The following is a 70882-nucleotide window of genomic DNA, read 5'->3' as shown; positions in this document are numbered from 1 at the left end:
GGTCTCCCCTCACCTCCAAAGAGGGAGCCTTTAAACTCCAGGCTGCCAGACTCCACGGAGATGCTGCTGGCCCCGCAGGAGTATGCGGAGCTGCTGGTCTTTGTCTCACAGTCGCTCAACTCCTGCTCTGGGCTGGCAGGAGGCTCCTTGGTCGCCAGGGTGGGGCTGGCGGGAGGCTCCTCGGGGGCCAGGGTCGGGCTGGTGCAGGGCTCCTCAGTTGCCATGGTGGTGGACAGCTCCTGCTGGGCCCTGGGGCGCAGCTCCTGGCTCCTTGGCTCCTGCGAAGGAAGCCCCAGAGCTGCTTTCCCTGGATCCTGCTCTCTCCTGGCTCTCTCCTCCATAGCTGAACCCGGGGCCACCTCCATTTCGGCCCAGAAGGTGCCTCAGGGTCAGCTAAGGGAGCTGATATCTTCCTCCTCCAGCATGCGACGCAGCTCCTCTCTTTCTCCTGGCCACAAGCCTCTTTCCCGCCCACGGGTACAGAGGGGCCGCTCTCCTCCTGGGAAGGCAGGCTGATGTTTCCTGCTGGCTCTGGAGCCACCTGTCCGGCCTTCCTTCTGAGCATCCGCCTTAATCGCTCCATCCTGGAACTGAGTGGGGAGCAGCCATGAGTCTGGCTTCAAAGCAGCATCTCAATAACGAGCCTGCCTGCTCCCCTGCCCACCTCCCCTCTGCTGAGGCAATTTCTCCTCCTGACACATCCCACCCCAGGGCACAGGAACCCTCAACCTGGGGAACAAACCCTGACAAGGGACGGGCTGGGAGCCCTAGTGGTGGGATATTCCCACCACACTGGGAGTGACTCTGGAGAACTCCACTTACTTGCTCTAGATCGGATGGAGCTGGATGGCAGATGCTCAGGGCTGCTCCTCCCTTCACCTTCCTCGATCTCCTGCACCCAGGTAGCCTGCAACGGGCGCCGCACAATGCCCTGCCAGCAGGGCAAGGGGTAGAAACAAGAGATCAAAACTGGCTGTGAAAACAATACAATGCCACTAGCAGAATGCTCCTGGGACACTCCATAGCTGTACCCAGGGCCACCTCCATTTGGGCCCAGAAGGTGCCTCAGGGTCAGCTAGGGGAGCTGGTGTCTTCCTCCTCCTCCTCCAGAAAGCCAAAGCTGGGAAGTGCCAGCAGGACTCGATTCCCAGTCTCCCTGGCTCCTAGTGTGACCTGTTGTAGTGACTGACGGATTTGCTCCTTGTCCCCCATCCAAAGTCAATAACACATCTCTGGGTTGGCAAGCATGAGTTAGACCTTCTCAGCACCTCTCTGTCTCCCGCAGCCCTCAGCTGTTCCTTGCATTACGGTGGCTTGGATGGTAACAGGACTAGATGTTGTTACTGGCTCACTGGGTGGTTCTAGCCAATGAGGGTCTCAGTCTAGCCTCAGAGGCCCACACCCCCAGACACTACAGGTCGGGGTGGATAGATTTCATTCCAAAGGTTTTGTAGTTGTATTTTTGAGTTATTTTCCTAATGAGAGAATGATTCTCATGAAATTCTTAGTGGTGGTCGATGACAGAACACAGAGCAATGGTCTCAAGTTGCACTATGAAAGGCTTAGCTTGGCTATTACGAAACACTAGTTCCCTAGGAGGGTGGTGAAGCCCTGGAATGGGTCACCTAGGGAGGTGGTGGAATCTCTATCCTTACAAGTTTTTAAAGGTCAGCTTGACAAAGCCCTGGCTGGGATGATGAAGTTGGGGTTGGTCCTGCCTGCAGCAGGGGGTTGGACTAGATACCTCCTGAGGTCTGTTCCAGCCCTAGTCTGCTAGGATTCTAGGAATAGGGATCCATTCAAACATGTTGACTTGCTGGTCTTGCAGGCGACATAACAACAAAAAGGTTGACTGAACCATTTGTTTTCATTTCAAATAAACTGAGGTAAAGAAGTATCTCTAGTTCGTGCACTGAACTGATTGTTCCTGCTCATAATGTCCTTCCAGATTTTAGAAGTAGTAGCTCACATCTCCTCCTCTCTAGTGTTTATTCATATATTACAAGGGGAAAAGAAGCCTTCATCCTTTTTCAACTTCCAATCAGTTTCTTACATTTGAATGAAGTAGCTGCATCAACTGGAATGAAGAAAATATTCTTTCTGCACCTGCAGAAGAGGCTAGTGCTGCCAAAATCTGGCTGAGTGTTTCAATAAGTTCTGGACCCCCAGGTGCTTAGGCAATGACTTCCAACAGTTCAGTGCTTTGACTTCCTCTGACACTTGGCAGCAAACATGGACTTCTTCATATATGTATTTATTTAAATTACTTTAATAGGCTGGAGCAACTATAGGCCTTGTCATAGTTTCAAATTTTATACTTGATAGGTTTTAAAAGAAATTTTTTTTCAATATAAATTTTAAAAACCCAGTTTAAATAAAAAAAATATCCCTGGGGGCAGGGTGTTGGGTTGTGAAAAAGCCATTGATTGGTCTTGCCCTTGATTTTAGAAGAACTACTTCATCTGAGAGAATCAGAAACTGCTTGTATTCTAGTCAAGGAGAAGAGGCGGCAAAATTCATCCTATCAGTAATTTGTTGGGCCTTATTTGCTCAGTCTTAAACAAACAAGTGTGCAAAACTCTACCTGGTCTCTTTTATGTAGGCCCAGCTAAGAGGTGGTTGGAGGGGCAGGAATGCTGTCTGCATCTCGGATCCAGTAGCAATTGCACAGGATATTGCCACAAAACCTACATTTTACTGCCAAACTGTCTAAGCCATTCCTTTTCTGCGCTTCCTGGTTTCTAAGTTTCAAATCCACAAAACCTTCCCCTTCACTGCCCAGGTGGTGCAGCAGGCAGAGGAATCTGAGCAGTAACATTGTGACATCAGAGGTAACTCAACCACCTGTCGCTCTCTGACTCCACTAACCCTGAGCATAAACCTGAAGCCTGAGCCCTGCCTTGGGCATCGCTCCCACGGAAACCTGCAGGTTCATTTACTGACTTCTGCAAATCACCTGTGGAGAGTTAGCACTGACTAGCTGAATTCACTCGAAAGTCACAATGCCCTTCAGCTTACAGCACTAATGGAAGGGGCACAGGGTGGAAATCAGGCTTTTCTGGTGGCCTGTTTTCCAATTGAGAAGAAGGGACAAGAGGGAAGGAGGAAGAGGGAAGCAAAATGGCAAATTCCAAACGCCCCTAGCGAGTCACAGATTAATTCCAAGCCCATGAGAAACCACTGTCCTCTGACTTTCTGTTTCACTTCGGCCATAGAATGTCCCTCAAAATAATTCCCATAGGAATTAGAGCAGATTTTTTAGTAAAACACCCTAGCTTGATTTTAAAATAGGCCAGTTGTGGAAAATCCAGCACAACCCTCAGTGAATTGCTCCAAACTCTGATGTTAAAAATGCTCCTCGCCTTACTTCCACTGTGTATTGGTCTAGCTTCAGCTTCCAGCCATTGTCTGCTCATAACTTTTATCCGGTAAAGTGAAGATGGAGGCTTGCTGCAGCAAGGCTACAGGGCTCTCCGAGGTTCCCCTTGCCCCACATCCTTGTCCTGCCTGGCTGTTGTCAAGGAAGCTCTGTGAGGTCACAGATGCCTCATTCCTAGAATCATAGAATATCAGGGTTGAAAGGACCTCAGGAGGTATCTAGTCCAACCCCCTGCTCAAAGCAGGACCTACCCCAACTAACTGTCTTTGCTCAATGGGCTGAGTTCCTGCCAAAAACTTTTGTGAAGTCACTGCCACACCTACCTTTCTCTGGCAGGCCTGACATCTGGCCCTGGCCAGCCCGGCTGGATGTTTGAGCTGCACCCCGGATCACCCCACTTGCTCATTATTGATTCTGGAGAGCAAGCAGGCTACCCAGTAAAACAGCAGAGTCCCGTTCCGCACTCCACACTGAGTTTTTCATAGAGGCATCGGCTGTGAAACAATTCAGTCTCCTAATGTGGCCTCTATTTCACGGGCTATGAAATTTCACACTCTTAGCACCCTATTAAGCCCAATTTTTTGTGATTCACTAAAAGGCACCTTCCCAACCAGTTATGATGGTAGAACACCAGGAAACAGAGACTTCGCCTCTCTCCTGGGTAATTTGTCCCAGTGGCTAGTCTCCCTCACTGTCATAATTACATTTGAAATTGCAACCTCTGATAAGGGCCAAATTTATGACAATCTTTTAAATAATTTAAATAGAAGAGAAAAAATAACATTCAGTAGAACATGTGCACTGCCAAGTTTTTCAGACAGTCGCACCACTGATGTGATAGCTAAGGCCCTGGAAGCAAAGTTAGCTGAAATGCTAACCCAGCTTTGGGCAGCAGTAGCTTCTTTGCAAGGTGCAGAAAGTATTGTCTTCCTTTCAGTTTATTCAAATCGTTCAGTTCAATCGACTAGTTTGTTGAAATTCAAGAAAGCCATTGGGAATTCACAAAACAGGCAAACTTGTTTTCCTCCCTCAATCTATGGATAAAAACTAGGAGATAGATCTACTGGTTCATCAATCTAGAAACACGTGGAGACAAGAACGTATCATTTCAGTTCACTAACCACACATCAAATTGCCTTTCTTTAAGAAATCAGTTAGTTTGAAATGCAAAACATTTTGATACAACTTCTTTCTTCTGCTTCTTTTTCTAGCTCTGGCATGACCTTGCTGTGTGACCAAAGAGAGGTCACTTCTTTTCTTTTTCCCTCGGTATCATGGGGAACGGAGAAAATTCTCTCAGCCCCAGCAGGAGAGAGATTTGAGCAAGTCAGGCGTGTTAGGGCCCTTGTGCTCTAAAGGACAATGGGCGATTGTTGTTTGGGGCAAGAATCCCAATGGATTTGTTACTTGTCCCCCAACCAAAGCCAATAAGACATCTCGGTATTTTCAGTCATGAGTTAGACATTCTCAGCACCCTTTGTCTCCCACAGCCCTCAGATGTTCCTTGGATTAGAGAGGCTTGGATGCTAAGAGAACTGGAATTATTTTACTGGTTTCCTGGGTGTTACTAGCCCATGAGGGTCTTAGTCTGGCCCCCAAGGCCCACACTCCCAGACACTAAAGATCAGGATGGGTTCATTTCACTCAAAGTTTTTTGTATTTGCATTTTTGAATTATTTTCCTAATGAAAGATTGATTCTCATGAAATCTTAGAGCTGGCAGATGATAGAACAAGGAGCAATGCTCTCAAGTTGCAGTGTGGAAGGCTCGGACATTAGGAAAAACTTTTCTACTAGGATGGTGGTGATGCCTTTGAATCTGCTAGGATAGAGTCCCCTATCTTGTATCTCTATCTAGAGCCTATATTTTTTCTTACCTTCTACACAGATGACAATGTCTTTGAAAAAAATCCACACAGGAATGACAAACATACGCACTGAATCTCCTGCACACCCACGTCTCTTGGTCCTCAGCGAGAGACTGCGAGATGGAGGCTTGCTGCAGCAAGGCTACAGGGCTCTCCAAGGTTCCCTCTGCCCCGCATCCCTGTCCTGCCTGGCTGTTATCAAGGGAGCTCTGTGAGGTCACAGACGCCTCATCATCTTTGCCCAATAGGCTGAGTTCCTGCCAAAGGCCTTTGTGAAGTCACTGCCACACCCACTTTTCCCTTTCAGGCATGATGTCTGCCCCTGGCCAGCCCAGCTGGATGTTTGAGCTGCACCCCGGATCACCCCACTTGCTCATTATTGATTCTGGGAAGCAAGCAGGATACCCAGTAAAACAGTAGAGTCTCTTCCTCACCCCACACTGAGCTTTTCATAGAGGTTATGAAACAATTCGATCTCCTAATGTGGCCTCTATTTCACAGGCTATGAAATTTCACACACTTTGGACCATATTAAGCCCAACTGCTTGTAAGTCACTAAAAGGCACCTTCCAGAATGACAGGCAGTTGTGACGTGAAGACACCAGGAAACAGAGACTCCCCTCTCCCCTGGGTAACTTGATCCAGTGTCTAGTCTCCCTCACTGTCAAAAATGTGTGCCTACGTCTCATTTGAATTACTCTGGCTTCAGCTGGTGGTTCTTGCTGTGCCTTTATTGGCTAGATCGAATTATCCTTGCCCCATGAAATCCGATCTCCCCGTCCTGCTGGGACCCCTCAGCCAGGAGAACCCAGTAGGAGCCTCCTAGCTGTTTCTCTGCCCGGCTGGGGACAGGACTTCCTCTCTGTGGGGATATCAGACGCACCTGCAGAGGCAATGCAGAAGTGAGTGCGCTGCATTGGCCCGGTGTTGGGCTCAGGGCTTTGGTCTTGGCAGCTTCTGCTCCAGTCACGTCTCTGGGTGCCCGGACTCAGAGATTCTGGCCCCCTGTGGGGTCAGCCAGTGCTGGGGCACCAGGCTCAGGACTTTCATGCCCCTCCCCACTCCTGCCGGCGCTCTGGGTGCCTGGGCTCAGGGCTTCTTCCCGGCCTCTGCAGCGGGGGCTCGGGGCTTCCCTTGTAGTTCCTTCTGGGGCTCGGGGTCCATTTCTCTGGATGCTCTGAAAATGGTAGGAACCGAGGTGCTACCAAGTAGTAGGTAGGAGCTGAGGTGCTCCCAATAGCAGGGACCCACCTGCACATCTGGGAACCTCCTCTAGCTTCAGAAAAGTTGCTAGCTGCTGCTCTTGGAGCTCAGGTCTGAAGGCAGCACAGAAGCAAGGGTGACAATGCTATGACCCCCCCCCATAACAACCTCTGAACTCCCCCGTTCTCCCCGTTTGGTCGGGACCCCCATGGTTACAATACCAGGAAATGTCAGGTGGAAACATCGAAATGGTGACACTGGTCAATTTCAAGGCCAGAGGGTTTGTAAATTAGTCAAAGTGAGCCTTGAATGTGGTAGGGACCTGGCTCTTATGGAGGCCCGAGCAGGTTTGCACTCCCCGTTGTCCTGAAAGGCCATGGAGAATTCCTGCTGCCTGAGAAACTTCCCAGAATAAGCTACCAGGACTGGGGAGGAAATGAAGGGAACCAACCAAAGCCTGAGCTAGGATGGAGAGCATTGATCCAAGCCCTGTTTGAATCCCTCCAACCCCACCTGGCTGCCTGTGGTGAAACGGACAGAGGGGCACTGATTTCTAGTTGTGAACTTGCTACAGACCGTGGGCTTCAGCACAAGCCGTATAGCCTATACTCTGAACTCTTGGATAAACAGCAAAGCTGGCTTTTCCAAAACCTTTCCCCCCAGTGCTCTGCATCCACTTGGGATTGTGCCCAGCAGATGCTGGTGGAGGGGAGGGGAAGGGAGAGGAGGCCATGCAAATGTTGTGGCAGCTGTACTACCCTACAGACACACACACAGCAATGCAGGGCGTAATATCCAGGAAAGTAAATTATTTGGCCATAACCTACAAAATCCTCAGTGTTGAAAGTCCAATTTCTCTAAAAAACAATGGGAGGGAGGGGTTAGAGAGTTGCAATAACCACCTGGACTTCCAGTCTCTGGCCAACCGCAATCCGCTCTCCAGAGTTTTCACTGCTGTCGTCTCCAAACTGGTCATCCTGATCTAATGTGAGGTCACATCCTGGCCTTTAGGGACATTGGCAGGATCTTCCCTGTTCCCAGCTGCAGCATCAGCCTCGTTATCCTGCCTGATAAGGATCCCGCCAGCTAAATGGCATGTGGCATGACAGGCTCTTCGCTGAGCGCCCTTGACAGCGCCCAATTGAGATCTGAATTCCTGACTTTTTACTGGACTCCTGGACCCTGTCATGCTGCTGCTGCAAATGTTCCTTCTCGCTCAGTGCTGAGCAGCAGAATGCTCCTTGCCCTTTGGCTGTGCGACACAGACGTCTAATCCTGCTGCTCTGAAAGAAACCGTCTTCACAGCTCCAATCCTGGCTGATCTTGATTAAAATCTTGCCATTCTCCTCTAAGCTTCTTGCTAGGGGGCATTTTCAGATAGATGAACTGCATAAAACAGAGGGAAAGACAAAGAGAAGCATCAACATGTCTAAGAACTTCAACAATATTTGAAGATCATATATTGGTGTCTAACTACCTCCTGCTGCCTGGAGATGAAACTGGTATTTTAAAGACACACACTGCACCTGTGCCTGACCTGAGATTCAGCACCCCAAAGAGGGATAGCTCAGTGGTTTAAGAATTAGCCTGTTAAAGCCAGGCTTCTGAGTTCAGTGCTTGAGGAGGCCATTGAGGGAACTGGGTAAAATTCTGTCTGGGGATTGGTCCTGCTTTGAGCAGGGGGTTGGACTAGATACCTCCTGAGGTCCCTTCCAACCCTGCTATTCTATGAATTCTGTCCTCTCGTGTTGGCAGAACAAATAAACCCCTTATACAATCCATTTGAGTTCAAGAAAGAGAGATCTGTCTTGCAACAAGTTTTAACATTACGGGGCAAAGACTAAGGTGAGTGGTTTATTTTTCTTTCAGTTCTAATACCTGAGGAAAGCTTCAAAATCCATTGTGTCGACCAAGAGAAAAGATTGTTTTTCTGTTCTCGAAGTGCTGATGCTTTTGACTCCAAGATGTTGTCTTCATTTTCTCTCACAAAATAACTTGCAGTGAAATAGGACCAACTGCCTAAACTATCCTAAACTATCCTGAACGCTGCATGTCAGAGTTTGGGAATATCAGGATAGATCACCACCTGGCATCAGTTGTCACAGATCCATCAGCATCAGCAGAGCTACTGTGATTGATACCAACTGAGTGTCTGGTTCGTTGTGCTGTACTGAGTTAAAAGATTTCATACGCTGTGCATATGAGGATGAAAATGTAGGGTGGAAGGGACCTCATGTAGTCAAGTCAGGCTCCGCATACTGGGGCAAGACCCCTCGGTTTCAAAGAATCTTGTTTAGTGGAGGGTTTTTTCTTTTTTTTTCTAAAAATGTGCTTCATTTATTTGAATATCAAACTTTTTCATTTAAAATTTCCCAGACTAAGTTTTGTGCTGGTGAAATATTCCCAGTCAACAGCCCTGAGAGAGAAGATTATGAAGAAAGACAGTACAGTATGGAATGGGCTTCCCCAGTGCACCATTCTCTGCCCCCATGGAAGGTCTCATGGGTTCGGGGTGGATACACACCGATAATGGAATGAAATCTCTCTTGCATAGTTGCATTTTCTTCTTAGTTTGAAGCGGGAGAAGGAACAGGAACATCTGGACCCACCGAGCTTCCAAGGGAACCATCTTTCTTGATGCTGTTTGACCTGCTTGTGTGATCTCTCACACCAAACCAGCAGGCCCTCAATATAAGAGGCAAAATGTGACCTTGTACAAAAAGCATGTGCTATGAAATGTTAACAGTTTGGTTCACTGTGAAAGAGTCTTCCCATTGTTCTCTAAAATATGTCTTTTTAAATACTACTTTCCCTTTTCTTTCCTCCCGCAGCTGCAAATGTTTCAACGCTCCCCGTATCATCTCCATCCCAGAGGCTAGCGAGGATTAGAAGGTGAAAAAAATGCACTCACGATTAAATGTTCTCTGAGCTCATGCAGTGCACCAGCACTGAAAGAGCCCAGCAGAATGCGTGGAGGCAGACAACATCAGAGTGCAGGAAGGCAGAAAATGAACATGAGGACAGGAGGGACGCACAAGAGGACAAGTGGTGGGATCAAGATGAGAGGTGGCGTCAGCGTGATGAAAGGAGGCAGCTCAGCTCTACTGGAGGATCAAACTGATATGTTCCGGCATATGGCTGAGGTGCAGGAAAGGCAGCAGGAGCACAGACCGCCACTACAGCCCATGTGTAACCAACCACCCTCTTCCCCAAGTTCCATAGCCTCCTCATCCAGACGCCCAAGAACGCGGTGGGGTGGGCCTCTGGGCATCCAACCACTCCTCCCCAGAGGACTGCCCACGCAACAGAAGGCTGACTTTCAATAAGATTTGAAGTGCAGTGTAGCCTTGTCCTTCCCTCCTCCTCTCCTCCACCACCCCACCCCGTGCTTCCCTCCTCCTCCACTCCTCCCGGGCTACCTTGGCAGTTATCCCCCTATTTATGTGACAAAGTAATAAAGAATGCATGAATTTTAACAACGACTTTATTGCCTCTGCAAGCGGTGATCGAAGGGGGGAGAGGAGGGTAGTTGGCTTACAGGGAAGTAGAGTGAACCAAGGGGGCGGGGTTTCATCGAGGAGAAACAAACAAAACTTTCACACCGTAGCCTGGCCAATCATGAAACTGGTTTTCAAAGCTTCTCTGTACTCTGCTAATCACCCTGGTGTCTGGCTGTGCGTAATCAGCAGCCAGGTGATTTGCCTCAACCTCCCACTCCACCATAAATGTCTCCCCCTTACTCTCACAGATATTGGGGAGCGCACAGCAAGCAGTAATAACAATGGGAATATTGGTTTTGCTGAGGTCTAACCAAGTCAGTAAACTGCGCCAGCATGCTTTTAAACATCCAAATGCACATTGTACCATCATTCTGCACTTGCTCAGCTTATGGTTGAACAGCTCCTGACTACTGTCCAAGGTGCCTGTGTATGGCTTCATAAGCCAGGGCGTTAAGGGGTAGGCTGGGTCCCCAAGGATAACTATAGGCATTTCAACATCCCCAATGGTTATTTTCTGATCTGGAAAGTAAGTCCTTTGCTCCAGCTGTTCAAACAGATGTTGATGTTGGTGAAACGTCCCTTGTGATCCACTAGTGCTTGCAGCACCATTGAAAAGTACCCCTTGTGGATTATGTACTCTGTGCCTTGGTGGTCCGGTCCCAAGATAGGGATATGGGTTCCACCACAGTTAGGGAATCCCATTGCAGCAAAGCCATCCACTGTGACCTGCACATTTCCCAGAGTCACTACCTTTGGTAGCAGCAGCTCAGTGATTGCATTGGCTACTTGGATCACAGCAGCCCTCTCAGTAGATTTGCCCACTCCAAATTGATTCCCAACTGACTGGTAGTTGTCGGGCATTGCAAGCTTCCAGAGGGCTATAGCCACTTGCTTGTGAACTGTGAGGGCAGCTCTCATCTTGGTATTCTTGTGCTTCAAGGCAGGGGAAAGCAAGTCACAAAGTTCCATGGAAGTGCCCTTACGCATGCGAAAGTTTCGCAGCCACTGGGAATCATCCCAGACCTGCAACACTATGTGGTCCCCACCACTCTAGGAGGGGAGGGAAGTCTGGTGGGCTGGAAGCCAGGACTCCTGGGCACTATCCCTGCTTTGGGAGAAGAGTAGGGTCTAGAGTGTGTGTGTGTGTGTGTTGGGGCGGGGAAGGGTGTTCCAGAGCTTCCTGCTGCTTTTTCTTTCATAAAATGGTGGTAAAATTGATCATCAAAATATTTTGCAATCTGTGGGATTTCTTTCCCCCTGCCAAAACAGCTCACAACTGAAAAAAAGTGTCAGCTGAAATCTTTCATCGGGGCCCCCGTCACTCCAGGCCCTGCACAGACCCCCTTGACTGAGATCGGGGACCCATTGTGCTGGGTGCTCCAGAGACTGATTGCATTTGCAGCTGGGATATGTCAGCCAGGGCTGTGTGGGGGGCCGGGGGTTTGAAGTTTTGGGGCATGGAGCAAAGTGAAGCAGCCACAGCAGGGTAAAGGAAAAACGCTGCTCTGAGCTCAGTGGTGGCGGCGTGTTTCACTCCCCTGCCACCAAACTTCTGCGTGGGCAGGAAATCTCTCTGGTGCCCCCGGCTGCTGGAGGCCAATGAGCGAGAGCAGCATGGGAGGCTGCTGCCTGCGACACCTGCCTGGGGAAAGTGCTGCACGGGCAGGTCCCTGGATATGGAGGGGAGCGGAGGGCATGTGGAAGAACTGGCCGGCTGGGGGGATCCTGACCCAGAGCACTTGCCAGCCGTAGGCACCGAGCACTGGACAGAAGGCCCAGCCCAGCTATCTCAGGCAAAGGGACAGTCCTGGGAAAACCTGGGCAGGATCCACTGACTGGGGATGGTTCCACAGGGCAGGCCTGAGTCACAACCCTGATTTCTCCTCCCGACGGGTATGATCCAGCAAGGATCCAATCTCAGCTAAGCCATGCAAAGGGCAGGAGGCGGGGGGCAGCCGAGGGTTTGTGAGCTTCTGCTTTCACTTTTCTGTACTTCAGAGATGTAACCCTTCTGCCCCTCTGAGTTGGCAGCAACAAGGGCCGGGTTCAGTATCCAGGGGTTCCGTTTCAATAACACAATGCATAACCGGCTCAAGCCCCCACCCAGTGACCTGGGACACTTACATACCACTCTCCCCCCCCCCCCGGGTGCCTCTAGGAGGCAATACTTCCCCTCTTGCAAGCACAGAGTCTGAGTGTAGCGAAATCCTTTTAATAATGGAGGGAAACAATGCAGCATCACATTGGAGAAACACCACAAACAGGATTATAACAAAAACCATAAGCAAAACCCCACCTCCAAGTACGTTTGGCAATGTCCTTTCCCTCTTAGGGTCTTAAGTTCAATCACCCCAAACTTCAACAATCCGAAAGTCTCTGGTCAGTGCCACCCCAGAGTTCAAAAGTTTGCCTGCAGAGTTTTACCCCCCCAGCCTGGATGGAAATGGGGGTGGGGCCCACACAGGGTGTTAAGGGGCATCTTACGTGGGCCAGGACCAACTGCTCTGCCTCTCCGTGGAGCTCTGCTGCAGCCTTCACCACGACCAGCTCCACTACACCAGCTGTGCCGCTCCTCCAGCCGATCCGTGAGCCACTCCAGCTGTCCCTGCAAACCGCTCCACTCCGCTCACTGTTCCATGGGCTGCTCCAACATGCTGCAAACTGCTCCGCTCTGCCAGCCACTTAGCGATAGGTCTTCAGACTCCCCCACTAGTTAACACAGCACTCAGTGATTTCAGCTCATAGTAGGGGAGCCCCCGTGCTGGTGCACCATTGGCTCAACATGAATTCAGCTCAGCCGCCTCTAGATGGACTCCTAATGGAAACAAAATTAGCTCTACTCTTTAACAGTGGAGCAAGGAGGATGTGCAACTGGTGTTCCAAGCCCTTAAACAAGGCCCATACCATCAGGTATACACACCAGTTCCCAACCTCTCCCAAATCACTGGGTTTTGGAACCCATGTCCCTTGTCTAGCAAGTACTACTTGAGGTTGAGTCATTCCCGTCATAAAGCAGTCTCATAGTTCCTCATTCACATAATCAGGGTGACAACACTATTCCTCCTGCCCCAATAACAAAGAAATTGGGGATCCCAGAGCTGTCAAAATAACCATCCCAGGCTGCCGTGGGCTATGCTAGGTGGGGTGAGTGCGTCAATGCAAATACCTGAAATTCCTTTCCACACTCCCCATAATTCACCACCAGATGTCAGGGTAGAGCTCATCCTGACTCTGCTTACAATTACATGGAAATGAATTGAAAGCGAAAGCTCTAGAACACAAATTGTCAACATCCCTTGTTCAAAAATACAAAGCCAATAGCCTCAAAGCAAAGTCTAAGAGGTTGTTGAGCTGCCTTTTTCTCACTGCGGCTGTCTGCGCATTTCAACCATTACTGATGGAAAAGTGTGTGTGTGTGTGTATGTGTGTGTATGAGAGCGCACGCAGTGAAGTCTGACTTTTTGGATATGACCCAGGCGGCATCCCAGAGATCACAGAACGGAGATTGCAGCAAAGAGCAGGTCTGGCTCCTTGCCCCAATTTCTCCTCCGAAGGGAAACAGCTCAGAAGTCAGGGAAACAACCTGGGGCCCAAAATGGGGAAACGGGTGTAAACACTCTGCTGTGGATTGGACTGCAAATCTCTGGACCTGGCGGTGGAGGGGAGGAGAGACAAGGGCCCCGGGTCAGAAGTGCAGGGGGCTTCTCAGCAGAGAGCCACAGGGTTGGGGGGACCCCCAGGGTCAGCTGGTCCCAGCCCCTGCTGAGATGCAGGATTTCTTGTGTCTGAACCACCCAGGGCAGGTGGTTTCGCAGCCACTTTCTGAAACTGCCCAGTGAAGGAGCTTCCAGCCCCTCCCAAGGCCTCCTGGGAGTGGGGCCTCCATTGTCCTGTTGTTCTTACCCATCCGGGGGCCAGCCCAGATCACTCCCCATCTCTGAGCTGTCCGGCCCCAGGGCTCACGTAGGGCTGGCCTGGGGCTCCCAGTTGGCCTGGCTGCTGGTGCTGGTGTGTGTTCCAAGCTAAGAGGGGACCAGAGCAGCCTCCTGCCAAGAGAGAGTCACAGACATCTAAGGGGCAGGGGTTGCCTGCAGGGGGCAAATCTGCCCCGAGGGGGGAATCGACTGGAGGGGGAGATCCTGCCCCCCCCGGGATGGTAGTTTCCCCTTCACCCCCTCTGTTACCTGCCCCACAGCTCGCTCTGTCTACCTTGAATTTTCTCTGGCAGAACTGAAAGTAAAACCTCAGCTGGTTTCTGTTTCCTCCTGCCCTGCAGCCCGGCTCTGACCCCGCAGGAGTTTGGCTCCGAGGGCATGGGAGGGGTGTAGCCAGAGGGGAGGCTGTTAATAGCACTGCTAGGTGGGGGCTGGGAGCCAGGACTCCTGGGTTCTCTCCCCGGCTCTGGGAGAGGAGTGGGGTCTAGTGAGTTAGAGTAGGATGGGGGCTGGGAGCCAGGACTCCTGGGTTCCCTCCCCAGTTCTGGGAGGCGAGTGGGGTCTGGTGGGTTAGAGCAGGGGGGGCTGGGAGCCAGGACTCCTGGGTTCTCTCACCGGTTCTGGGAGGGGAATGGGGGCTGGTGGTTAGAGCAGGGGGGGCTGGGAGCTAGGACTCCTGGGTTCTTTCCCCGGCTCTGGGAGGGGAGTGGGGTCTGGTGTGTTAGAGCAGGGGAGGCTCGGAGCCAGGACTTCTGGGTTCTGTCCCCAGCTTTTGCAGGGAAATGGATGAGGGGTGCAGAGTTCCTGGTGCTCTTTCTGTCATAAAATGGAGGTAAAATTGATCGTTGAAACCTTTTGCAAATTGTGAGATTGTTTTCTACCCCAGAGACAGCTCAGAGAATTGCCATTTTTCAGCTGAAAACGAGTGTCGACCGAAATCTTCCATCCGATCCAGCCTTACCCTGCAGTGTGCTGGGGGGGGGCTCCCTGCTGCCATCTAGTGGTGGGAGTGAAGAGTCAGCGGGTGAGGGATGAGTCCAGGGATCAGCTGCTTGTACCAGATCCACTGAAAAGGGTCATGCCATGATCTTAAAATGACTGGACAGTTCAGGGGTGTAAAACCGTAGCCAAGCGAAGGGTGAATTTCTGCTGGGTGGATGTAGAAAACGGGCGCATGGAATGTGATGCTTCTTGCAAAAAAGAGATCCCCTAAAACAGGCAGTGCCTGACGCGGTGGTAACTTGTGGGGGCACCATTGGGGCAGGTTGCTGCTGACGTGGTTTGGACTTTGCCTCAGACAGGCTCTAGTGGAGAACGTTGGCTGGTCGCTGTGGCCACCTTCACAAACTAGTGCCTAAGAAATCCAGAGTCTGTGACAGTAGCCAGGGTCCCAGGGAATGAATCCTTCACCAGGTCTGGGCTCCCAGGTGGATTACATAGAGATTATGGGTGAAGCTTTGACTCCAGTGTGTTTCAACAAGTTGGTGAGATTCTAGGGATCCACTGTTCACCCCTCTCTAAGCAATCAGCTCAGGCTTGCTGCAGACTCAAGCAGCGTTGCTCTCAGTCACACTCAGGGCAGCTCTCCCTTCTCATTGCAATAGGGTCAGGCTTTCTGCAGACTCAGGCACGTGGATATTGCTGATGGGTCTCAGATCCTCTCCCACTTCCATCTCACACTGTCCACAGACAGTGGAGGGTTTCACTGCTGGGTGAACAGAGGAGGGAGAGATGGGGGGTGTCACAGTGCCATCAGGAGAGTGGTGAAGAGAAGCGTGTAGGTGCTGAAGGAGGGTCTGGCATCATTTATTTTCAGAGGTGCTGTTTTCTGTGCTGGTGGCTCATCCCCTGGAGACCACGTGCCCCCATATCCATTCACCATAGGCCACTGTCCAGACATAGACACTAGGATGATTGGGCTGGCCACAGCCGTCCCCCCAACTCACAACTCCCATCAGGATCCAGGTCCCATTGCAGTCAGAGGCCAGCGGCTCCCCAGAGTCACCCTGGAGAAGCAGAGAAATTGGGATTAGTGAGGGTCTCCCCGCCTTCCAGACCCTATCGCCAGGCATCCACTATCCAGCCCCTTGGGACTGTAGCCATACAGGCCATCCCATGGCCCCACCCACAAATTTTGTCCACACCAGCATGAGAAGTGAAAGGAGTTTGCTGTGCTTTTCCAGCTCACTTTCCTGAGGAGGCTTTGGTAGCGGAGGTGAGATTCCCTCAGTACATTCACAGGTGCTGTGGTGGCTGTGTTCTTCCTCTCCTGCCCTACATCTCACAGTGACTGGCTCAGCCTCTCTGCCCACCCAGGCAGGCCTCGGTTACCCTGTAGCCACATTGTCCCTCTTTTCTACCCAACCACAAGGTTCAACAATTACTTTAATAAAATATAAAAGCTGAGGCTCTGCCCTAATCACAGGACTCCAGAAGCTGGGGCCTAGGCACAGGGCTGTGACTTCACCTGGCTCTAAAAGCCAGAGATGGACCTGCCTGCTGGGAGGAAGCCATGTCTGGAGCTTTGCAACTGCGGCAGCCGTTCTACCTTCGACAGGCCCTAGATGGTGACAGGGAGCCAGGCTGGGGCTCACTTGCATCCAGCCAGCCCAGAGCCCTCTCTCACCTGGCAGGAGTCCCTCTGCTCTTCAGCGTAGCCGGCACATTTCATGTCGGGTTTGATGGGGTCCCTGATGATCTTCAGGTCCAGGTCGATATTGTAGAGGGTGTTGCAGGCTGCAGTGTCCATCAGTTGGACCTGAACCTCCTGCAATGTCTTGGGGGGCAGGAGAGAGATTGTGAGGGAGAGAACTGGGTACTTGATCCATCACCTCCCACAACCCACCCCAATGCCTGACAATTTCCTGTCCCCATCTATCTCCCCCACCCACTCCATCTCCTCCCCATGTCCCACTCGCCATCACCTCCCTGGATCCATTCCCCACCTCCACTCAGGTACCAGACCCTCACTAACCGCCAGCCATAGGCCCCAATCTGTGCACTGCCTCAGTTACTCACAACTGGAAGCAATGAGCTGCTGACACAACTCACTGGGCTAAGATGAGGGACCCGCCACAACAGTGGTGTTTATTGTACTGGATGCTGACCTGCAACGGTCACCGGCCCCTTGCGGTGTCCGTGCCCCCAACAATTCGGCCTGACATCCTGGGCTGGTCACACCCTGGAGGAGAACAGCATTGACATGGGACGAGCAAAGAACAAGGTCCTGACTTTAAGTCCCACTCCCACCCCTCTCTCACCCACCAGACCCCACTCCCCTCCCAGAGCTGGGGTTAGAACCCAGGAGTCCTGGCTCCCAGCCTCATTCTCATGGCACATGCCCGGGACAGGTAAGGCTAGAGTTTTGCAGTGGGTGTCTTACCTGTCTGATTCCAATTCCCTGAGCACCTAACGAGTGAAGAAAGAGAAGGGAAAGATATTAATGTGTGTGCTGGGAGGGGCGTTATTCACAGGCATTGCTTACACCTGAGACATTGTGTGGAAGGGACTGAGTGCCAGTAGCTCCACCCATAATTCCCAAGCTCTGCCCATTGCCCTAGACCAGCCCTGCCATCCTCAGTGCCAGCCACAATTCTCATCAGTGTTTCTATTTGATTTACCACCAGTAGGTTCAAGAATCAACACTCCCCATTGATCTGAGTGGGGCAGCTCAGAACTTGATGTACCAATCCAGGCTGGGGTGGGGTCTATGAAGGGCCAAGGGCTTGGATCTCTCTGTTATTCACTAGCCCAGTTCCCTCCCCCACAATCTGTATCTCGCTCCCCTCCCCCTGGGAGGGAGGGGCTGGTCCCTACATCCCCACCCCACACTCACACTGCAGCAGGGTCATCACCAGCAGTGCTAGGGCAGGGGAGGGCGCGGAGATGCCCCATGGTTCAGCCTTCCCCAGGCCTGTCTTGGCCAGATGAGGCTGCCCCCATTGCTCCAATCAAAACTCAGCTGGATAATAAAAGTGTCAGGGCAGGTTTTCATGGGCACCTGTCTGCCCCTCCCTGGATCTATTAGCTCTAGTAATGGGGACTGATTTCCTGGGAACCAAAGCAAGGAAATAAGTGCTGCTAATTTCAAGGTGCTGAAGAGGGTGTGACCGTCTTCATTCTGCTCTGCCTGGTGTCACCCCGGTACAGGCTTCCTTGAAAACCAAATGAAAACAAGCGATGGCCCAGGTGAAGGCGTGGAGCCCTATGGTGATTTTCACTTCCCCGTGTTATTGCCAACTGAATGCACCAAGAAGAGAGAGCCAAAGATAGTACCCGGGTCAGGGGAGGGTATCATGGGTATTGGGGTTAAGGTTATTATGGAGTTCAGGATAAGGGTATCATGGAGGTTGGGGCTGAGGTTATCGTAGGCTGTCTTGTGGGTTGGTATTGAAGTTTTCATTTAGTTTCATTTCCAATTCTTTCTTTCTGTCTGTCTTTCTTTCTTTCTCACCTTTTTATTAAGATTTTTTTTTAATCCAATCTAGCCAAATTTCAGAATAAAGCATTGTTTCAAAGCAAGAAAAAGTCTAATTGTTTGTTTGGAATACGTCAAAGAAACAGTTCCACTTTTCTTAATTTTTTTCATCCAAAACTACTTGCTGAATTCAATCTGTATTTGTCAATTGTTCTGGTCGACCCTGAACTGCATATTTCAGCAAATAAACTATTCCATCAACAGATGTCATTCAACTGTGCTCACTAGCACAAGCAATACACTGCTCTAGACAAAGTAAGTCTCCTTGGCTCAGGTTCTTCACTGCTCTGGAGAGTTCTTTCGGTTAGAACAGGGTCATGCCCCAGAGCCGGGGATGGATTGGGTGCAACATTCAAAAGCTACCATGTACAGACAAACATCCAAACAGGGCAGTGCTGGTCAGCTGAATGTAAAGAACTTTGCAGGCTCAGCAAAAATATTTTCTCTCTCTCCTTAGATTGCAAGTGCTCAGTCGGGGTCAGTGCTGTGCCTGGCCCAATCGGGATCTGATCTCAGTCAGCAGCTGTATATTGCCTGGCACAACTGAGGTCTGTGCAGCACCTGGCACAACAGGGGCCCCTCACTGAAACTTATTGGGGTTTTTGGCTGGCTGTGTCCCAACAGCAAAGGAAAGAGGAAGGGCCAAAGAGAAAGCAGGATCCTGAGACTAATGGTCCCCAGGGCCAATGTGGAGTGGGCAGTGCTCCAAATTAGCCTGATTGACAGGGCAGGCAGACCAATGAGGGAGTCAGGAGCCCAGGGGCCCAGGCTCCTTGTGAGCTGGGCAGAGCTAAGGGGACCGACAAATGGCTGGGGAGAGCAAGGGGGTCCTGGGCAGAGGACCCAGCACAGAGAGCTGTCACCAGACAAGAGGCCTTGCAGACTGGACTCTAGGGGGGGGATGCTGGGGAGAAGGGTCCTGCCCTGGAGTGCCTGAGGGCATGTGGCCACCACTAGAGCAGGTGTCTGACCTGCAGGGTCCCTGCAGCACACCCAGGGCCTGGGCAGGAGGCCTGAGATGGGTGAGGAACACACTGTGACCTTTCCTGATGCCCAGAGACAAATGTGTGTGGTGTCCCTGTGCCCACAGGGTGGGGTCCTTGTTTCCTTTAACCCTCTCCCACTTTTCCGTTTCTTATAGTTGCTGTTTAATAAATTGAATTAGGTTTTAACTGATTGCAGCAATCAGTGAGTCAGGGCAGTGTCGAGTGTGAAGAGAGCACCCTGGAGTGGGAACACCTGGCCTGGCCCCTGTCCTGAGCAGCCAAGACAAGACTGGTGGGTTGAGCCCCCCAGGAGCTCTGGGCCCAGCCCTGTCGGAGAGGGGGAGGGGAGTTCTTGAGGTGCAGGCTTCCGGATAAAGGGAGTTAGGACGAGGACTTGGAGCCTTTTGCTAAATGATTCCACTGGGGCCATGCAGAAGCCAGGAAAGTTCCCCGCAATAGTGGGACCATCCCCCACCTACACCATCGCCCCCTTGGAAAAGGGCTCTAGGGAAAGGAGCCAACCCCCCCTCAGCTGCACTCACGGCATCCAGTGACCAAACCCGGTGACTGAAAGTGAAACTGGGGGAAAGCAGACAGCCCAGCACTCTGTGCAGACAGACAGGCAGAGAGTGAGGGAGGTAGAGGTGAAAAATCAGAGACAGATGGAGAATTAACCTAGGAGTCTGCACTCAAGTCTGTTCACCAGGGTGAGCTACAGGAACAGAGCTGGAGTGGGGAGCCCAGGACTGGCCTAGCAGGGAGCTGCGGGTCGGGAGTGAGGGGCACTGGCAGAGCTGGGGCAGCCCAAGCCCGTTGTGTCCTCGGGGGGGGGCATGGGGGTCAGGCTGTGACAGGGATTGTGGGGGGAGGCGGGGCCAGGACTTGCTGGTGCTGGTTGCTGTTCCAGTTCCGGGCCTGGGACTGGAGGTGCTGTGGCTGTTTCAGTGGTTGGCATTCGTCACCCATGCGGGGGTGTATGAATTCAATGTCCTTCCTTTCGGCCTTCGAAATGCACCCGCCACCTTCCAGAGGCTGGTAGATGGTCTACTAGCTGGACTGGGAGAATTTGCAGTTGCCTACCTCGATGATGTGGCCATTTTTTCAGACTCCTGGCCCGAACACCTACTACACCTGGAAAAGGTCTTTGAGCGCATCAGGCAGGCAGGACTAACTGTTAAGGCCAAAAAGTGTCAAATAGGCCAAAACAGAGTGACTTACCTGGGGCACCAGGTGGGTCGAGGAACCATAAACCCCCTACAGGCCAAGGTGGATGCTATCCAAAAGTGGCCTGTCCCAAGGTCAAAGAAACAGGTCCAATCCTTCTTAGGCTTGGCCGGATACTACAGGCGATTTGTACCACACTACAGCCTAATCGCTGCCCCACTGACCGACCTGACCAAAAAGACCCAGCCAAATGCAGTTAAGTGGACTGATGAGTGTCAAAAGGCCTTTACCCAACTTAAGGCAACGCTCATGTCTGACCCTGTGCTCAGGGCCCCGGACTTTGACAAGCCATTCCTAGTAACCACGGATGCATCTGAGCGTGGTATAGGAGCAGTGCTCATGCAGGAAGCAACAGATCACAACTTCCATCCTGTCGTGTTTCTCAGCAAGAAACTGTCTGAGAGGGAAAGTCACTGGTCAGTCAGTGAAAAGGAATGCTATGCCATTGTGTACGCCCTGGAAAAGCTACGCCCATATGTTTGGGGACGGCGGTTCCAACTACAAACTGACCATGCTGCACTAAAGTGGCTTCATACTGCCAAGGGGAACAACAAGAAACTTCTTCGTTGGAGTTTAGCTCTCCAAGATTTTGATTTTGAAATTCAACACATCACAGGAGCTTCTAACAAAGTTGCTGATGCACTCTCCCGTGAGAGTTTCCCAGAATCCAGTAGTTAAAAAGTGTTCTTAAAATGTAAAAGTCTGTTAGTTATATACTTAGTAGTATATGTAAAGGTGCATGTGTTGTAGTAATCTGTTTATTTTAAAGTTCTAGAAGGAAATCGCCGCCAGTGAGCTTCCCCACTGTCTGCAATTTGGGGGGCGTGTCATAAACAGATAGCTAAGGGTTAATGTCTCTTTCACCTGAAGCACCTGACCAGAGGAACCAATCAGGAAACTGGATTTTTTCAACTTTGGGTGGAGGGAAGTTTGTGTCTGAGTCTTTGTTTTCTGTCTGCCTGCTTTCTCTGAGCTTTGGAGAAGTAGTTCTGCTTTCTAATCTTCTGTTTCTAAGTGTAAGGACAAAAGAGATCAGATAGTAAGTTATATGGTTTCTTTTCTTTGGTATTTGCATGAATATAAGTGCTGGAGTGCTTTGATTTGTATTCTTTTTGAATAAGGCTGTTTATTCAATATTCTTTTAAGCAATTGACCCTGTATTGTGTCACCTTAATACAGAGAGACCATTTGTATGTATTTTTCCATTTCTTTTTGTTGTTTTTCCATTTCTTTTTGGTGTTTTTCCATGTCTCGGCGGTGGGCCGCCTCTTCTTCTGCTTGTTTCCTTCGGTAGGCCACCTCTTCTTCTTCTAGTTTTCTTTTGTGTGCTGCCTCTTTGGCTTGTTCTTCTCTTTCTTTCATCTCCATTTGTCGCCTGTGTTCAGCTTCTTTGAATTGCTCTTCGGCCTCCATTTTTGCCTTAGAAGTCATGATTCCTGTTTTCTTGTGTTGGGGTGCCCTCCGGTGTTTATCTTCTGAACTGCAGGCTCTGTTGCCTCCTGGAGTCTGCCTAGCAACAGTGCCTTTAGCTAATCTTCAATGTTAAGTAAACCTGAAAAACCACTTTATTTGCATATATATAGTGCTGGTAATGACTCTCAATGGGAGTGCTATTGCATGACAAAAGACCTGTAACAGCTCCTTAATGGCTTCTTGCTTAACATGCAAGCCACAAACTGCCAGAGAGAGCAGAAAAAAAAATTCTCTCTGGTTCCCTTTTAAAACCAAACTGTTTCTCTCTGCTAAAAAGCCCTTAGCAGAGAAGAGAAAAATATAATATTCCTACTGGCTTCTGGATTCTGTCTATATCCCAACCGCTGCTACACCATGTCATAATCTTAGTCCCAGATTTGGACCTTAGCGTCCAAAATATGGGGGTTAGCATGAAAACCTCCAAGCTTAGTTACCAGCTTGGACCTGGTACCTGCTGCCACCACCCAAAAAATTAGAGTGTTTTGGGGCACTCTGGTCCCCCTGAAAAACCTTCCCTGGGGACCCCAAGACCCAAATCCCTTGAGTCTCACAACCAAGGGAAATAATCCTTTTTCCCTTCCCCCCTCCAGGTGCTCCTGGAGAGATACACAGACACAAGCTCTGTGAATCCAAACAGAATGACTCCCCCTCTCCGTTCCCAGTCCTGGAAACAAAAGCACTTTCCTATTCACCTAGAGGGAATGCAAAATCAGGCTAGTAAATCCAACACACACAGATCTCCCCCCTGATTTCTTCCTCCCACCAATTCCCTGGTGAGTACAGACTCAATTTCCCTGAAATTTCCCAGTAAAGAAAACTTCAACAGGTCTTAAAAGAAAGCTTTATATAAAAAAGAAAGAAAAATACATACAAATGGTCTCTCTGTATTAAGGTGACACAATACAGGGTCAATTGCTTAAAAGAATATTGAATAAACAGCCTTATTCAAAAAGAATACAAATCAAAGCACTCCAGCACTTATATTCATGCAAATACCAAAGAAAAGAAACCATAGAACTTACTATCGGATCTCTTTGTCCTTACACTTAGAAACAGAAGATTAGAAAGCAGAACTACTTCTCCAAAGCTCAGAGAAAGCAGGCAGACAGAAAACAAAGACTCAGACACAAACTTCCCTCCACCCAAAGTTGAAAAAATCCAGTTTCCTGATTGGTCCTCTGGTCAGGTGCTTCAGGTGAAAGAGACATTAACCCTTAGCTATCTGTTTATGACAGGGGGACAGCATTGGTCTCTACTGGAGAAGGGTGTCTGGAGGGGGGTGTATTTCCTACCTTATGCACAGGCCAGTGTGTCTGGGGGCTGGGGGGGGAAGGTAGCGGGGAGGGGGTTGGGGTTCATTGAAGAGGGGGGATCGCAGGGCACCATGTGCCCAAACCTAGACACTGGGGGACAAACACCTCACACTGTGACCTCCACCCCCACCTCCTGCTGCCCCATCCCAACCCTCCCCCCCCCAAGAGCCCCTCTATCCCCTCCCCCATCCATCCCCTGCCACCTGCAAACCAAGGCAGCTCAGCCACATCCTGGCTCATCTGCTGGGGCGGGGGAGGGAGGGCTTCTCCCCCCAGGACCCACTTGTACCCACATAAGGGCATAAACCCCATCCCACGGCTCAGGGACAGGGACGACATCTGGGCTCAGGACTCCTGGGTTCTCTCCCCAGCAATGGGAGAGGAGTGGGGTCTGGTGTGTTAGATTAGTGGGGATGGGGAGCCAGGGCACCTGGGTTCTTCCCACTGCCGGGGGCCCCCCCCATCCTCCATCTGCTGAAAAGCCCTTTATCTCCAGGAAGCCGTCCGACTTTCAGGGAGGGAGCCACTTCCTGTCCCAAAGCCCTTGTCACTTCCTGTCTCGTGTGAGCCTCAGCTCCTTCAGGCCCAGCTCCAGGGTTAGGCACCTGCAGAGCTAAGGTCCAGGGCTGAGGGTATCTCAGAGCAGGACGCTCCGAGACTCACCACGTGGCAGAGCAGGGCTGGCTCTGGCCATCAGGGCTGCTGGGCTTAGTGCCCAGATGCTCTCTGATGACCTTCCTTCAATCCCCTCCCCCTGCCTGTGGCTAGCGGTTGGGGGGTGGGGCGGTTTGCTCTGGCCACTTCTGCTTTTCCAGGAGCCCCGGGGCCTGTGAGCTGGGGGGACGGGGATTCAAGATGCCCAAGGCAGCCTCCCTGCAATAACAACAGCAGCAACAGCAGCTGGCGTTTCTGAGGTCCCTTGGCTGGCTGGGCTGGCAGACACCTGGGGGCTCTGAGAGTCTCACATCCCAGCTGAGCCCACGTCCTGGCAGGTCAGGTGTTTCTAGCGGGCTAAGCTCAGGGGCAGGATTGTCTGTGTCATCCCCGTTGGAGCTCAGGGTGCTGTGCTCCTGGGCCCCCAGGCAACCCAAAACCCCATGAGCAGAGAGGCACTTGCCAGCCCTGCCTCCAAATGGGAGTGGCCAGCGCACAGCAGTGAATGGAAACGTACCAGCAAAGTGGTGAAAACTAACAAAGGAACCTAGGAGTCCTGGCTCCCATCCCCCCTGCTTTAGCACGTCAGCCCCGTGTTCCCATGTGCTAGCGCCTGACCCAGTGGATCTCACCAAGCCTGCGGGATCAGAGGGATGGAGCAGCTCCGGGTATGTCATCTGCTCCATGGGCAGGATGATCCCAGACACACGCGTCAAAAACCTGGTGGAGAAATTCACCAAGCTCTTGCGGGAAGAGCCGGAGCCGGTGAGACCAGACGGGTCGGATAAGGGGAAAAGGAACTTTCTCCTGTCGGGGATACTGGGCCCAATCCAGCCCCAGGGCAGGGACTGCCTGGCTCAGGGGAGCAGGGAATGGGGCACAGGGCCTGTCCCCTTTAGGGGGTGCCAGCCCTGATCTGGCCTCAGGGTGGGGACTGGCTGGCTCAGAAGGGTGGGGAATTGGACACAGACTCATAGACTTGCAGGCCAGAAGAGCCCATCATGACCACCTAATTTGACCTTCTGCACATCGAAGGCCACAAGACCTCCCGCCCGCCCGCCTCCCCCCTCACCTTCCTGTAATAGGCCACTACCCTCTGGCTGAGTCTGAAGTGTTCACAGCATTATCTAAAGAATTCAAGTTTCAGAGGGGTAGCCATGTTAATCTGGATCTGTAAAAAACACAGAGAGTTCCATGGCATCTTATAGACTAGCAGACGTATTGAAGCATGAGCTTTCGTGGGTGATATGCGTCTGATGAACTGGGCATTCACTCACGAAAGCTCATGCTCCAATACATCTGTTAGTCTATAAGGTGCCACAGGACTCTGCTGCTTTTTAAAGAATTCAAGTTACAGAGACTTCACTGTTTACTCTAGTTCAAACCAGCAAGTAACCTGTGCCCCATGCTGCAGGGAAAGGTGAACCTAATCCCCAGGTCTCTAGCCTTCTGAGCTATGGAAAATTCCTTTCTAACCCCAGATATGGTGATCAGTGAGTGACACCCTGAGCATGTGGGCGAGACCCACCAGCCAGACCCCTGGGAAAGAATTCTCTGTAGTACCTCAGAGCCCTCCCCATCTAGTGTCCCATCTCCGGTCGTTGGGGATATTTGCTAATAAGTCACAGATGGGCCATAAATGCCATTATAGGCAACTTCCTCATACTATCCTCCTCCATGAACTGGTCAAGCTCAGGCTTGGATCCAGTTAGGTTTTTTGTTCCCCTTGGGAGGCTGTTCCAGAATTTCACTCCTCCGATGGCTGCAAATCATTGTCTAATTTCAAGCCTAAACTTGTTGATGGCCAGTTTATAGCCATTTCTTCTTGTGCCAACATTGGTGCTTAACTTAAATAACTCCCCTCCCTCCCCTGTGTTTATTCCTCTGATGTGTTTATAGCTCCCCTCAGCCTTCTTTTGGTTCAGCTAAACAAGCCAAGCTCTTTCAGTCTCCTCTCATAAGACAGGTTTTCCATTCCCCTGATCACTCTAGTAGCCCCTCTCTGTACCTGTTCCAGTTTGAATTAGTTTTTCTTAAACATGGGAGAACTGCACACAGCATTCCAGATGAGGTCTCACCAGTGCCTTGTATAACGGTACTAACACTTCCCTGTCTCTGATGGAAATGCAGTACCTCATTTGATACATCCTAGGATTACATCAGCCTTTTTAATGACCTCATCACATTGGTGGTTCATTGTCATCCCGTGATCAACTGACACGCCCAGGTCTTTCTCCTCCTCTGTCACTTCCAACTGATACATCCCCAGCTTATAGAAAAAATTCTTGTTGTTAGACCCTAAATGCATGACCTTTCACTTTTCACTAGTCAATTTCATCCCATTTCTATTACTCCAGTTTTCAAGGTTGTTCAGATCTTCTTGTATGATATTCCGGTCCTCCTCTGTACTGGCAATACCTCCCAACTGTGTGTCATCCACAAATCTGATTAGCACAAGCCCGCGTTTTGTGCCTAGGTCACTAACGAAAATGTTAAATAAGATTGGTCCCAAGATCGATCCCTGAGGAACTCCACTAGTAACCTCCCTCCAGGCTGACAGTTCACCATTCAGTACGACCCGTTGTAGTCTCCCCTTTAACCAGTTCCTTATCCACCTTTAGATTCGCATATTAATTCCCATCTTCTCCAAATTAATTTCCCATGTGGCACTGTATCAAACACCTTACTGAAATTCAGGCAGATTAGATCTACTGCATTTCCTGTGTCTAGAAAATCGGTTATCTTCTCAAAGCAAGAGATCAGGTTGATCCGGCAACAATCTACCTTTTGTAAAGTCAAGTTGTATTTTATCCCAACTACCATTTATGTCTATGTCCTTAACTACTGTCTCTTTCAAAACTTCTTCCAAGGCCGTGCATACAACTGAGGTCAAACTAATGGACCTGTAGTTTCCTGGATTACATTTTTTTCCTTTCTTAAATATAGGTGCTACATTAGCAAGTCTCCACTCTTAGGGCACTACCCCAGACTCTTACAGATTAATTATGATGCCTTGCTATTAGGCTTGCAATTTCATGTGCCAGTTTCTTTAATATTCTTTGATGGAGAAGATCCAGACCCACTGTTTGGTCCCATTAAGCTTCTTTGAATTTGGCTTTCATTTCAGCCAATTCAGTGACAATTTCTGTGACAGGCTGGATCACAGAAACCCCCTTGGGAACTGCCAAACGATGTGCCAAGACTACTCCTGCCCCTGCTTTCCTACCCCGGCAGCTTGGGACTTCAGAAATCCTGCCTGGTTTAAGTCAGACTTGCTAACTTGCTGCAAACCCAGACCCAGGTCTGAACCACGTCCCCTAACAGCTGTAGGCTTACCTGGAAGCAGATTAAGAAGAAGTGTTCCCGCCTTGAGCACTCAGTTGCGGCATTTCAGCGCATTTTGGCAGCATTTCAGTGGCGACGCCTCTGGATGACACTGCTTGTTGGCGGCATTTCAGCGGATGCTCGTCTGCTGCCACAGTCCTCCGTGGCTCGTCGTCTGGCACCCACCAGATGAAAAAGGTTGGAGACCACTGCCCTAAATAAATCCATTTTACCCTGTATAAAGCTTATACAGGGTAAACTCATAAATTGTTCACCCTCTATAACACTGATAGAGAGACATGCACAGCTGTTCTCCCCCACCCCCAGGTACCAATACGTATTCTAGATTAATTAATAAGTAAAAAGTGATTTTATTAAATACAGAAAGTAGGCTTTAAATGGTTCCAGGTAGTAACAGACAGAACACAGTGAATTACCAAATAAAATAAAATAAAACACGCAAATCTATCTCTAATACAGAAATAAAACTGAATACAGATAAAATCCTCACCCTCAGCAATGTTTCAGTGAGCTTCCTTTTACAGACTAGATTCCCCCCTAGTCTGGGTCCAGCAATCACTCATACCCCCCTGTTCCGGTTTCTTTCGGGTATCCTTGAGGGTGGAGAGTCAGCTGAAGACAAAATGGAGGGGTCTCTCAGGGGCTGAAATAGACTTTCTCTTGTGGGTGGAGACCTCTCTCTCCTCCTGTGTAGAATCCAGTCACAAAATGGAGATTTGGAATCACATGGGCAAGTCACATGTCCATGTATGACTCAGTTTTTACAGGCAGCAGCCACTGCTTACATGCTACCTTGAACATCCTCAGGTAGACTTCTTATGTGGATTGGAGCCTTCCAAGCTCTTTTGTCTCTTAAGGGTTTCTTGACTGGGCACTTAACTTGCACATTCCTTTCTCAAGAAGCTGACCAAATGCTTGATGCAAGAATACAGCCAGTATTCATAACTTTGAACACAAAAACGGTACATGCATACAAATAGGAGGAATAGATTCAGTAGATCACAACCTTTACAGAGATATGTTACATGGTATATGTAGCATAAAACATATTCCAATTATATCATATATACATTCATAGATTCATAGCATATCAGGGTTGGAAGGGACCTCAGGAGGTATCTAGTCCAACCCCCTGCTCAAAGCAGGACCAATCCCCAACTAAATCATCCCAGCCAGAGCTTTGTCAAGCCTGACCTTAAAAACCTCTAAGGAAGGAGATTCCACCACCTCCTTAGGTAACTCATTCCAGTGCTTCACCACTCTGAGTGAAAAAGTTATTCCTAATATCCAGCCTAAACCTCCCGCACTGCAACTTGAGACCATTATTCCTTGTTCTGTCATCAGGTACCACTGAGAACAGTCTAGATCCATCCTTTTTGAAACCCCCTTTCAGGTAGTTGAAAGCAGCTATCAAATCCCCCCTCATTCTTCTCTTCTGCAGATTAAACAATCCTAGTTCCCTCAGCCTCTCCTCATAAGTCATGTGCTCCAGCCCTCTAATCATTTTTGTTGCCTTCCACTGGACAATTTTTCCACATTGTTCTTGTAGTGTGGGGCCCAAAACTGGACACAGTATCCAGATGAGGCCTCACCAATGTCGAATAGAGGGGAACGATCACGTCCCCTGATCTGCTGGCAATGCTCCTACTTATACAGCCCAAAATGCCGTTAGCCTTCTTGGCAACAAGGGCACACTGCTGACTCACATCCAGCTTCTTGTCCACTGTAACCCCTAGGTCCTTTTCTGCAGAAGTGCTTCCTAGCCATTCAGTCCCTAGTCTGTAGCAGTGCATGGGATTCTTCCATCCTAAGTTCAGGACTCTGCACTTGTCCCTGTTGAACCTCATCAGGTTTCTTTTGGCCCAGTCCTCTAATTTGTCTAGGTCCCCCTGTATCCTATCCCTACCCTCCAGCGTATCTACCACACCTCCCAGTTTAGTATCATCTGCAAACTTGCTGAGAGTGCAGCCCACCCCATCTTCCAGATCATTAATGAAGATATTGAACAAAACCAGCCCCAGGACCGACCCTTGGGGCACTCCACTTGAAACCGGCTGCCAACTAGACATGGAACTACCCGTTGAGCCCGACGATCTAGTCAGCTTTCTATCCATCTTAAACTCCAATCATCCACCCATACATCTTTAACTTGCTGGCAAGAATACTGTGGGAGACTGTATCAAAAGCTTTGCTAAAGTCAAGGAATACCACATCCACTGCTTTCCCTTCATCCACTGATCCAGTTATTTCCTCACAGAAGGCAATTAGGTTAGTCAGGCATGACCTGCCCTTGGTGAATCCATGCCGACTGTTCCTGATCACTTTCCTCTTCTCTAAGTGCTTCAGAATTGATTCATTGAGGACCTGCTCCATAATTTTTCCAGGGACTGAGGTGAGGCTGACTGGCCTGTAGTTCCCCAGATCATCCTTCTTCCCTTTTTTAAAGATGGGCACTACATTAGCCTTTTTCCAGTCATCCGGGACCTCTCCCGTTCGCCATGAGTTTTCAAAGATAATGGCCAATGGCTCTGCAATCACATCCGCCAACTCCTTTAGCACCCTCGGATGCAGTGCATCTGGCCCCATGGACTTGTGCTCGTCCAGCTTTTCTAAATAGTCCCGAACCACTTCTTTCTCCTCCTCCCCATACTGTGCTGCCCAGTGCAACAGTCTGGGAGCTGACCTTGTTTGTAAAGATGGAGGCAAAAAAAGCATTGAGTACATTAGCTTTTTCCACATCCTCTGTCACTAGGTTGCCTCCCTCCTTCAATAAGAGGCCCACACTTTCCTTGACTTTCTTCTTGTTGCGAACATACCTGTAGAAACTCTTCTTGTTACCCTTCACATCCCTTGCTAGCTGCAACTCCAAGTGTGATTTAGCCTTCCTGATTTCACTCCTGCATGCCTGAGCAATATTTTTATACTCCTCCCTGGTCATTTGTCCAATCTTCCACTTCTTGTAAGCTTCTTTTTTGCGTTTAAGATCAGCAAAGATTTAACTGTTAAGCGAAGCTGGTCGCCTGCCATATTTACTATTCTTTCTACACGTTTGGATGTTTTTTTCCTGCAACCTCACTAAGGATTCTTTAAAATACAGCCAGCTCTCCTGGACTCCTTTCCCCCTCATGTTATTTTCCCAGGGGATCCTGCCCATCAACTCCCTGAGGGAGTCAAAGTCTGCTTTTCTGAAGTCCAGGGTCTTCATTCATAAGTATATCCCCATAAAGCCTTATGGTGTGCACCATCACAATTTCTACTTCCATATTCTTGTTCTCATTAGCCATCTTGCCACAAGCTTCTAATTACACTGATTGAAACTGAAGCAAAGTATTTGTTTAGATGTTGGTCCACACCTATCTTTTATTTCCACCCCATTCTCAGTGTTTAGTGGTCTCACTTCTTTTCTTGTTTCTTTTTCTTTATATAGTTAAATAACCTTTTCCAAAGGGTTTTAGTGTCCTTTGCAAGGTCCAGCTCTGCTTGGCACTTGGCAGTTCTCACTTCTCTCTACACTTTCTGACCTCCAGGAGGCAGCTTTCCTTGCTGATCCTTCCCATCTCCCATTACTTGTAGACTTTCTGCTTTCTATTAATCACCTGTTTGAGATCCTTTTTCATCCAGTTTGGTCAGCAGCCCTTCCCTACGAGCTCTGCAGGGCCGGCTCCAGGCACCAGCTTATCAAGCAGGTGCTTGGGGCAGCAACTCCAGAGGGGGGTGGCACTTTTAGGTATTTGACGGTAATTTGATGGCGGGTCCTTCACTTCCGCTCAGAGTGAAGGACTTCCCGCTGAATTGCCGCAGATCGTGATCGCGGCTTTTTCTTTTTTTTTTTTGGCTGCTTGGAGCAGCAATACCCCTGCAGCCGACCTTGGAGCTCTGTCCTGCATGCAGACTCCAGACAGTTTCTGCAACTTTGACTTAAAGTAATTCCAAGCCTCCTCCTTACTCTGATCCTTGAGTTTTGCAGGACATCCACTTTCCTACCAAATGCCATTAACTTTCTTACAGTTTGGCTGTTTGGATTCTATGATTCTATGAATCTAGGACTCCCAGCTGCCGACCTGTTTTGGTTTATCCTTCCATTTAGCTTGAACTGAATTACCTCACGAGAGTAGTTATCAATGGTTCCCAATCCTGCTGGAAAGGTATAACAAGTGGGGTTCCGAAGGGGTCTGTTTTGGGACCAGCTGTGTTCAATATCTTCATCAACAACTTAGATGTTGGCATAGAAAGTACACTTATTAAGTTTGCAGATGATACCAAACTGAGAGGGATTGCAACTGCTTTGGAGGATAGGGTCATAATTCAAAATTATCTGGACAAATTGGAGAAATGGTCTGAGGTAAACAGGATGAAATTTAATAAAGACAAATGCAAAGTGCTCCAATTAGGAAGGAACAATCAGTTTCACACATACAGAATGGGAAGAGACTGTCTAGGAAGGAGTATGGCAGAAAGGGATCTAGGGGTTATATTGGACCACTAGCTAAATTTGAGTCAACAGTGTGATGCTGTTTCAAAAAAAGCAAACGTGATTCTGGGATGCATTAACAGGTGTGTTGTGAGCAAGACACGAGAAGTCATTCTTCCGCTCTGCTCTGCGCTGGTCAGGCCTCAGCTGGAACATTGTGTCCAGTTCTGGGCACCGCATTTCAAGAAAGATGTGGAGAAATTGGAGAGGTTCCAGAGAAGAGCAACAAGAATGATTAAAGATCTTGAGAACATGACCTATGAAGGAAGGCTGAAAGAACTGGGTTTATTTAGTTTGGAAAAGAGAAGACTGAGAGGGGACATGATAGCATCTGAAAGGGTGTCATCAGGATGAGGGAGAAAACTTGTTCACCTTAGCCTCTAATGATAGAACAAGAAGCAATGGGCTTAAACTGCAGCAAGGGAGGTTTAGGCTGAACATTAGGAAAAAGTTCCTAACTATCAGGGTGGTTAAACACTGGAATAAATTGCCTCAGGAGGTTGTGGAATCTCCATCTCTGGAGATATTTAAGAGTAGGTTAGATAAATGTCTATCAGGGATGGTCTAGACAGTATTTGGTCCTGCCGTGAGGGCAAGGGACTGGACTCAATGACCTCTCGAGGTCCCTTCCAGTCCTAGAGTCTATGAATCTATGATCATTCAAACCAAGGCTTTCCTCACATGCAGGAATATCTGGGCCCTACCATTATTAGTGGCACTTCTCCTTCAATCTGTATCTGGAAAATTAAAGTCTGCCATAATCACACAATTCCCAGTAGTATTTATTGCATTCACACTATGAATGGTTCTCTGTCCATACCCAAACTGGATCCTGGGAGTCTGTAGCAGACCCCAAGCGCTATCCTAGAGGAGCCTTTGATAGTTTTCTTGCCCAACATGATTAAGACCCAAACAGATTCTGTTTTCTCCATTCCATCCCTTCTCATTTCTTTCCACTCCACCTCACCATTAACATACAGTGCTACTCCACCACCTCTGCCTTTTTTCTTTCTTTCTTGTAACCCAGCCATGGCTGCTTTGCCCTATGGTTCTGTTCTCCCGACAATATCTGGTTTCCCATCCTGCACCCGTATTCTAATTCCTCCATTTTGTCACCCGGCTCCTGGCATTGCTAGGCAGACACCTCACTGCTTCTGCTTGGCTTTGCTCAGATATGTCACCCGGGTGGTACAGTCATTTTACTGCCAGTATCAGCCACCTGACTGTTAGTGTCGGTGCTCTTGGCACTAATGTTCCTCATGTCGTCCATTCTCCTGCCCTCTGTCCTTTCTTTCTCCATTGCTGCGCCCTCTCCTACCTGATTTGCCTCCCGCTCAGTGTGAGAATCAGGCCTGGAGATTCCAAGACCATCTCCCAACCGTCTTCCCCAGATTCCTAGTTTAAAACTCTTTTAATCAGTTGTGCCAGCCTCCATCCCAGAAGTCTGTCTCCCTCCCTGTTCAGGTAGCGCCTGTCCCATGAGAACAGTCCTCTGTCTGTGAGCACCTTCCAGTGGTTAAACATCCCCAAGCCCTCCTTAGCCCCACTGCCTGAGCCACCTGTTGATCGTCAGCATCTTGTCTCACCTTCACTCTCCTCCTCCAGGGACAGGGAGAATCCCACTGAAGATCCCCTGAGCGTTCATTTCTTAATGTGTCTTCCCCAGCCTGGCGCAGTCTCCCTTCATGTGTCCCAACAAGAATCTAGGGCAGGCCTGCACAACATACGGCCCGCGGGCCGCCTCACTGTTGGGGCTGCGGGGGGGATTCTAAATCCTCTGCACACAGCACTCTGCAGGCAGCCCAGAGCCCTTTGAATCCCGATAGCGGCAGGGAATCAAAGGGCTTTGCGCTGCCTACAGCGGCGGGGAGCCCAGAGCCCTTTAAATCCCAGCCGCAGCTGGGAATCAAAGAGCTCTGGGCTGCCGGCAGCCCCCTGAGCTCTTTAAATCTCAGCCGCAGCCGGGAATCAAACGGTTCTGGGCTGCCCGCAGCCGCGAGGAGCCCTGAGCCCTTTAAATCCCAGTAGGCCAGGAATCAAAGGGCTGTGGGCTGCCGGCAGCCGCGGGGAGCCCAGAGCCCTTTAAATCTCAACCGCGGCCAGGAGTCAGAGGGCTCTAGGCTGCCCGCAGCCCCCTGAGCCCTTTAAATCTCAGCTGCAGCCGGGAATCAAATGGTTCTGGGCTGCCCGCAGCTGCCGGGAGCCCTGAGCCCTTTAAATCCCAGGGGCGGCCAGGAATCAAAGGGCTCTGGGCTGCAGGTAGCCGCGGGGAGCCCAGAGCCCTTTAAATCTCAACCGCGGCAGGGAGTCAGAGGGCTCTGGGCTGCCCGCAGCCCCCTGAGCCCTTTAAATCCCAGCCGCGACCAGGAATCAAAGGGCTCTGGGCTGCCCGCTGAGATTCCCAGCTGCGGCTGTGATTTAAAGGGCTCAGGGCTGCCCGCGGCTTTGGGCACCCCAGAGCCGTTTGGATCCCGGCCGTGGCTTTGGCGGTGGGGCCACCTGGGATTTAAAAGGCTCAGGGCTCCCCGCAGAGACCGGCAGCCCAGAGCCCTTTGAATCCTGGCCCCAACTGGGATTTAAAGGGTTCAGAGCTCCCACAGCTGTGGGCACCCCAGAGCCCTTTGAATCCTGGCTGCAGCCGCTGATTGCCCCCTCCTCGGACTCCTGCTCCAACTGCCCTCCAGGACCACCACCCCCTATCTAAGCACTGCTGGTCCTTGTCCCCTGATATCCCTCTCCTGGGACCCCTTTCCTGGGCCTGTCCCCCAGGAACCCACCCCCCTATCTAAATGCCGCTGCTCCTTGTCCCCCGATTGCCTCCTCCCGAGACCCCTGCCCCTAACTGCTCTTTGGGACCTCAGTCCCTATTTAAGCCTCCCTTCTCCTTGTCCCCAACTGCCCCCCCCAAGACCGTCCTCAACTTCCCCCCAGGACCCCATCCTCTACCTGTCCCCTGATAAACCCCTGGGACTCCCATGCCTATCCAACTGCTGCCTGTCCCAACTGCCCCCCCGAACCTCCGCCCCATCCAATCCCTCCTGCTCCCTGTCCCTTGACTGCCCCCCCGGAGTCCCCTACCCCTTCTCCAACCCTCCAGCCCCCTTACCATGCCACTCAGAACAGCGTGTCTGGCTCCGACCAGCTCCAGACACATTGCTGCCATGCTCCCCCAGGGAGCCCACAGCACCCCTCCCCCCAGCACCTGCCTTCCAGATTTGAACACGTCAAATTCAGGAGCGCTCAAGCTCAGTTTAGGCAGCTGTTACTTCATTTCTCCCAAATCAAATATACTGATCCACTGTAACTTGCTGTAGAAAAAGTAGGATAAAATTGAGCAAGAAATGCTTCCCAGTGGTTATTAGGACTGGAATTGCTATTTTCAACGGCCATTGCCTTTTTGTCTGTTTTAAAAGGAAGACAGTGATATTGCATTGGCAAATTCCCCATAGAAAGAAAGAGTGGAACAAAAGAATAATAAAGGCACCTCAACTTTTCCTCATTTATGGAGGACAGTCTTATAATATGCACCCAGATATCCTCCAATCACACAAGCTGAAAATTGTTCCACTTTACTGCAGCTCTGTAACCATACGGGAACCAATCCTGTCTGTGTTCTGTGCACATCCAAAATTCCTGCTGAATCACCTGCCCTGGGAGCGAGTTACCCGTGACCCAGGGCTGGGGCAGCAGGAGGTGTGTGGGGGGGGCACTGGTGGGGAGGAAAGGGGGAAGCTCAGTGCTGGGGTGGGGGGGAAGCCCAGGACTGGGGCAGCAGGGGGGTACAAGGGGGAGTCCAGTGCTGGGACTGGGGGCAGCAAAAAACCTAGAGCTGGCCCTGCCGGGTTCCCCCAGCCGCCGGAGCCCCGGGCCCTTTAATTTGACTCTGAGGGCTCCCAGTCACCTCTTCAGCTGGGAGCCCCTGGTTGATTTAAAATAAAGTTTCACCTCCCCACCTCCAACCTTCCTTTTTGGTCCACAGCTGTTTTGGTGGGGCAGGCCTGGGCGGCCCTGGGGCAGGGTGTTTCTGCAGGGCCAGGAGGTTTCAGCCCTCAGCTGTCGTCTTTGGAGTAATGTGGCCCTCGCCACTTTACGAGTTGTGCAGGCCTGAACTAGGGGCCTTTCCCCTCCAGGGAATGATACTGTGATCCAGGCCAAGGGGAAGGATTGGCTGGCTCAGTGGGTAGGGAATGGGGCACAGGGGCTCTGATCTGGGGGTGGAGGACTAGCTGGCTCAGAGGTGGGTTCCCAGGTCTGACCCTGCTTTCTCCCTGCAGCAGGGGCCAGGACCTCAGATGGAGCCGGTGCAGCTGGTGCGTCTGGACAAGAAAGGAGGCCTGATCCTGGACGAGGAGGCCCTGAGCCGCTGTCTGGAGCAGGGTGGGGTGGGGAACGCCCCGTCTGCCTGGTGTCCATTGTTGGGGAGCAGCACTGGGGCAAATCCTTCCTGATGAACTACCTGCTGCGCCGGCTCCAGAGCCTGGTGAGTGTAAACGGGAGCAGGAGTGAACTGGGGTGTGAGTGGCCCCATCCTGCCCCCTGCTGGGGGGCTCAGAGCTGTACAGCCATCTATGAGAGCCCCACACCACACATACACATACCCACATGTCCAGTTACTTGTTGCCATGGCTGGACCCTAGCATGTCTGCCTGTGTGTTTGTCTGGAACTCAACATGTCCGTCTGTCTGTCTAGACAGTCCTTAGGCTGCTCACACCACTTGGGCCACATGCAAGAATGCGGAGGGGGGGTGAGTCTGGGACTTGAGAAGCATTAACCCACAACCATGGCGTGGGTCTGTGTATCTGTCTCTCAGATTCTGAGAATGCCCCTCACCCTGTGTTCCTCCCCACCCCACACTAGTAAGTAACCCCCATTCCCTTCCAACGACTTACAGTCTGGAGGTTTGGGGGGACCAGTCACTCTTCTCCTCCATCCTGCACTGAGCCCCCCACCATTTTCTCCATGGCAGGACGCAAGGGATGGGGCATGGATGGACGAGGACGAGCCCCTAGAGGGGTTTGAGTGGTGAGCGGATGAGCAGAGGATCACCAAGGAGCTCTGGGTGTGGAGTCAGCCCTTCTGGGTCCTGGCCAGGGTGGGCCAGGTAAGTGGGGAACACGGCCGGTGCACAGGGAAGGGAGGAATGAGACATGGGGGCACTGGGAGAAGGGGAAGGGGGAACAGGGTGGAGGGCTGGGAACAGAGGGAATGGGGGAAATAGGGAGGGATGGAGACATGGGGAAAGAGGCCCCAGGGGAACCTGATGGAGAGATAATGGGGGGAATGGAGAAGAGCGAGAGGAGGGAGCTAACACTAGGGTCGGTGGAAACGAGATGCCAGGTTCCAGAGGAGTGGAGCAGGGGGCAGACTCCAGGGGCAGAGGAGTCGTAGGTGGCTGGATGAAGCCAGGAGCTGACTTGGGGCTCTCACTCATGGCCCCCAGGTAGCCGTGCTGCTGGTCAACACTGAGGGCTCCATGGACATTGAAAGGAACAAGGAAACGAGCATTAAACTCTCTGCCATGTCCATGCTGCTCAGCAACTACCAGGTTGGGGGGAGGTTCTCATCTGGGGGGGCGCTGTGCTGCAGGGAGCAGGGGCTCAATTAGAGGGCACTCTCCCCTAATTGGCAGGACTGGCCCTGATGCCCCGTGCGCACTCAGGGGTGCTGCACTGCAGGGATATGGGTGAAGGCTCAGCAGGGGGCGCTCTCCGCTGGGGGTCAGGGCTGGCCCCGATGCCCCATACGGCACTAGGGGATGCTGTGATCGGGGTGGGTGACATGGCTGGGAAGTGGCTAGGAAGTGGCCTGGGGCAGCCGTCGCTGCTCGTTGCTGTACCTCCATCTGTCTCCTGATTATTTCCAGATACTGAACATTGGCCGTAGGGTGAAGGACCTGGATCTCGAATACCTGGAGGTGAGGCTGGGCAGCGCGACACAGAACGTGGCCAGTTCTCCCATTAACCCCACAGAGTTATTATCCCTCCCCATGGATCCTGTGGGGAAACTGAGGCCCAGAGAGAGAAACTGACTCTCCCATTGTCACGTGGGCCTCTGGAGTCAGCACTGTCACCGCACAGCCCAGCCCAGCTCTCTGCTCTCAGGTGTCCGGCGTCGGCCACCGGGTCAACATTAGGACCCCTCCCTCCCCTCCAGCCCAGCTCTGCCATCGGTGAGAAGCTGCTGGGGGCAGGGCCTCGGGTGGTCGCTCTGCCCCCTGCTCTGCTCTTCTCTTCTCTTCAGGCTCTTACCCAGCCCCAGCCCCATTGGATTGAGCCCTTGGCATATGAGCCCTTAGGTATGCCTGGGCCTTGCCCTGTGCGGGGGGATTCTCTGTGCAGGGAACAGGTTGTCTCTGGGAGGTTTTTATCTGTCCTTGCTGCCCTGGGTCCAGTCACTGGCAAAAACCTGGTTAATGCAGAGATACACTGGCATGGGGAGAGCTTGGGGAAATGCTGTGTGGCCGAAATTCTCTGAGGTGTGAGCAGAGGAGTAATTTCACTGCTAAGTCTATGCTAAGAAAGTCGGTAGTGTCTCTCAGCCTGAGGCAAGGGTGTTTCTGTCGGGTGTGGGGAGTGCTTCTCGGAACCCCTGGGAGAAAGGACCTCATAGCTGGATTAGTGAACCATCCCGTTCCCAACCTCCATGGCTCCATGCCCAGCAGAGGAGTGAGTCCAGGAACCAGACTTGCTCCTCTGTGGGGCATAGGACATGGACAGTGTTGCATCGATGGCCATCTCCTGGCACCTGACCCCCGTGCCCCACATCCAGTGGCAGATTTAGAGTTTTTGGGGCCATCTCCTCAGCTTAATTTTTATTCCTCCCCCCATTTTTCATTGTTTTTTCTCCATTCTCCTCCTCGTACTCAGGGCTACGGGTGCAGTGTCTGGGTAGGAGTTAAGGTGAGGGAGAGGCTCAGGGCTGGGGGTGCAGGGTCTGGGTCAGAGTTAGGGTGTAGGAGGAGGCTCAGGGCTGGGGGTGCAGGGTCTGGGAAGGAGTTAGGGTGTAGGAGGAGGCTCAGGACTGGGGATGCAGGGGCTGGGTAGGAGTGAGGGAGCGGGAGTGGCTCAGGGCTGGGAATGGAGGGTCTCGGTGAGAGTTAGGAAGCGGGAGGGGCTCAAGGCTGGAGGTGCAGGGTCTGGGAAGGAGTTAGGGTGCAGGAGGAGGCTCAAGGCAGAGGGTGCAACGTCTGGGTGGGACTTAAGGTGTGTGAGGGGGCTCAAGGCTGGGGGTGGAGGGTCTGGGAAGGAGTTAGGGTGTGGGAGGGGGCCCAGGGCTGGGGGTGCAGGGTCTGGGTAGGAGTTAGGGTGTGGGAGGAAGCTCAGGGCTGGGGGTGCAGGGTCTGGGAAGGAGTTAGGGTGAGGGAGGAGGCTCAGGGCTGGGGGTGCAAGGGCTGGGTAGGAGTTAGGGTGTGGGAGGAGGCTCAGGGCTGGGGGTGCAGGGTCTGGGTAGGAGTTAGGGTGTGGGAGGGGGCTCAGGGCTGGAGGTGCAGGGTCTGGGAAGGAGTTAGGGTGTGGGAGGAGGCTTAGGGCTGGGGATGCAACGTCTGGGTGGGATTTAGGGTGTGTGAGGAGGCTCAGGGCTGGGGGTGCAGGGGCTGGGTAGGAGTTAGGGTGCGGGAGGAGGCGCAAGGCTGAGGGTGGAACATCCGGGTGGGATTTAGCATGTGCGAGGGGGCTCAGGTCTCAGACAGGGGTTTGGGGTGTAAAGCGCTTACTCTTTGCAGCTCCCATTTGGTGCAGGTGCATAGGTTGCAGGTGGCTCCACGTGTCCCTGCACTTGCCTGCAGGTATCGCCTCCCACAGCTTCCATTGGCCGCGATTCTCGGAGCCGCCTCCCCACCCCTCCTGCAGGCAGGGCCAGAATGAAGGGACTCAGGGGGCCCCAGGCTGCAGCCCCTAAAGCCTCGCCTCGTTTCTGAATCCAGGTCTGTGAGCGCGGGCAGAAGACTCAGGAGGAGCAGGGGCAGCAGCTTCTTTCCGGCTGGCTGCGCGGCCGCCTGGTGTCCTGAGTCCTCCGCCTGCGTTCGCCGCTTTCCCGCCCCCTGCACTGCCCGCCTGCCCCCCTGAGGCTGCGGGTGAGCCTCTCTCCCTGCTCCCTTGCCCCTCACAGCTTCTGGCTGCCCCCACAGCCCCCCTCCATGGAGGAGCACCCCCCCGTCGGGGGAGCACCAGTGCTGAGCTGCCTGAGTGCCTGGCCCTGGGGCCCCCTCTTGTTGGGAGGCCCTGTGCCAGAGCAGAGTGTTTAACAGTCAATCTGCCGCTGCCCACGTCCTTGGCCTGTTCTCTCTGCCTCACAGAAAATGCCTCCATTCATCTCCAGCTTTGTTTTGCTCCCACTGGGCCTCACCTTCTGAAATGGGCAGAGGGAGTGGTTCAGATGGTGTTCACGGGCAGGATTCCTCCACCACCACCTGGGGTAAAAGCTTCTCAAGTCCCAGAGTCAGCCATGCCACCCCCATTCTCTCCACTCCACAGATGTTTCTGCAGGGTGGCCTAAGTGGTGGGAGTAGCCTATGGACTGCAGCCCATTCAGGTGAGAAAACTCCCCCACCCCCGCCACTCACTCTGCCCCATGCATCCCCACACTGCACACCTCCCCCTCCCCCACAGCATGCTCCTGCCCCAGGCATCCTACTCCCTCAGTCCACAGTGTCCTCCTGCCCCATGCATCCTCCTCCCCCACTCCCTACGGGTTGAAGTTTCCCCTTCAGACACCATCCTTCTTCCCATCCCAGCCTCCCCCCACTCTCAATGACCCCCACTCCCCTCCTGTCTCCCCTGCAGCACGTAGACCTGCTGGTGCGGTACTGGAGCAGCCCCGGGGTCCTCGTAGCCCAGGGTGGGGAGCAGCATCTGAGAGACGTCAGACAGGTGAGTGTGGGGCTTGGCGGGTGGGGAATGGGATACAGGGCCTTTCCCCTCCAGGGAGGCTGGTAGCACCATACTTCATAAAAGTTGCATGATAAATTCCATTCTAAGACCCCTCTTCAGTTGATAATAACTTTGCCAAACTTTAACTGTTTAGGCTTAAATTTTCCATGCTTGTTCTCTGCCTCCAGCTGAATTCTTTCCTTCTTTCTCCCTAAGAACTGTACTGCATCAGCCCAAAGGTCCATCTAGCCCACTCTCCTGTCTTCTGACAGTGACCAATGCCAGGTGCTTCACAGAGAATGAACAGAACAGGCAATCATCATCCATCCAGCCGTTTCTGAGAATGAGGCTAAAGAAAAACACGTTCTTTGAAAGAAAATTCTGATGTTCCTTTTTTTGAACATCTCTATTGCCCTCCTATTCCAGAGCAGGGACTTGAAATTTGGTAGGAGTGTGGCCTAGATGTCAGAGATATGCCATGGGCTGTTCCCAAGAAAATCCCCCCACATTTGGCCAAGTAACAGGCCGTTGGATAATCTCAATTTGCACGTGCTCAGGAGAAGACTGGCTAGAGTTTAGCTGCTAAAGTCTCCAAAGAATCCGTCCATCCACACTGTCCATGCTCCAGCCCCTCACAGCTCCACAAGCTGCCCAGACTGAGCGTGCGCCGTCCCCACAGAGTGACCCAGCATGCTCCAGCCAGGGGCTGCAGAAGCAAAGCTGGACTTTCCCTGCAATTGCTGCTCCAGGCCGGCACCAGAACTGAGAAGGGACCTCCTGCCTCTCCCATGCTCTCAATGAGCCCAGGCAGTGTGGAGAAGGAAGCAACTTGATTGCAGTGTGGAGGGGAGAAAAGCCAAGCCAGGGAAGGGAAAGGAGCAGTCTGGGACAAGCAGTCTGGAGAAACTGGAATCTGAGAGAGGAGACTGGGACCTGAGATGGGGAGACAGGCTGGCAGCCACTCCTTTCTCTTCCTGCAATCCCCGGCCTTGTTCACTGCTCCCCTCCAGAGAGGGCTCCTCCACACCCTCTCTGACTGCCCAGCAGGTCTGGCTAATGTTAACACAGGTGTCTGTGTTTCAATGTAAGGATTCCTCCTGGCTCCGGCAGATGCTGGAGGCGACATCCACTTGCAAACATCCCAAGGCCCTGGAAGCACTGAACAGAAGCAGCAGCTGCTGTTACCTGCTCCCCTTCCCTGGCAAGTAGATCATGACTGGGAGCAAGGGAACCCTGAGAGGTAATGGACCCGAGACAGCGGCTCTGAGCCCCCTGCCATGTGCAGAGCAATGCGACTGGGGCACTGATCATGGCTGTGCATGGATGGTAGAGAGAAGGGAGATCAGAGGAGTGCCTGCATGTGGAAGGTAGAGAGAAGGAGGATCAGAGCGTCCCTAGATTCCCCCCACATCATCCACCTCTCTCCGCTTTGCAGACATGGATGAGGATTTCCGGGACAGCCTTAGGGACTATGTCACCACCCTGGTGAGCTCGGCCAGTCAACATGTCCGGAGGGACCAGGATGGGGCGCTGCTCACCGGGACACAGCTCGCTGCCAACATAAAGGTGGGACCAGCCAGCTGTGCTGGAGGGACCAGGATGGGTGTTCTCTGCTAGCAGTCAGTGATGACCCCAATACCCATGCAACACCACTGTCAGCTCTTCCTCAGCTGCCCCACCGAAGAGGTGGCTGCATCTCAGCACCACGAAAGCCCTCCCCATGTTCCCAGCCTTTCTAAGCCCTGTGGAGTCTGAGGTGATGATTTCTTTTGGTTTCTTTGCAGAAATTCACTGAGGCGATGAAGAAACATCGCTCAGGCTTCTCCTCTCCCTGTCAGGTACCGTCTCCACCTCTGACCTGATTGTGGGGTATCTCTCATCTCCCATCCATGCCAGGGCTGGGCAGCTGTTGGGAACTGGTTCTATCCCGCGGGAGGCGACTGGGAAATTTCATGTTCTTGGACTCCAAAGTTGAAGAACTTGTCTAGAGAGCAGCTGGTGCTGAAGGATTCACCCATGAAACCTGCAGCATCAACCAGTCCTGAGGTGTTTTGGCTTTTAAATGACAGCAGTTTATCAGAGCTGGCCCAAAAGTGGGCATTTGTGGTTTTGTTTTTCCTGCAGAAACTGCTGAGCTTTCTGCAAAACCCCTGAAAGTTTCCATTTGGCAATGCTGCCAAGGAGGCTCCTGGGAACTGTTGTTCATGCTCCTCATGTACCCAATTCTGCACTATAGGTTGGGCAGCACCTCTCATGAGCCCAGCCAGCCATGGAGGATAATGGGCAACAAGACTTCATCTCCCATGATGTACCAACATTGCCTCTTTTGGTGAGAGGAAACCAGGCATCATGGCCCTGGTGCATCATGGGAGATGTAGTCCAACCAGGGGAGCATGACATAATCCTATACAGAAGAATGAGGCATCTAAACTATATTTCCCATAATGCAACAGCATCTCCTCTCTTGCTGTGTTCATCATGGCCCCTGTGCCATTTTTGTGATCCTTGGATACAGAGACCCAAGATCCCAGGACTCCACAGGGGTGGCAGGTCTGAGCCTAAGTCAAGACACAAGCCAGGGTTCAAGCCGTGTTACTTTGCAGTGTAGATGCAGGCCTGCTGGACTCGTGCTCTGGGAGGCTGCCGAATGTATCCCACAATCCCATGGGGCCGACTTTCCTTCTCTTCTCGCCATTCAAGTTTGCTGGACAGTCCAGTTTTCCCAGGTTGCACCACCACCAAAGGGGAAAAGGGCAGCGGCAGCTGGGGAGGACACTAGGGAGTCTGGGATGGGGCGATTGGACTCAGGCCCACATAATGCAGTGTAGATGCTGGAGCCCTAGGCTGGGACCCAGGGTTCAACCAGTCCTAACCTAGGGTTACAAATGAGTGTAGACATTGACACTGACTTCCTGAGTTCCCGGGGTGTGCTTGGCCCCTGTTCTGTCCCAGGCCCTGCCCACCACTCCAACCCCTTCCTCCAAGCCCCCACCCTGGCCCATCTCTTCCCTCTCTGCCCCTCCTCTTCCCACACCTGCCCTGCCTCTTCTCGTCCTGTTCTGCCTCTTCCTCCACCTCTTCCTGCCCTGCTCCTTCCTCTCCCCCCACCCAGCGCCTCCTGCAAGTTGTTGAACAGCTGATCTCAGTGGGCGGGAGGGCTGGGGGGAACGGGAGGAGCTGATCTTCAGGGCTATTTTTTTCTATGGGTGCTCCAGCCCCGGAGTACCCACAGAGTCAGTGCCTACGAGTTTAGACACTCCAGCCCTGGTTTAACAACCTAGGGGCTGCTAACTCAGGTGCTACTAGTCCTGGCCTTCCATCACAGTGTAGACATAACCTTTGACACGGACTATAAAGTGCTCTTGGGCGTCAGCCTCAGATCAGCTGGGACGGGTGCTACCCAGGCCCCCTTCTAGAGGAGAATGGGGGAGGGGGCTTATCTACATCAGGTAACAGACCAGTATAGCTATTTAAGAAGAATTACTCCACAATAGCCACTCCAGCACAGCACCAGAGCAGAGACTGTTCCAGAATCATTGCTCCTCCACTACAAGATTTAACCCAGCCCAGAACAATACCCCTCCCCCACCCCCAAACGAGCTGAGATTCACACCCAGACCACCTGCCTCCTGGGGATGAATAAAAACCCCAAATACCTCCAGATCCGTGAGAGCCGGTGTCACTGACGTGCTCTTGGGCATCAGTCTCAGGCTGGGACAGGAGTTTCCAAAGTCCTCGACCACAGGGAAGTGCTGCAAGGGCGAAGTGCAGGTCATGGCAGGGAAAGAGCGGAGCTTGGGTTGCTGTGTGGATCAGACTGGAGACCAGTGGTGCCAGAAGCCCCAAGTGGCTGCCACAGCAGCTAAGTGTGTCGCTTTGATACCTGAGGCTGCTGCGGTGGAAGCTGCAGCCGCTAGGTGGAGATGGGGCCCCACAAACTGCAGCTCACCCCAGCCGTGTCCTCCCCGTGCAGATGGCCGTCACCTTCCACAACCAGAGAGTCCTGGACAGGGCCAGCGCAGACCACGCTGTGTTTCTGAAGGAGAAGGTGAGTCCAGGTGGGGGGCTATGCCCCAGCCAGGGGACGCCCTGAGAACCATCCCAGTCAGCCCCCTGGACTATGAGCTGTAGGACAGGATATGTGACCTCATATCTGCTTGTAGAGTGGCTGCGGAGTTGGGAGACTCCAGCCCTGGCACAGCTGGGGCCCCAGTCATGGTTGTGGGGGGAGGTCTGTGCAGCACCCAGTGGGGGGGGGGGTAGGGTATGTGCAGAACCTGGCATGGTGGGGCCCCAATAGCAGTCATGGGGGGAGGGGGTGGCTCTAGCCAGAGGGTCCATGGGTGAGACAGGGTCACACACCCGCTCCTTCTAACAGCCTTTGTCCCCTCCTCCCCCCATTCTCTCTCCTTCCTCTCTCGCTCAACGCAGGACAGCCTGGCCCAGCACACGATCGACTCTCTGATGGTGACACCAAGCACAGTAGCAAAGCAATTTGTGCAGGAGTGCAGGGTGCTGCTGAGGTGGTGCTGTGAGGAGATGAAGGAGCCGGAGCCAGAGAAGGAGGCCCTGCTGACGGCGCTAGAGGAGGAGCTGACTCAGGAGGCAAACACCTTCCTAGAGACCTATGGAGAGTGCTATCAGAGTCACGCCATCAAGATGGGTGTCACCATTGGGGGGGCGGCCCTGGGGTTGCTGGGTGGTGGGATTGGAGTTCTTGCCACTGCTGCTGCAGAGCTAAGCCTTGTTGAGGCAGCTGCCGTTCGGGCAGGGGTGGGCGGTACAACCGGGATGTACATGGGTGGAAAGGTGGGTAGCAACATTGGGCAGCAGGAAAGCGCGAGAGCTGCAGATGCCCACAGGGAAAGGGCGCTGCCGTCGGCACAACAGTCAGACCGTGAGCCCCTGCTCTGTGATTTTGACTAAAACACCTTCCAGGGAGGCCTCCAGTCTGGACTGGAAGCCATCAAGGCACAGAGCACAGGCGCTGACTTTCCAATGTGCTGGGGAGTGCTCAAACCCCAGCTCTGCCCCAGGCCCTGCCCCTACTCCACCCCTTCCCCCCAGGCCTCACCGCCCCATCTCTTTCTGCCCAATGATGCTCCCTCCCCCAAGTGCACCATTCCCTTGCTCCTCCCATCCAGAGCCCCCTGAATACCTTGAAACAACTGATTGCGGCAGGAGCAGAGGAGGGGGAAGCGCTGATCGGCAGGGACCACCAGCAGGTGTGAGGTGTTGGGGAGGGACGGGGGGCTGATGAGGCACTGTCAGTGGCTGCTGAGCACCCACTAATTTTTTCCCATGGGTGCTCCAGCCCTGGACCACCCATGAAATCTGCATCTATGGCACAGAGAATCCATGTCTGCCATGGAGAGTTTGTCTGGATGGTTCATCTCCTTCACTGTGAGAAACTGGTGCTTTATTTCTCAGTGGACTTTGGCTCTAACCTGGTACTGTATCAAGGTTTCCTGTACAACCTTAACACTGCCCCCTTGTGCATGTGCATTAGGACAGGGTCTTCTATTCCATCATCACGTACTGGTATTTTCCCCAGAACGCAGTGCTCAGCTATCTGAGGTTATGTTTTCTCCTCCCTCTTTGGTCGGTGGGTGGCCCCCCAGCCTTATTTTCTGCTCTTTCACACCCTGCTATGAAGTCAGAATGATCCATTTCTTTCTGGGTTTTCTTTGGCACTGGAGTACTTCACCAACATTGATTCTTTCCACAGCACCTGTGAGGGGTGGGAGTGTGCTGAGCCCCCTTTTACAGCTGGGGAGCTGAAGCACATAGAACAGGGGTAGGCAACCTATGGCAAGGGTGCCGAAGGCAGCACGCGAGCTGATTTTCACTAGCGCTCACACTGCAGCTCTGCATTTTAATTTAATTTTAAGTGAAGCTTCTTAAACATTTTAAAAACCTTATTTACTTTACATACAACAATCCACCTCTACCCCGATATAACATGACCTGATATAACACGAATTCGGATATAACGCGGTAAAGCAGCGCTCGAAGGGTGGGGGCTGCGCACTCCGGCAGATCAAAGCAAGTTTGATATAACACGTTTCACCTATAATGTGGTAAGATTTTTGGGTCCCGAGGACAGCATTTTATTGGGGTAGAGGTGTAGTTTAGTTATATATTATAGACTGATAGAAAGAGACCGTGACCTGTAGATACCCTGTGGGAAGATTTCTCTGGACTTGTGTCAGTTAAAAGCACACCACAAAGGTTTCCCTCTCTATTCTGTACTCATTGCTCCAGATCCCCCTGCTTTTGCACCATACACAGCATAAGTGCATCAAACTTACAATTAGTAATGTTGCTTATTTTCTCTGATATGTAAGGCATCCTTCAGAGATACTGCATGGGATCTAATTCCCTTTAAGACAGTGTGACAGGGTCAGGCCAGATGTCTACAGGAGAGTGATAGAAGGCACATATATTAGCCCCATGTTAAGTAGGTCCCCTTTCCCTGGGTAAGGTAACAGCGAAGGTTCCAGAACAATCAGGAACTTTCTGGAAACACTTCAGGCAGACAGGCTGATTAGAAGATCTACAGCCAATCAAGAAGCTGCTAGAATCAATTAAGACAGGCTAATCAGGGCACCTGGGTTTAAAAAGGGGTTCACTTCAGTTTGTGGTGCGCATATGAGGAGCTGGGAGCAAGAGGTGCAAGGAGCTGAAAGCGAGAGGGTGTGCTGCTGGAGAACTGAGGACAGGGCCGGTGCAAGGATGTTTCGCGCCCTAGACGAAACTTCCACCTTGCACCCTCCCCCGTCCCTGAGCCCCCACCCTGAGGTGCCCCCCGTGGCAGCTCCTCCCCTCCGCCCTTAGGCTTCCCCCCCCACAGCAGCTCCCCCCTCCACCCTGAGGCTTCCCCCCACGCAGCAGCTCACCCCTGCTCCGCCTCCACCCCGAGCATGCTGTCGCTGCTTCACTTCTCCCGCCTCCCAGGCTTGCGGCACCAATCAGCTTAGGCGCCGCAAGCCTGGGAGACAGGAGAAGTGAAGCAGCCACGGCCTGCTCAGGGAGGAGGTGGGGCGGGGTGAGCTGGGGCGGGGAGTTCCCCTATGTGCCGCCCTCCCACCCTTACTTGCTGCAGGCGGCCCTCCCCACGCTTCTCTGCCCCAGCTCCCTCTGCCTAAATGCTGGCGGCAACCTGGGCTCAAAGAAAATGCCGGCCCCCAAATCCTAGCACCCTAGATGACCGCCTAGGTCGCCTAAATGGTTGCACCGGCCCTGAGTGAGGAGTATAAGTATGAACAGACATCAGGAGGAAGGTCCTGTGGTGAGGATACAGAAGGTGTTGGGAGGAGGTCATGGGGAAATAGCCCAGGGAATTGTAGCTGTCGTGTAGCTATTCCAGAAGGCACTCTAGGCAGCTGCAGTCCACAGGGCTCTGGGCTGGAACCCAGGGTAGAGGGTGGGCCCGGGTTCCCCCCAAACCTCCCAACTCCTAATCTAACACAGGAAGATCTCGGAGGCTAGCAAAATCTGCCAATAAGCGCAGGACCCACCAAGGTAGAGGAGGAACTTTGTCACAACAGATAAATAAGGAATCATAAATAGGTTGGCCATTTTAAAAAGCTCAGAAATGAAATTGCACAGTGTCTATGTACTCCAATTTCCCCCTTTCTGGTGCTTGACTTGATTGGTAATGCAAAAACAATAACTCAACAAACTTCAGCAGAAGCATCCTCTTTGACTTCTGCTGTTTGTATGGTGTCCCTGAAAGGCCTTCTCTGTCCTACTTTCCTCTCGTTCAAAGTGATTCTTTTCCCCTTTTATATCCTAGGCAGAGCTAATTGGAGGTGGAGGAGGGACGCATTAGCATAGCTCCACTCCGTTCTATTTAGGTTCTTATACTGGTTCCACCATGGTATCTGATGTGACATCAGCAATTACTCATGCTCTAATCAGGGTTGTAGCCCTTGAGTATAGGGTGATTAAACAGAAGAGCCCTACATTCTTATATGGGGTCTTAGAGCACATGCCACCAGTTACAGGTTTACATAACATCTACTGGTAATTAGACATGAATTCACTTGCTTAAACTACAAATAATGTAAATTGTTCATCAACCGTAAACATGCCATTTCTACCAGTTAATGATGTAATTCCATAGGAAAGGCTGACTTATGAATTTTAACAGCTTTTCCACGCAAACAGAGATCTCTCTCTCTCTCTCTCTCTCTCTCTCTCTCTCTCTCTCTCTCTCATTTATAGTGCATAGACACCCCTAAATTCAGTTCCTGAATGTATCACTTTAATGTAACACAAACTGAAATAACACGTTAAAACATGCTGAAATGACAAAATGCATGTGTTCTACTATCACAATAACATGCCAGGAAATCTAACATTTGGGCTGCCTATAATTGTTGGGAAAAGCTCTTATTCTGGTTTTCATCCAAGCAAGCTCTAATATTATATTTAATAAGCAGAAACCATGAATCACATTTTTAAAAAATCTGTCTAAAAGAAAACGTAATCCAAGACACACATGAACAGTGGGCATTCCCTTATTTCAGGAACTATGAATTGAGCTGGGTGAACATTGAAAAGCATTTTCTGGGAATATTCCACTGAATTTTAAAACAAAGTCATTTTGACTACTTTCATGCCCCTCTTATGTTCACTTTCTGTGAATTGTCTAATAAATAAGATAAATTACTGGTATGAACAAAAGAGAAAATTGTAAGTGTGACTCTTCACAAACAGTGAATTTCAAATGACATAACTAACACTGGCAAATTTTGAACTGTGAATTTTACACTCAACTATGCAATTCAAAAATGTTTGTTTTTGGTTAGTTAGTAAATCTTTCAAGCGCCAGGAAAAGGCCCAATCCTGAGTTTTGTAATTAACCAGCACAGCATGTATTTCTGTGTTCACAACGAATGTATGAACGCACCAAGAATTGTTCAGGAATGTTTGCAAAGAAGGAATGAATGTGAGAACTTCATAATCTCTTTGCAGGTGAAAATCAGTGCATACATTATTCATTATTAATCATTCACTAGTTTCAGCAAAATACTGATTCATCTTGGTCTTGTGCCTTTTTTTAAAAGGTCTGATCCTGTAAGACACTAGTACTTACTGCAAGGGTCTGGATACCCCCAACTCCTGTTGACTCCAAGCATGTTGGGGATACTCATCATCTAGGAGGAATGGGTCTTCCTGACTTACTGTAGTACGAGACTTCAAAAGCCTTTTAGCAACTGGCCTTCATAGATTACAGAAATTTAATTTTCCTCCTTTACAAAAGGATCTGATTAATGTTTTCCCTTTATCATTTTTTGAATCACATTCCTTGCTATATATTTTATCTAACTCAGACTTTTTAAATGCTTATGCTTTAATACTGCTTCCTATTATTCTGAAGCCATGAGAGCCCCCCAGTGGAAGTCTGAGAGTCCTGACACTCAGCCCATTTCATGTTGTCCTTTTTTTCTGCAAAGTATATTGTGTCCCTTGAAGGGCTGGATTTCCAATTAGGTACTGCAGGCATATGCCTAGGGGTGCTGGTGTTCTTGTTGCTAAGTATGCAGTTTTCTAGCCCAATTGAGCTATTTTTAGCTGTCAGTTGCTGGGGTTTTTTAGCAGTTGTGAGTTGCAGTATTTTGGGTTATTTTGCTGCCCTGCTGCCACTGGCCACACTGCTTGGGAGTTCTCGGAAGAGAAGGAGCCTCCTGACTGGCCCTGCACCCTGCTGAGATGACCCACACATCATGCCCCCTCGCCTTAGGTAATGTTTGCAGCATGCGCAGAAGTCTTGTCTGAGGCAGGCAGAATTTTTTTTTCTACAGAAAATGTGCTACGGGTCTGCCTTTTGCCCACCAGAGGCTGCTGTGGTGCCAGAACAGCCTGAGGGGGCTGAGGCTGACTGGTCTGGCGGGCAGCAGCAAACAGCTAGCAGGCAGTTGACAGCCTTCTTGGAGCCAAGTTAGGAGGCAGAGTGGGCCACGCAGAGCTGCTGGGGGCCAGAGGGCCACATGAGGATAAGGGCTGCCAACTTTCTAATCGTACAAAACCGAATACTCCTGCCCCTTCTCCAAGGCTCTGCCCCCATTTGCTCCATCCCTCCTCCCTCTGTCGCTCACTCTACCCCCCCCCACCCAGTTTCACCGGGCTGGGGCAGGGGGCTAGGGTGTGGGGGGGGGGGCCTGAGGGCTCTGAGGCTGAGGGGTTTGGGGTGCAGGAGGGGGCTGCGGCAGAGTGTTGGGGGTGGGTGCAGGTTCCGGGAGGGAGTTTGGGTGTAGGAAGGGACTCCAGGCTGGGGCAGAGGGTTGGAGTGCAGAAGGGGGTGAGGGCTCCGGCTGGGGGTGCAGGCTCTGGGGTGGGGCTGGGGATGAGGGGTTTGAGATGCAAGAGGGGGCTGTGGCAAGGATTTGAGATCTGGGTGGGTGCGAGCTCCAAGAGGGAGTTTGGATGTGGAAGAGGACTCCAGGCTGAGGCAGGGGGTTGGGGCGTGGGAGGGGGTGAGGGATTCAGGGTCCCAGTAGTGCTTACCACAGCTCCCGGGAAGTGGTTGCAAGGTCTCTGCAACCCCTAGATGCATGGGCAGCCAGACAGCCTCTGTGTGCTGCTCTCGCGCCCACAGGCACCGACCCCGCAGCTCCAATTGGTCACGGTTCCCAGCCAATGGGAGCTGCGGAGCCAGCCCTCAGGGCGGGAGCAGTGCACGGAACTTCCCTGGCCGCCCATGAGTCTAGGGGCTGCAGGGACTTTGCAGCCACTTCCCAGGAGTTGCGCAAAACTAGGGCAGGTAGGGACCCTGTCTTAGCCCCGGGCCCTTGACTGTGTCACCGATCGGACTTTTAATGGGCAGGTTGGCAGTGCTGACTGGAGCCATCAGGGTCCCTTTTCAACCAAGCATTCTGGTTGAAAACCGGACGCATGGAAACCCTAAACTAGGCACATGGGGAGGGCTTCCAGGCAGGGACACATGGGGAGGAAGGAAGGCAGTGAAGATGCTGTGCCTAGAGGCCCGTAAATTGTAAATCTGGCCCTGGTCCATTGTGAATATCACTCTGATACAATATCTTGTGTTTGCCTTCAAGTATGGATTTAAAATTGACTTCTGATGTTTACATTTTTGCAGTAATGCAAATCGCTTTGTCTGAAGGCCAAAGTGCGAACTGCCAAAATCAGGTTTTTCTGACGCAGGATAGGAATTATGAGTTCCTTTTTTGATCACAATAAGATGTGGCTCATCAGGTGGTGGCTCGTACTGGAGGCACTAATGTAATGAAAGAGTGCGCATGCCACTATAAGTTTGCTCTTGAAAACAATAGAACCCTTAAATGTCAGGCACAGACTAGACCCCATTTGTTGATTGTCATTGGAGATCATTGTCATGCATGTAATCCCACCAAACATTTAAAGCAGTCTCTTATTGTTCCTATGAAGTGCAAGAAAAGCAAGCAGAATACACATAGGAATCTGAACAAGATTAGCAAGCAGATAGGTAAAGAATGATATGCTTTATACATTATTAATACCAAATGCTCTCATGGCTCATCAGAGCTGAAGAAGAATTACTGTATTAGATTACTCTACATGCATAAATTCAGTGCTCTCAGGATCCATTTGCACTGCAACCATAAACAAAATTGTGTGTCTGTGTGTATAATTCCAGTTATTTCTCTACCTCTTACCTTGCTTATCATAGCTACATTTGATTAATCATCATGAGATGGGAAAAACAAAGAACTAAAGCGCTGATACATTAGAAAGATAATTCCATGTTTGCCTCAGGCTTAATAGCAGAGTCACTTTAATTTGTACATACTTAATGCTTTAAAACACATGGAACTAATGTAGGAAGCTGCAAATCAGATGAAACCTCTAGTGTTTTCTATTCACTAATCCTGAGATAAAAATCACTGCCCTGTGCATATAGCATTATCAAAGGCTTTTGGAGAAAACTGTAGATCTGTCGTAGGCAAGACTAGATGGTAGGAAAGATGTGACCCTGTGCATGTGCCCTGTTTTGAAGTAGAGACAATGGAAGTATCGGCCAGCTTGGCCAGGTGTCTGAAATTGTGCCTACGGGGGGGGGGGGGGGGGGGGATTGACACTAAAATCAGGGTGCCTGATATAGTATTTTCCTACCGGATTTCACAACATCAGGAACAACAAAATGAAGCAAAGAGGCTAACGTGATGTAAGAAATAAGCTTGTACATGCCTGCTCATTTCTGTTCTTTGAAACCATGTGTCCATCAGTCATCAGAGGTGGGGCCTTCTGAGTTGTGGCAGCACAGCAGTGAGTAACGTCAAAGAGGAACCAGTAGGCCTGATTCACTACTGCACTACTTCACTGTAATTCCAGATAAATGAATGTAGCTAACCTGGCGTAAAACTGGAGGGACACCATGGAAATAAGGCCCGATTTCTCCAAAGCCAGGTATTCTCACTCGATTTGTATAGTAGGTTCAAAAACAAAAATATCTTCAATATCTGGAGCCAAAAATATAAATGCAAATACAGGGCTGAAAACATCTACATATACCTCACAAAATTTGAACAGCTGATACAACAAAGATGACCCCAAATTATGAATGAAAAGATGTGGTAAGTGCTGTGAGGAAAAAGCATAAACAAGAAAAATGCACTACTCCTTCCCCTTGCAGAGAGAGGTGTAGATGGATGGGCACATCCTTTCAAAGAACAGGAATAAGCAGGTAGGTCACTGTTCCTTTTTCTCTTCCAGTGGCCCATCTGCCTATCCTTGCAAGCGGGTGTAGCTACCATAGCAGAACACCTTCCAAGGGTCCAAGGGTCACAAAAAATAATAAATGCTCTGTGAGGCAAGGACCATCCATTCTGTGTCTGTATAGTCCTAGCCCAAAAGGTCACCAGGCTCTGAGTGGGACCTCTAGGCCTCTACAACATAAATACATAGCAGGAGTGTAGAGTATCCAAAAAAAAGCATGTGTGTGTGTCTAGGAAGTACAGTATCCCATCATGTAGAACAATAGAAGAAAATAACCCCAAAGCTCAGTCCTCAACCACAGCCTGAAGAATCCTCCTGCTGAATGTTACATTTGATGTGTTTGAGTTTATCTCATTTAGCGAAAGTACAGAGTTACGATTAAGTGTCTGCCTGGCAAATCTCTCCAGCGTAAGCTCCTATGCTTTCAGCTGTTGATGGTTTTTAGGTAAACCTGGAGCAACAATGCCAGAAGGCACTGGACAACTCCGTTTTGTTTGTTTGTTTGTTTGTTTTTTACAGCATTCTTTAACTATGCAGGATCTTATCCAGTTTCTAAGGCGTACTTTGAAACTCTCTTGCTCCTGTGCCTGGGATATAGGGAAACAAAGAGAGGCTATCTGAACTCTGTTTTAAAGTATGGAACTAATGCTTTCCTGAGATCAGGCTTATGCTATTTTACCTCCTGTCACAACTGTCCTACTCAGATCTGAACCTTAGAGTTCAGAACATGAGAAGCTAGCATGAAATCTCCAACTTAATTACCAGCTTGGATCTGATATCGCTGCCACCAGCCAGAAGTTTCCAGTGTCTGGCTCACTCTGGACTCCCCAAAACCTTCCCTGGGGGACCCCAAGACTCAGATTCCTTGAGTCTCATAACAAAGGGGAATAAACCATTTCCCTTCCCCCTCCTCCCCTCCAGGTGTTCCCTCCCTGGGTTCCTGGAGAGATATACAGATTCAAGCTCCGTGAATCTAAACAAAGGGATTCCACCCTCTTTACCTCCTCCCAGATTTCCCCGCCCTGGGGACCCTAGGATACTCCCTGCTTCAAGTCCTTGAAACACAAGTACCGAGAGATCTAATCTCTCTCCCCCCTCACCCAGAGGGTATGCAAAGTCAGGCTTAGTAAATCTAACACAAAGAGATTTTCCCCCTCCCTTCGTTTCTTAGCCTTAACCAGTGAAAAACACTCAAACAGGTCTTAAAAAGAAAGCTTTATATAAAAAGAAAGAAAAAGACATAAAATGGTCTCTGTATCAAGGTGACAATATACAGGGTCAATTGCTTAAAGGAAAAAAATGAATAAACAGCCTTATCCAAAAAGAATACAATTTAACACATTCCAGCAACTATACACATGTAAATACAAAAAAAAAATATAAACCTATTGTCTTACTATCCTTGTACTTACAACTTGGAAACAGAAGATTAGAAAGCCTGGAGATTCCTGTGGTCACTCTCAGAGCCAAGAGGGTCACCGAACCAAGACAAAGAACAAAGAACTCACACCCAAAACTTCCCTCCACCCAGATTTGAAAAAGTCTTGTTTTCTGATTGGTCCTCTGGTCAGGTGTTTGGTTCCCTTTGTTAACCCTTTTCGGGTAAAAGAACATTAACCCTTAGCTATCTGTTTATGACACCTCCTTTGGGTATTTTGCATTCATACATAAAGAAGACAGAACGATGCTTTGAGACTGATAAAAGGTGTCTCAAATACCACAAAAGAGAATGTACATCTTGGAATAAACTCTGGAGAAGTCTGCAGTATCATGTCATTGTGGAAAGTACAGAACTATTTCTCCATTGACAGAGCACCTCATTCAGATAATGGCTGAGGTTATAGCTATTAAAAATGCCACTTCTGAGGAGAGAAAATAAGTATGCATGTGGATGAGGTTCAATCAGCAACTCCACTATGATATCCAGCTTCTAAGAGGGCCATTTTTCAATATTTGGAGGATATGTCAACTTGTGAGTAAATGTGAAACAAGACCCAAGAGGTACAGTGTCAAGCTTCTATTGTTATTTAGGTCTAGGACAGTGCCAATGGTCATAATCTGCACCTTCCTGGAGCTAACACAGAGATCCAGGGATGTTCCAACTTGCAGGAAGACCAGGATGTAGTGGATCTTCACTTCTATAGATGAGCTGAATTTCTTCCTGCACCAATGGGTGAAAGTGACCTATTTTGCCACATATAATTCATTTGCTAATGGCTTCCTTAAAGCTATTAGGATGGTTATGAGACTCAGAAACCCCGCAGGTTTATAGCCCCATGCTCAATGGTCTCTGTACCCATTGGTGGAGAGGAATGTGGCATACACCACTTTTCTACCCTGCCCCCGCAATCCTGCAGTAATACTTTATCATCCAAGTGTTCTGATTTTGCCATGCTTTGGGAGGCAAGAAAACAAGACAGTATATGCCACAGAGCTCCTCACCCTGCAGGACTTCTCTAGCACTCCCAATCAATGGAGATGACCTAGTGCTTCCTTCACAGCTGCATGTTTTTCTATATGCCTGGGGGACACATCCAGGGTGTCCTCCTATCAGTTCCAGAGTCCAACAAGACAGTGTTGTTTGTTTCCGTCTCCCCAAGAAGTAGTTCTGTCTGCTCTGAGGTTAAATGAGAGCTGGCGAGGGGGTATCCAGTCAGGCTGGCTGCACATTAGTGACTCTTCCACATAAATGGAAACTGGCAAACAGGTTTGTTTTCCATTAACATAAAGTAGTATTTAAAAAAATCACTTTTTGCCAGTGCACTCTGAATTGTCATAAATAATGCAAAGTTGTACCTCACGGCAGTCAGGGAAATGAGGTCAAAGGGTAAATTCTGCATGCTGTGACACATTTTCATGCATTGAATCAATGCTCATGTGCTTACACTTGTGCTAGAGAGAGCACAAAGGGAGAGCTTGTGTGGGTGTGAGAGTAAACTGTAGAGAAGGAAGCTGAAAAAATATTAAGATGTGCCGAATTCTCAGAAACAACAGTACAGATGTAGTGTTTGGATTCCAATAGAAGGGGAAATGTCTGATACCTACATAACTTACTACTGTCCATGCTGTTTGTGTGGCCACATCCCCTTGGTCAAAGGGTTCTGGATATGCATATGCATCCCCTTCTACTCAAAGAAAAGACCAAAAAGACCTAGAACAAATAAGCCTTAAAATTAGTATTTCTTTTAAGAAATGAAAACCAAAAACCTTACCTCGAGTATTGTTTTTACCCCCAAATGGGGGAGAAGTGCCAGAAACTCCATTAAATCCATAACGGACTTTACTGCTTCGATTGATTTTATGTGGGAAGGTGCTTGGATATTATGTTGATAGTATAAAACCTTAAGATAGATAAATGAGAGAAGAAGATCTTAGTATTTATCATTTTTCTAACCTAGTACAGCCAGACATATGTACCCAGATAAACACTGAAAGTGAAGAAGCTGTTTTAAATTGCTTTACACTGACAACTGTGATTGTTCAGAACAACAACTACAGATATTGTGGACCAGATCCTTAGCTGGTGCAAATCAGCATAGCTCTATTGACTTCAGTGAAGCTACTCTGATTTACCTCTGCAAAGGATCTGGCACTAAATATTGTTCTGGGTGGGGGTTGTTTTTGTTTTTATTTAATACAACTGGACTAAAGGCTCTATGTGACTCAGTACTGAACATCTGGGATTGATCATAAGATCACAAGCTGGAAAGCATTCATCCGGCTTCTAGAAATAAACACATCTAGCTCAGTGCTTTCCACAACGTTATTGTTTTAATGATAGACCGAAGGAGCTGAAACAGCCATTTTAAATCTTTTAATTCTTGCAGCTTTAGTATTTTTAGCCATTTTTTTTCCACATCATAGTATCACACAGTAATTATATTGATTTTAATTCTGGGAGGGGGAGTTTTAGTGTGATTTTTCTTCCCATCATTAATTCTTTATTTTTCCCCCACATAATTTCATAAAGCTATGGTAATCTTGCAACTGAGATTTTTATTAGTTTCATTTTTCACAAGTATCGTGGGAGAGGCCCAATATGTAATGCAAGATGCAGTTCTAATGCATTACATCGACCGGCGTTTTCTATCTTTAGAGGTATGTGTTATCTATATAATTGTGTCTTAGGAATATTGTCTCGTTGCAAATATATTTGAAAGGTGGTGCATGTTCTTGCATAGATGTTAATCGTCATTAGTAAAATAATGAATAATATAAACAAATAAAATAAACAAATCTAATAAGTATGTCATGGTAACTAAAACCTGCAACTTTAATTATTTTGTGTTATCATAGCATTTATCTTATGATACCGTTGTTATTTTATTTTATTATACAGAGCCAAACTCTTCTAACAGTTGCATCTGTGTAATCCCATCAATAAAATTTAGCTAAAAATGTTTAAATTGCTGTCACAGGATGTCTCCAGAATATTTGCATTTCCTGTTGGCATCACCAGGATTGGTGACAAAGATTAATAATGAATTAGTAAGCACAGAAGATAGTTGGACGCTTACAAGGCATTTTCTATCTACAGCTGAACTTTAAGTGTATTTGCATCTTGACAAGAGATTGAAAAAATCCCCATGTGGTTGAGAGATTACAAAAAGTTTTGGGTCTGCTAAATTTCATAAGATTATAGTCCCTCAAACAGGGCTCCCACCTACTCCAGTACCTGTCCTTTTTCTTCAGGTAAGATCACTGAGTATTGCTAATTAAATTCAGATGAGATTATTAAAAATAATTCCTGAGGTTTTCCATTCCTAGATCCTATATACCAATGTACCATTGTGCATACTTTATTTAAAAAATGTGACACATACACAGTAGGACAGAATTTGTATGGGATGAATTACTAAAAATTGCTCCTGTGCCTTTGTCTGGTAATAATTTGTGTTAAAAAAATAATTGTAAAGAAGCTCACAGCAGTCACTCTTGCACTCCTTGCTCATTCAAAGCTCCTACTGGCTTCAAGAAGAGTTTTGTCTGAGAAAGCAGTGAAGGATTGGGCCAATGTTTTGTCCCCATTAGGTGGGCTGGGATTAAAATTTCACTAACCTACACAAGAATGACAATCATATACATTTCAACTGTCTGTTTCTTCCCTTTTGCTTCATAGAAGAGAGAAGTTTCCCCCACCCTCCCTGGTTCAGACTCCTAAACCAACCAACATCATAAGGTTCTCATATATGCTGGACACCCATAGAAGTTGATATATGTGTAACTGTACAAGCAATGTGGACAGGGAGTGGATATCTCCCACTCCCACACATTTCAACTTGAGGGAGAAAATTTCTCCCTTCTACACACAGTTTTGTCTGGCTAAAGGCTAAGAGAAAGGTGAAGGAGGAGGGGACAGTAGCAAGGGCAGAAAAGGGGAGCAGTAAATATTGGAGGGAGAAGCAGTTCTGGGACATTTTGGAGCATGGATGGAGGCACTTTGTGTAGTGAGGAGGAGAGATGCGTAGATGGGCTTCTTGGATGGGATTATGGTCATATGCAAAAGTCCAGGTTAGCACTTGGATAATTGGCATAAAATGAGCCAGGAAGCTATAAAAACCTCACCAAAGATTTCAGAGAATGAAACACAACACATACTGCATGGTTCCCTTTGTAAGTAAATTTATTCCTCAGTCATAGAAAAGCTCACCTAACACCCACAATGGAAAGCTTGAAACCTGTGTGTAAAACACCACAACTGAGTACCTAGTTTTAACTAGTTAGGACTTCTTATGTATCGGCCCTCAGATACTGGCACACTTTCAATAACACATCTGATAGGCAGTGTTTCCTAAAGAGTGGAGCCCTGGACTAGGACCCAGGACACCTGGGTTCTATTCTCAGCTAGGTCACTGTTCTTCTGCATGCCATTGGGCAAGTCACATCTCTCTGTGCCTCAGTTTCTCCTTTTCTAAAGTGCTTTGAGATTTGTGGATGAAAAATCCTATAAAAATCACTGGCTTTTTCAGCACCTAGCCAATTATGAAGTTTTGACAAACTAAAGGGGCCTACAATTTCAAGAGTGGCTGATAATATTGGGTACCTTGTTTTTTGGGTGGCCAATTTGAAACACCTTAAAGAGTTCTGATTTTTAGAGAGTGGGAGCTCAGCACTTTGTGAAAATGAGGCCCCTTTTATGATTACTCCAGCTGGGCATCCAAAATCACTAGATACTTTTGAAAATGTGTCCAGTGGCAGGGTCCACTCGAAGTGGTCAGGCAGGTAGGGCCTGACCTAAGATGAACTAATATTGAGGTAGCTGCACAGGTGTGCTGGTCTTTCAAACTTGAATTTCATTGCTCTATCTTCCATGATTTTACTCCCACAATTTTCACCATTTTGATACAAACTTTCTTTGCATATATTGATTTTGTAGGTCAAAATTTCAATTTTCCATTGTAAATGTTAGAAAAGAAGAAGTAGCATTAACTCTGGATCAGATATCTGCTGGGCCAGCAAAGGAACAGTATGTGAAATGTGGTTGCTTCCTGGCTCCAACAGCCCCTGCTTTCACATTTTTATGAGACAGACTCAGCAGAGGCCATAAAGAGAGGATTTTGAGGGGCCTCAGGGAGGGGAGTCATCAATGATCCCTCTGTTCTGCACCCCAAACCTCCAATGGGTTCTACCAGGGCTCCCCTCTGCTGACAGAAGAAGAGCAAAGAATCTGGCCCTCAGACTTCACAGCAAGGGAGAATATGGATATTTAACCACAAATATGAATTTCAGTGACTTTTTCAGGCAGATTAATAAGTGACCAGGGATAACTAATTTGAAACGAGAAAGGGAAGGGGGGCCAGTGGTATTTATGAACTAACCATGTGTTAAGATCCTATCTATAGAAAATACACATGTTCACACAAACAAATATATATTTATATGTTCTGTATTCTAATTCAAGAGCAGGCTGGAAAAATGCAACCAAGATATACTGGATTATGTACAAGAATTCCATGACTTTTCAAGGAGGATGATATCACGCCTGGAGGGGCTGAGAGTTTATAAGGCTGAGTTTAAAAATGAAGTGGCGCATTTGCTAACAAGAGTTGAAAGAGCACAAAGGGACATTGACTATTTTGAATCAACAAGAGAATCTACTGCCTGTGTAGAAGTAGATGAAGACTTGGTGGAAAAGCAGCTAAATGAAGACGCAGAACTAAAAAGGAAAGTCAAGCTAATGCTTAATGCAAGTAAGAACTATTTACTTTTCAAAACTTAGATCTAAGAGAGCCAATCCTCTAGTCAATACATTTATGCTGATATGTGGATAAAGCATATTTAAAAATGTGTTTTATTTAAGTGTGATAATACTGAGCTTTCAGCAAAGAAAACAAATACACCAAAATGATAAGGGAAATGCTATAATTAAAATATTTGTTATATACATATTGAATTGCATGTTAAATTGGTTCTTTGGAAATAGCTCTTTAATTGGAGCATTAAAAGCATTTAAAAAAACTACTAAAGGTATGCTCGGGCAACTGTCACACTCCCCAAGACAACTGCACCTCTGACCTCTTTTTGGTCTCCTTAAGGGTATTCCACTTAGGTCTCAAGCCTGTAATCATCACCATCACGTGACTCTCAGTCTCCAGACTGGGGATTTAGGCTGCATGCTCCTGCAATTCACTGAGATCACCTTAGCAAGTCTGAATTAAGTTCAGCACCTCATGCTTCAGGGCTACAGCTGGAATCTGTAGGGGGGCAGAAGCAGGACCAGCCTTAGAGGTGGATGACTGCTCAGGGCCTCATTGTCAGTGATCGCCATAAGAGTACTACAAGCTGGTGGGCCTGGGCTGCCGGAGCATGGATGAGTTCGGGCAAGCCCGTGGCTGGAGCCCCATCTGATCTGGGCAGGGGATGGGTGATGCTGCCTGGAGCTGCCAGCCTGATGGGGAGGTGCAGGCAGCAGGGCTCACTCCTTCAGAGCCAGTGGGCCATCCCCTGGTTTCCTCCTTCCTGGGGTCCTGGTGGTCAGTGGGTGTATGGGTGGGGGGAGCCCCGGGATCAGAAACTCCTCCCAGTGCAGCCTGGTCTGGATGGCTGGAGAACAGCAGCTGCTGGCCAGCAGCGCAGATATAAGCGTGGCATGGTATGGCATTGCCACCCTTGATTCTGCACTGCTGCTCGTGGTGGTGCTGTGTTCAGAGCTGGGTGCCTCACCACAGCCGCTGCTCTCTGACCACCCAGCCAGTGCTTAATTTGTGCTGGGGTTTGCCCGGGCTGAGCCCTGGCACTCTTTTATTACAAATTAATCTTTGGGAGCGGTAGCAGGGCCCAGAGTCAATGGTAGGGAGAGCTCCTCCCACATGTTCTGGTTTTGTTTTAAATCTCCTCCTTCTGAGGCATCACGGATGGCCACAAGTGAAGTTGGGACATTGGATGGGGAGGGAAAAGACTCTGAAGTGGCACCAAGCTCTCTCTCTCTCTCTCATGTGCTTAGCTGGCTGGTTCTTGCTCACATGCTCTGGGTCTAACTGAACACCACATGTGGGGTCGAGAATAGGGTGACCAGATAGCAAGTATAAAAAATTGGGATGGGGTGGGGGGTAATAGGTGCCTATATGAGAAAAAGTCCCCAAAATCAGGACTGTCCCTATAAAATCGGGATATCTGGTCACCCTAGTCAGGAAGAAATTTCCCCTCAGATCAGATTGGCAGTGATCTTGATGGAGTTTTCACCTTTCTCGGCAGCGCTGGATGTGGGTCACTTGCCATCATTATCTGGATATATCTCACTTAATCAATGTCCTGCCATTGCAGGGTCTTCAAGCATGGGTGCACCTGGTACCCTCCTATTCTCTGCCTCTGGCATATAAGAGTTTAGTTTTCAGTGTGCTGTAATACTTTGGTGTAGTTTTAGTTGGGTTTTGTGTGTGGATGGTTGGTGATGTTCGTGGCGTGTGATTTACAGGAGGTTAGACTACATGATCTGGGGTCCCTTCTTGCCTTAAACTGTAGGAGCTGCAGCCCTGTTCATTAAGGGGCAATGAGAGGGTTAATCAGTGACCAGGCTAGTTCAAAGCACTATTTATTTAGAACAAAAGCATTAGAGAAAACATTTGAAAAATAATAAACAGCTTATACCCAAGCCTGGCTTACCAGGTGTCACCCACCTTGCATATGGAGACTATGGCAGGTTTCAAAGTACTTCAGGTCCTTTCACAGGGCTTGTCCCTCTGGATCACAATCACATTTCAGTTCTGAGGTTGTGTAAGGCTGTTGACCGTTTTTTTCCCTGCCACCCAGAATGCACAAGTTCACAGACCTACTCTTGAGCTGAAGAAGTATGTCATTTATTTGCTGCTTCAGTGAGTGATCAAGTCCACCAAAACAGAGCATAGCATACGGCTGAATGCAAGCTCACAGCCACATTCAGGTGCTCGCCTTAAATATATTATTACAAAGCTGTTCATTATATATTGTATAAACACTTTTTCTGCCTAGCATTAAGATTAGTTTGCTAACCCAGTTGTTTACCTGATCAGATTGCTGGGTCAGCTTTTCACCTGGCTGGTCTATTTCCTTGCCAGACAAGCAGGCATCTTTTCACATATCCCAACAACTAAAACATACATTCTACATATTACATCCTTCATGGATTGATCCCTGCTCCCTGTGTCCAGAGTGGTCATTTTCTAGAGCTCTGGGTTCTTTGTTTGTCAGGCTTGTGGATCCATGTTAAACCAGTCTATGCAATTCCCTCAGGGGGTAAAGTTTCTCCAAAGCTGTTATCTGTCCAGGAAGTTGCACTAATTACTTCCCAATTATTTTAGTTCCTGTATGAAACTCTTTAGCTCCCCCATGGACCCAGAATATCATCCCTAGTCCATAAAATATGTATAACATTTATAAACTAGACAGAATAGTCTTTAGATTTTCCATATGTCCACAGTATCTGTCACAGCAGCATTCCAGGAAAAACTCTAGTGTCTCACAGTTGGTTGCGGCTGTGCCAACTAATTAAGTGCCTTACGTTTTTTTGGGTCCCAGCCTCAACACTAAGGATAATTCAATAGACATTGAATTTACTTAATCTACTGGTAAATTTTCCATATATTTTAACATTCTCTGTAATTCCCTATCAAGATCACACAGTAAGTGACTTGGCTGCAAGCAAAATTCAATATGTAATATAATATGAAGTACATATACATTTTATGTTTTTTATTGAAAGCCCTTATTCTCTTAAATTTCATCTTTAAATAGTATCGCGCCCCTATGAAATTCACTAATTGATGTAAATTATATACAGTATGTACATTTTAGGTGGTATATTTCATTTCCAGTCAGAAGCAGTATGAAATCAGAAACACACAACAGAAAATTTAAAAATTGGAATCAGAACCTTTTTAAAAAGCTTCTGGGCAGATCCTAAGGTGGTATATATCTGACTTCAGTGGAGCTGAATCAAATTATTCATAGATTCTAGGACGGGGAGGGACCTCAAGAGGCCATCGAGTCCAGTCCTCTGCCCTAATGGCAGGACCAAATACTGTCTAGACCATCCCTGATAGACATTTATCTAACCTACTCTTAAATATCTCCAGAGATGGAGATTCCACAACCTCCCTAGGCAATTTATTCCAGTGTTTAACTACCGTGACAGTTTGGAACTTTTTCTTAATGTCCAACCTAAATCTCCCCTGCTGCAGTTTAAACCCATTGCTTCTTGTTCTATCATTGGAGGCTAAGGTGAACAAGTTTTCTCCCTCCTCCTTATGACACCATTTTAGATACCTGAAAACTGCTATCATGACCCCTCTCAGTCTTCTCTTTTCCAAACTAAACAAACCCAATTCCTTCAGCCTTCCTTCTTAGGTCATGTTCTCTAGACCTTTAATCATTCTTGTTGCTCTTCTCTGGACCCTCTCCAATTTCTCCACATCTTTCTTGAAATGCAGTGCCCAGAACTGGACACAATACTCCAGCTGAGGCCTAACCAGCGCAGAGTAGAGCTAAGAATCTGCTCTCTTAATCTCTGTCAGCATGCTGTCAAAGGGTTAAAGCAGGTGGTAATCATGATAGTACTACTCTTCTCACCCTGTTTTCAAAGCCTACACTTATACCAGTCTCCAGTACTCTTAATTTCAAAATCTGTTCCTTTCTAGATCTAAGCTTCTTTGAATATTCAGGCACTTTCTTTGACATGCAGTAAAAAAATAAATTAGACGGATTTTAAAACGTCTCAAGGTAAAGGCACTGAAAATTGTTTCGTTCTAAAAATAACTAAGCTAAAATTACCTGCCCTGCAGTCTTGCCAGATGTTGAAAAGTTGTTATTGATAGTAACACATTAGATATACTTGCCATCCATCAACCACATCATATTTACAGGTCTATTATCAATTTCCAGATTTTACAGCATTGCTTGCTAGTGTTTAAGGTCTTGCTGCCTAGGTTTCCAGCTGTCTGTGTAATACACTTCCTGCTGCTTGTGGTAAATCTTAGCTGACACCACTGTTTAAAAGCAGAGCCATGAGTTCATTGATATGTTTAATTGTAGTCATTGAGAACCAAATCTTAGTTCCATTGAAATCAATGGGAAAACTAGTAAGCATGTGGCTTTTAGAGCACTTAGATAAAGTCATCGGTTAAACAGTAAGTGACTCTTAACCTTAACAATAGCAGAGCTGCCACTTCACCACAAGGGTCATGGTATAAGTCCAAGGTGATTTTATGTTTGGTTTCGATATGTACAGACATTCACTGATTGTGCAGGAAAAGTGGTTGATCTTCCAACCCTGCCTTGGTTGGGAGTAGGATATGGCATTCCTGCAGATTAGGCATCAAACTGCCTTCTGGGTCTGATGGGTGTAAGATTTGGAAGTATCCTGGGGCAGTAGAGGCGTATCCAGTCCTTCATGTTGGCTGCAATAACCAAAGTGTATACGTAGGGGGTATCAGTATCCATAAGTGCAAAAAAGGGTTGCTTTCTGGAGGCAATGAGAGTATTTCTATTGACTTCAGTGGATTTGGACCAAGTAAAAAGAGAGGAGGCTGACGATACAACAGAGTTTGCCTTTGTCTTCTTCATTTCATCTACTGCCAGAACTTGCTGCCTTAGGGGCTTGTTTATTCTGTTTGGCTAAGAAGGCTGCACTTTATTAAAAGACATTCTTTAAATGTCGAATAGTGTCTCTTCTAATTTGTTATTGCCTTTGGCAAGCAAGCTGTTTACTCGTCTAGTATACATTGTAATAACATGTTTGCTGGAAGGGATAGGCTGTTGATAAAGATTCAGAGTTCCCTGGGCATGATTCTCCACTGCCTTGCACCTTGCAGAGTTGTTAATATCTTTGCAAAGTGGGTGTAAAATGCTACCAACTCAGAATTACCTACTTATTGTGGTAGTAACATTTTGCACACACTTTGCATTGGTGTATATGACTACGCCACTCTGACAGCCCCACAGCTCTAGTCTCATGACACACTGTGATGAGTTCAGTCACAGAGATCCCCTTGGGACTGTCACCTGATGTGCTGAAATTACCTCTGAGCCCATTTTCCCTGATGTCTTGGGACTCCAGAACCCTGCCTTTTTGAGTCAGACATGCCAGTCTGCTGCAACATAGACCCAGGTCTGAACCACGCCCCCAAAGCTGCAGCCTTTAACTAAAAACCACTCAGCAGGTTACCTATCTCCAGCACTCAGATACCCAGTTCCCAATGGGATCCAAACCCCAAATAAATCCCTTTTACTCTGTATAAAGCATATACAGAGTAAACTCATGAATTGTCCACCCTCTATAACACTGATAGATATGCACAGCTGTTTGCTCCCCCAGGTATTAGTCACTTACTCTGGGTTAATTAATAAACAAAAGTGATTTTATTAAGTATAAAAAGTAGGATTTAAGTGGTTTCAAGTAATAACAGACAGAACAAAGTAAGTTACCAATTAAAATAAAACAAAACATGCAAGTCTAAGCCTAATACATTAAGAAACTGAATACAGGTAAATCTCATCCTCAGAGATGTTCCAATAAGCTTCTCTCACAGACTAGATGCCTTCCTAGTGTAGGCCCAATCCTTTCCCCTGGTTACAGTCCCTGCTCCAGCTCAGGTGGTAACTAGGGGATTTCTCATGACTGGCAGCCCCCTTTGTTCTGTTCCACCTCCTTTTATAGTTTGGGCACTGTTATAACCTTAGTCCCAGATTTGGACCTTAGCGTCCAAAATATGGGGGTTAGCATGAAAACCTCCAAGCTTAGTTACCAGCTTGGACCTGGTACCTGCTGCCACCACCCAAAAAATTAGAGTGTTTTGGGGCACTCTGGTCCCCCTGAAAAACCTTCCCTGGGACCCCAAGACCCAAATTCCTTGAGTCTCACAACAAAGGGAAATAATCCTTTTTCCCTTCCCCCCTCCAGGTGCTCCTGAAGAGATACACAGACACAAGCTCTGTGAAACTACACAGAGGGACTCCCCCTCTCTGTTCCCAATCCTGAAAACAAAAAGTACTTTCCTATTCCCCCAGAGGGAATGCAAAGTCAGGCTAGCAATCCAACACACAGATCTCCCCTTGATTTCTTCCTCCCACCAATTCCCTGGTGAGTACAGACTCAATTTCCCTGAAGTAAAGAAAAACTCCAACCGGTCTTAAAAGAAAGCTTTATATAAAAAGAAAAAAAATACATACAAATGATCTCTCTGTATTAAGATGACACAACACAGGGTCAATTGCTTAAAAGAATATTGAATAAACAGCCTTATTCAAAAAGAATACAAATCAAAGCACTCCAGCACTTATATTCATGCAAATACCAAAGAAAAGAAACCATAGAACTTACTATCTGATCTCTTTGTCCTTACACTTAGAAACAGAAGACTAGAAAGTAGAAATTACTTCTCCAAAGCTCAGAGAAAGCAGGCAGGCAGAAAATAAAGACTCAGACACTAAATTCCCTCCACCCAAAGTTGAAAAAATCCGGTTTCCTGATTGGTCCTCTGGTCAGGTGCTTCAGGTGAAAGAGACATTAACCCTTAGCTATCTGTTTATGACAGGCACAAGGCAGGAATCCTTTGTCTCTCTCTGGGTTTCCACCCCTCCTTCTAAATGGAAAAGCACCAGGTTTAAGATGGATTCCAGTACTAGGTGACATGGTCACATTCCTGTGAGACCCCACGCCTCTATTCTTCCCAGCCTGACTCACATTAACACAGGAAGACTTACAGGTAAACAGAGCCATTTACAACCAATTGTCCTAGTTAATGGAAGCCATCAAGATTCCAAGCCACCATTAATGGCCCACACTTTGCATAGTTACAATAGGACTTCAGAGTAATGCTTCATATTTCTAGTTTTAGATGCAAGAATGAAACATTCATACAAATAGGATAACCACATTCAGTAGATTATAAGCTTTGTAATGATACCTTACAAGAGACCTTTTGCATAAAGCATATTCCAGTTACATTATATTTACACTCATAAGTATATTTCCATAAACATGTGGAGTGCAACATCACACGTTCCTCTAACCTGAGTTATGGTGACATGGAGCTGTTGTTTTGCTGGTCCTACACATTCCATGGCATGCCCCAAAGCCAGAGAGATTCCTGACTTTGGGATCTGGCTGATTACTGGCTCTTTTATGTTGCAGGAGTGGTAAAAAGGGGCCAGAACAAAACCGAGAATTGGGATCTTTATATTCTGGCTTTATATTAGGATGCTGTATTTCTTGCTAAGGGTGTTATATTATTAAAGGGGGGGCGGGGAAGAGGGTAGGAGTGAGCCCCTGAGATAGATAGTATGTTAAAATTCAATAGGTTAGACTTTAACCTGTAGGTCTTTTATAAATAAAGGTCTTGATTTTTCTCTCGTGCTGCTGTAAACCAGGAGTAACTTCACTACAGTGAATGCAGAGATACCTGTGTAAAACTGGTGTGACTGAGAGAAGAATCAAAGCTGCTGCTCTGTGTCTCCTCTCAGTTACAATAATGCAATCCTGTTTGGGTGGCATTGGTATAACAGAGCAGAATTTGGCCCCATGTATGTCGTTGAAGATAGGTCATGAATTTACATGGCAGATGTTGGTTCTATGCAGAGGTGAAAGTAAGCCAGTCAGGTCCGGTCCAGCATACCGGTAAGGGCCGGTATACAGCCAACCTTATTGGCAGGGCTGCTGATGGGTGGGTGGGCAAAAGGGGCAGCTTCGTAGGTCCCAGAAATTTTAAAGGGCCTGGGGCTCCTGGCCCCCACCACCCCAGGGCTCCCAGCCACCGCTACCCTGGGCCCTTTAAACCACCACCAGAGTCCTGGGGCTCCTGGCTGCCACTACCACTACTGTGGGGCTCCAGCAGTTATTTAAAGGGCCTGGGGCTCCCGGCCACTGCTACTGCTACAGTGCCAGTGGCTGGAGCCCCGGACCCTTTAAATTGCCACCAGAGCCCTGGGGCTCCCAGCCGCTAATGCTATCATGAGACTCTGGCAGCAATTTAAAGGCCTTGGGCTCCCGGCTACCACTGCCATGGCAGCAGCTGGAGCCCCGGGCCCTTTAAATTGCTGCCAGAACCCTGAGTAGTGGTGGCAGCTGGGAGCGCCAGGCCCTTTAAATTGCTGGGCTGCACTGAAGGGCTGGCTGAGGAGTCTGGCCTTAGACCTGCCCCTTGTGGCTGAGGCCCCGCCCCTCCTGGTTGAGTCCCCACCCCTTGCTGAGGACCGCAACCACCCCATGTACTAGTAAGTCTCTTAGGGTATGGCTACACTCGAAATTTCAAAGCGCTGCCATGGGAGCGCTGCCGCGGCAGTGCTTTGAAGTGTGAGTGTGGTCGCAGCACCAGCGCTGGGAGAGAGCTCTCCCAGCGCTGCACGTACTCCACCTCCTCATGGGGATTAGCTTACAGCGTGGGGAGCCGCGCTCCCAGGGTTGCAGCACTGTTTACACTGGTGCTTTACAGCGCTGTATCTTGCAGCGCTCAGGGGGGTGTTTTTTTTCACACCCCTGAGTGAGAAAGTTGCAGCGCTGTAAAACACCAATGTAGCCATGGCCTTAGGTTACTTTCACCCCTGGTTCTATGATATGAAATGAGTTTAGTGACTACTTAACACAGGAATTTTGTAGACATTTTGGACACACTCTACTCAATGGATGAAGGGACTAAGAATTCCAAAGAGAGGGAACAACCAGAGGATTCACAGTCATTCTAATTTTATAATCCTTTATATTTGGATTGTTTCCTTACAGGCTGTGACAACATGCTTGCAGGTATCAAGTCCATAAAGATAGTTAAGAAGACTGGAGATATGCATGGCTCTTGGATGACAGATCCGGGCAAAGACCATCTGAAGATTTATTTCTTAAGTGGATCCAAGAATAATGTTATTTTGGAATTTGCAAATATTCGGGCATTCACGGAAAGGAATCATAAGTTAACACCACGGAGAGTTAACCTGCCATCTTCCTGGCAGGGAACTGGCCATGTTGTATATAATGGTTTCCTGTTTTATCACATATATGGCTCCTTAAATGAGATAGTTAAATATAACATCCAGAGAAGAAAGGTAACTGATAGAATGCTCCTGCCGGGTGCTGGACAGATTTCTGCCTATGAACTGTTTCCTGATACTAAAATAGATCTTGCTATTGATGAACAAGGACTGTGGGCAATCCATGCAGAGCCAGACACGAGTGGAAACCTTGTCATCACTAAAATCAACCATATGACTATGACTGTGGAGCATACTTGGGACACATCATGCAACAGCAAGAATGCTGAAGGAGCTTTCCTGATGTGTGGCACCCTCTATGTTGTGTATAACTCTCCTAGTGGAGGCACATCTCGGATTGAATGTGTGTACGATGTCTTAGACACTATAAATACTTATGAAATCCTCGTGTTACCTTTCCCCAAACGTCAGGGTAGCCATTCCATGATACATTATAACCCCAAAGAAAAGCAGCTATTTGCCTGGGCTAATGGATCCCAGATCCTTTACAAACTTCAAACAAAGCAAAAAGTTTAAGATCTTTAGGAACTTTATAAAGATGAATATTAAAATAAGCTTAAGGTCAGTGACTCAAGTTCTCTTCTCAGCTACCATCACGGAATTCCCCTTGCTTTTCCATTTGTTCACTGTTAGATGCTTTATATATAAATTAGATGCTTTATATTATATATATATATATATACACACACACACACATAATTTTACAATTTATCATACTTATTTAAAAATATAGGGTTTTTTTCCTCATCTCATTGTGAAGAAACAAATCTATAACTTCTTGAGGATTAAACAGAAGCTATTCCCAACTGCTCGAACTTTCACTCATTTTTCCCCGAATTAAGGTTCATATGCTCACTTCTGCCTGGGCCCAATCTCACACCCATTAAAGACAATGGAAAGACTCCCATTGATTTGAAAAAGAATGGTATCAGGCTTCATATACATGCAGCAGGTGTCAGTGTTACAATATTTAAGTGACAAGTGAGTGGCATTATGTCTCCTCAAAAAG

At 49.0% G+C, this 70882-nt stretch overlaps 1 protein-coding gene, 1 long non-coding RNA gene and 1 pseudogene across 2 annotated transcripts; 2 read left to right on the top strand and 1 right to left on the bottom strand.

The window, feature by feature from the left end:
- Positions 1 to 12145: 12145 nt before the first annotated feature.
- On the bottom strand, positions 12146 to 14227 carry LOC127052030 (uncharacterized). The gene is made up of 3 exons (XR_007774664.1): positions 14134 to 14227; positions 13853 to 13995; positions 12146 to 12764 (listed from the first exon to the last, which is right to left on the bottom strand). It is a non-coding gene; the product is annotated as an uncharacterized LOC127052030 (long non-coding RNA).
- Positions 14228 to 24704: 10477 nt separating this feature from the next.
- Positions 24705 to 45624, top strand: LOC127052386 (RING finger protein 112-like; annotated as a pseudogene).
- An 11511-nt stretch (positions 45625 to 57135) lies between these two features.
- OLFML1 (olfactomedin like 1) lies at positions 57136 to 70527 on the top strand. Its single transcript, XM_050955148.1, has 3 exons — positions 57136 to 57519; positions 60323 to 60611; positions 69611 to 70527. The coding sequence occupies exons 1-3, from the start codon at positions 57394 to 57396 to the stop codon at positions 70387 to 70389; spliced, it is 1194 nt and encodes a 397-aa protein (XP_050811105.1). The 5' UTR covers positions 57136 to 57393; the 3' UTR covers positions 70390 to 70527.
- The last annotated feature ends 355 nt before the right edge of the window (positions 70528 to 70882 follow it).

The sequence above is a fragment of the Gopherus flavomarginatus genome, chromosome 5, assembly GCF_025201925.1.
Source record: "Gopherus flavomarginatus isolate rGopFla2 chromosome 5, rGopFla2.mat.asm, whole genome shotgun sequence".
Taxonomy (NCBI): Eukaryota; Metazoa; Chordata; order Testudines; family Testudinidae; genus Gopherus; species Gopherus flavomarginatus.
This window is presented reverse-complemented; position numbering and strand designations above follow the sequence as displayed.

What these genes read in the sequence shown, in the direction of transcription:
- OLFML1 (XM_050955148.1), top strand. Translation starts at nt 57,394, where the DNA reads ATGGTAATCTTGCAACTGAGATTTTTATTAGTTTCATTTTTCACAAGT. An exon ending in GGCGTTTTCTATCTTTAGAG is followed by an intron (nt 57,520 to 60,322) that starts GTATGTGTTATC and finishes TTCTAATTCAAG; the next exon opens with AGCAGGCTGGAAAAATGCAA. An exon ending in CAAGCTAATGCTTAATGCAA is followed by an intron (nt 60,612 to 69,610) that starts GTAAGAACTATT and finishes GTTTCCTTACAG; the next exon opens with GCTGTGACAACATGCTTGCA.